The sequence below is a fragment of the Gouania willdenowi genome, chromosome 10 (genome assembly GCF_900634775.1).
Source record: "Gouania willdenowi chromosome 10, fGouWil2.1, whole genome shotgun sequence".
NCBI classification, from domain to species: domain Eukaryota; kingdom Metazoa; phylum Chordata; class Actinopteri; order Blenniiformes; family Gobiesocidae; genus Gouania; species Gouania willdenowi.
In genome coordinates this window covers 15,118,849-15,190,937 of record NC_041053.1, presented here as the reverse complement: position 1 = coordinate 15,190,937, position 72,089 = coordinate 15,118,849, and the positions used below count along the sequence as shown (strand labels likewise).

Here is a 72,089-nt window from a genome sequence, read left to right as displayed (position 1 = left end):
ATGGGAATAATACCAGTCACTAATGGTCACTTCATGAAATACACAGCAAACTAAGTTTTAAGAAATTGACTGTAAATCATTTGTTCCTAAAAAAAAAACTGAGATGAATACAGCTTCAGATCAATGTTTACTTCTTACACCCAAACAAGCTTTACTCTCTTCATGAGGCGTGTTTGCATCCCTCCACAGGACTCTCTAACCTCTAAATGCAGCCTTTTTGTTTTCCATGGCTTCAAAGAAAGCATGCTACGGTTTGTGTTAGTGGCAAGGCCTTCACTGGGTGTTTATGTTCTTTATTCTATGAGTCACAGTGGGAAAATCACATTAGCTAAGCTTGTACTGTCACTGGTGACTGTGTCCTCTCTCTCTCCCAGTGCGGCCTATTTTTAATCATCAGAGGTCCTGAGAGAAGTCAGGAAATGTTTTCAGCTCCAGATGTCTCTAAAATAAGGGTTTCAGCACAGGGAGCAGCTTAACAGGGTGTCACATCCCGCCAGCCAAGGCCACATGTTAGAGGACTTCAGTAGGTTGAGGGGGTGGGGGGTGTCTGATTATAGGAGGAGTACAGCAGTATTAGCTCACAAGCAGCGAGAAATGATTTCTGTGAAACTGTGGTCTGCTGCTGCTCGTGGCTTCACTGCTGGCAGGCGGTGCAACCAAAGCCCACTGGAGGAGAAAATCCCAAAAATCGCACTTCATTCATAGATTCTAAAGGAAACAGGGACAACTGGAACAATGAACATTTGATGAACCCAAAGGGAAACAGAATAAATGTAATCCTTTAAAGGCCAATACCATGTATTCCATTGATGTTCATCACTCAGATTATCATTACTAATAACCTGGATTAGATCAAGTCAAGAAGCCAGTTGACCTCTGTGTTAAGACCCAAAAAACATAAAGCAAGCAGCAATAAAAATAGTGCAATAAAAACGGGTAATGGAAACACCTGAACTCAAATATCACTAAAATGTTTTTACGCTTTTGTGAGGAGGAATTTCAGACGTTTTGATATTGAAATGCTATAACACTTTTTCCGCAAATACGCGTCACCGAACCTCATGTCACAAAAGTACCTGTACCTGGTCACATGATCACTTCTCTCCGAGAAAACATGGTGCAGTACGTGTGTGCAGAAGAGGTGACAGAGATATTTTTTTAGTATTATACTTAAAAATGATCACTGCACACATTAGTGGTGAAACAACAACAGAATACAGAGTGTTATAAGGAGGTTTGGAGCGTCCGTCTTTCTGCAGAGAAGTCTCGTGGGATGAGATTTCACAGGAGTTACGAGGCTCCTGCTCAAAACAAGCTTCAATGGAAACACGTTCAAAGCACAATTATACTTTGTTGACATTTATTTTGTTGAGACGTGCAGTACTATGCTCAGGTGGATAATGTTGATCAGGCTATGAGATCAAATCTATTTCATGCACAAATCTGGAGTAAACTAATGTTTTAGAATTGCTTTTTTTTTTTTTAGCAGAGGTACAACCTGTAAACACCAGCCTGAGCTGAATTAGTGTCAAAGTCACATCAGAATTATCATTAAAGAGAGAAAATCCAGGATTAGGAATGTAAAAAGAGTCCACCACCTCTGAAATTATGATGTTTGAAATGCAATTTGCTCGAAGGTTAGTATGGATTTTTGACCAAATGATGCCCAAAAAAACCTTACATACTGCAGCTTTAACTGCATCTGATTTGGGCCTCATTAGCCTGCAGTCTGATCATAGTCTTGTGTCAGTGTGATAACTGCATGGTTAGCAGGCAGAGAGAGTAAGAAGGGAGGTAGTTCAAGGAGAGACTCTCTGTATCAGACTAAAATTTTAAAACTAGACTATAAATTAAGTAGTCCGGTTGACTACACCTGGACTGAAATTAAGTTTCATTTCAGTCAATACATTTCAATTAAAACTAAATGAAATGAACACAGCTCTACACAGAGATAACCATCACTCTAACATGCAACTCTTCTGCTATCCAAAGCTAGCTTTAGAACATGGCTTTAGTTTTACAATCCAAAGACTAATGCACATACAATAAGAATCCAACCACAGCTTAAGGTAAACTGAAACGTCCACTAGAACATTTGGTAACAGAGAACAAACCTGTAAAAGGAGGAGAGCGCTCACAGTACAGACGAAGCATAGAAAACCAGACAATACACCATCACATGCTGACTCAACGTGAATATAACAGATTAGGTTGTAAATACATCCCAAACTTTAAGCATAACTTCTTTCCTTTCTGAAGTCAGAGGTGGTGCGTATAGCTTTAAGTGAAGTGCAGCCCTTGATTTACATGTATTTTACATTAATTAGTTCCCAGAGCACAGACTTTAGTTCAAATCAATCCCTGTGACATTTTTAAAGATGTGTTGATTTGATGCAGAGAAGGAACGGGCAGAGAATGTACTTTGTCAGACTAATCATATACAGTATAGACACACATTCTTCAGTCTTTTAAAATCTAGTTAGTTGTTCTTTTTGGAAGTATTAAAACTCGTTACTGGTACAACAATGCTAATACACCGTATTCGATTTTTGCTGAGATCTGCTTCTTAGTAAGTGTTAAAATATTGAGTTTCTGGCAGATCAAATGTATCATTTAGCAATGGTTGGAGTTCAGTCTGGCATGGTAACAGCTGGTTCAATGCTGCTATAAGGTTAGAATGCATTAAGAGGCAAACAATACATTAAATTCAATTCAACTTTATGGTATACAGCGCCAATTACAACAATTGTCATATCGTAGCACAAAATATAAAATTGTTAAGAAAAAACCCAATTCCACATGAACATGCATCAGCTATAGTGGGGAGAAAAAAAAAAAAAACTCTCTTTTAAGGGGAATACATCTCTTTTAGAACCAGGCCCAGAGGTGGAGAACATCTGCTTCAACTGATTGGGGTTAGTGGACAGAAAGAGGAGAACAGAACAGGATAGAGAGATAGAACATCAGAGTGTCCCAGACTAGTTGAGCCGTGAACCACAGATCAGGAACTGCCTGCTCCAGTGTTAAGACACGTAGAAGAGAAAAGAGAGAGAAGAGTGAGGAGAAGGCACAGACTGCAGAAAAAACATGATACAGTATTAACAGGTCTGCCTGCATGGGAACACCAGGTGCTAGACTATGTGCGAGTGGAATGAGAATGCGTATGGGGTGGACATCATTATCAATAGTGTGTAGGCAGTGTCAGTGTTTAATCCTTTCGCAGGCCTGATCGTTTTGGGATCCTTTCAACACATGTGCGAAATCCGGTCAGCCTTTTTTGCAGAAGTTTGTGTGCTATTTAAAGGTTTAAACCCTGCTATCTAAAAAAAATTAGAAATGTATGTTTAATTGTGGTTTTTGGTTGATAATGTTGTGTATTGTTTTTTGATCTGTTTTTGTATATATTGTCTTGCAGTGGTTTTTCCTTTTTGTCTTTTTTTTTTAGATTAACAATTAATAACATCCCAAAAACAGTCACATCTTTACATGTGTACTATTCAAATATTTTAAAAACTTTGCATGATTGGTTTTCATTCAAATATCACGTACCGGGAACTCTGTCGTAAAGATTGCGACTGAAGGAAGTGAAGTAGTCGAGTCGCGCATGAGTTGAAAGGATCTGAAAAGATCAGACCCGTGAAAGGATCGTGCACTGACAAGCAGTCAGCGTGGTGGGTATGTTACAGGGTTCAGAGGTTACTACTGTTTGTCTGGACAACACCTGTTAGAGGACGATGTGTAGATGGAATGTTCCTGAAAGGCAAGGGTCAGGTGCAGGAGATGAGGCCACATCACCTTCCAACACTGGTGGTGGTGGATTGTGTTTGAATGTAATGTTGGTGTTCTACTATTGAATTTAAGTTTTTAGTTCCTATTTTTAGGTGTAGGGCTTAGTGTCTAGTGGTTAGGTTAGTGTGTTGTATTGGCTTTAGTTTCAAAAGCCTCTGTGTTTCTGGAGAGTTAAGGTTTATCATTATTCCATCCCAAAAAAACCACACTGCTGCACTCTATAATGAGGGAAACGTGCCATCTGCACCAAACATCTTAGTTTGTTGTACAGTTTCCATTCGATGTATTATTCATCTAACACATCACACATTCACAGGTGTCCACCCCGTAACAGCTTGGTACAAACGACAGATGAGAGTAAATCTAAAGGGTGAGTCTCTGAACCTTGACTTTTTGAACATCTGTTAATCTGTTTGGTTTGATTTAGGATCCATGACACATTTTTTTGTGTGTAGAATAGTGACATTGCTGTAGATATTAATTATGAATTATCTTCTCTTGGAAGAAGGTTCCTAGGGACCTGCTGGTGAATGACAGGTTCCACTTCTCAAATAAACACATTGGTTTGTCTTCTCAAAGCTGTAAATAGTGTTAATTTTTGTTGATTAAAAATTATAGTCATAGTCAACTACATTTTAACACTACGACTATTTGAAAACAAACATACATGTTTACAAAAACTACCGGTATATTGAATATATATTTATATTAGTCAATTAACAAAGAAAATAAACTACGATTTCATCACAAGGGACGAAATTCAATTAAAGCTCATGTGATACGCATTGTGTGTTTAAAAACATTAATACCATCCAATATCATGTAGATCAATGGTCACTGAATCTTTTAAAATAGATTTAGTCGACTAAAATCTTAAAGTCACTTAGTTGACTAAAACTGCACTATAACCAAAATAGTCATGACAACAACATTTTGACTAATACTACAACATATTTTAGTCAAAACACTATGACTAAAACTACATTGTATTTCAGTCTAGTTTAGACTATGACTAAACAAAATTGACTGCAGAAAAGATCATTGGTGTTGATCTGCCCTCCATCCAAGACTTATACCTGTCCAGGGTCAGGAAACGGGCAGGTAGCATCACTGCAGACCCCTCCCACCCTGCACACAATCTGTTTAAACTCCTCCCCTCTGGCAGACGCTACAGATCACTGTACGCCAAAACAACCCGCCATAAAAACAGTTTATTCCCCCAGGCTGTCACTCTGATCAACACTAAACAGTCAAAGAGTGTCAGACCTGTTTCTGTGAAAAAACCCTGGAACCAAACATAACAACCTTGGATCAATCTGACACTGAGAATGTTCATGTACATACCTTTAATTTAAATGTTCTACTGCACTACTTATCAATGCTCTACTGCACTATTTTCCTTTTATTATTATTATATTTTATTATTATCTTTCTTTTCTATTATTTTCCTTCTTTTATCTTATTTTTTAATTTTTATTTTGTATCTATTTAATTATTTTTTATACTATTATTATTATTATTATTATTATTATTATTATTATTATTATTATTATTATTATTATTATTATTATTATTATTATTATTATTATCAGCTTGTTATTTGCACATTCTAGTCTAACTACTGTTTATATTTATACTTATGTTTATACTTATTATCATCTTTTCTAGCTGATTGTTTATTGTTGAAAAATTTTTGTTTTCACTATTGGAGAGAGCACAGTTGACCGAGTCAAATTCCTCGTGTGTACAACATACACTTGGCGAATAAAGATGATTCTGATTCTGATTCTGATATATGTATTGATCACATCAAATCCATCTGTGTGTATTTAAAAACATTAATGTCATCCAAAATCAGATTGATCAGTGGTCAATGAATCTTAAAAAAAAATATTTAGTTGACTAAAATAATATTTAGTCGACTTAAATAACTGAAATAGTCCTGACCACTATAATTTTTACTAAACCTACATCATATTTCAGTCAAAGACTATGACGAAAACTACATTTTATTTTAGACTAAAGACTATGACTAAAACTACTGGTACATCATATTTTAGTCAAAAGACTATGACTAAAATGACATTGTATTTTTAGTCAAAAGTAAGACTAAATCTACATTGTATTTTAGTCTTAAGACTATGACTAAAACTACATTGTAGTTTAGTCTAAAGATTATGACTAAAACTACTGGTACATCATATTTTAGTCAAAAGACTATGACTTAACTAAATTTAAATGCATAATTATGTGTCTAATTTTTCACACTAACTTTTATCAAACACTTAAGTTCAGACATTAAAATACTTGTGCGTGTGCTGGTGTGTGTGTGGGTGGGTTCGTGCGTGTGTGTGTGTGTGTGTGGGTGCGTTCGTGCGTGTGTGCGTGTGTGGGTGCGTTCGTGCGTGTGTGTGTGTATGTGTGTGTGTGTGGGTGGGTTCGTGCTTTCGTGCGTGTGTGTGTGTGTGTGTGTGTAGTGGGGGAGGACTGTGAGACTCTCAGTGAGCACATGTTTAGTCAGGGGACCGTGCAGATCTCAGACAGCTGTCTTCTTCTTCAGCTCCTAAACTCATGCACTCTCCCCTGCTCACATGCTTCACATTCTTCCTCGTCTGCTTCCCGTCGAGTAGTTCTGTGTTCATGAAAGAGGAGAGCGTTGACCTTAGTGTAAAACGGTAAAAACGATACCCACGAGGGAAGGCCAGAGAGTGCACAGAGACACTGAACAAAACACCTTCCATTTTGTCTTTGGTTTGCGAAAATAAAGCAAAAATGAGTCACTAGAATATTTGACGTCCTTTATAATTGTGTGTATGTCGCTGCTCTGCAATAATAACATTGAGCTAACTAAATAATTAGGAAAAGTTAAAGATGTCAATCTAACCCTCTTGTTTACCTAAAACAGTTGTGACCCCAAAAAAAAATCTGTGACCACAGGGGGCCACAGTTCCAACTCTGCGGTTGCGTAATACACAATGAAGCAGAGAAGAAGAGCTCTCCTAGGGGACCTTTTACTCCCTCTTAAACAGTGCGCGACTGAGTGATTATTTAGAGCAGAGGTGGCCACTTTTATCACAACAGGGCCACTAAAAAGAGATTTTCTGATCTGAGGGCCACATTATCAACAATCATGTCAGCATTTAGAATAATGACCAATTTGAGCATTAATACAGGGAAGATCAATACATTTGTGTTGTCATTTCATGTCTTTTGTGTAATATATTGTTTTGTTTTTTCTGGTCGTTTTGACATTTTTTTTGTCTCGTTTTGCGCTTTCTGTTCTTGTCTTGTGTGTTTTTACTGTCGTTTTATGTGTGTCTTTTTCAGTCACTTAGTGTATTTTCCTCTTATTTCATTTTTTTTTTTTGTGTTATGAGCCCATTTGTGTATCTTTATTGTCATTTTGGAGACATTTTTTGTGTATTAATTTTTTGTGTTTTTGTTGTAATTTTTCTCTCATTAGGTTTTTTTCATTGTTGCCGTTGTGTGTTTTTGCATACATTTCAGAGGCCGTTCAAAATTAGAGCAAGGACCGCATGTGGCCCCAGGGCCGCTAGTTGCTCATGTCTGATTTAGAGCAACCAAAAACAGCAGAAGTTGTCATTTTGACTGAAAAAGCTACTAAATGGTCTAAAAACCAGGCTGAATGCTTCATTCCAATAGAAAACAATGGAATGTTTACAGGCAGTGGGGCCGTGTGACATCATCAATCACGTGATTTCAAGATGGCTGAACACTCTAAAACTGTAAAGTAGTCCCATTTTTAAAAGGTACTAAAATGAATATGGTGAATAATAATGTGTTTTGTTAGGCATAGATCTTTTAGGCATTTCAAAGATTTTAGGCCAAACTTGTAAAAACAGTGGAGGATCCCTTTAAATGTAGATAAGGAGGTTTGCCTCTTTTTTAAAAACACACACGAGCACACACATCTGGGCCCTTATTGTTTAGCACAGTCAGCTGCTGAACAATTCTTTTTCCACCGATAACTACGATGAGATCAGTCCTGGGGATCTGCTGCTTTCTGCCGACATCTGCACAATCTGTGGCTGCTGAGCCAGTGAGCTCACGCGTGTACGCGCGCACACACTTTAATCAGATTGTTTCGAAAAATGCATTTAGTGTAGATCAATTATTTCCCCATCCTGCAATCCAATCAGCACTTTCACGTCTTTCGCTGCTGGCAATCAGAGCATGCTCACCAGAGGCAGAGAAAGGAGTGGGTGGAGAGAAGGAGTGAGACTGAAGTAACTAAACAGGCAGCAGAAGAAGGAGCTGAGGGGAAACACTGATTTGAAATATAATTCATTCATCATTTAAAACAGAGCAACATTATTATCTGGAGCATGTAGCTTCTTGGATAAAAAGTCACGTAACAGAAGCAAACCTCAACATATATTAGGGTCTGAATGATTGACGACCTCCACAACAATGAGGAACAATTCAGGAAAGAAATCACTCTTTTAAACCTTCATTTGAAATTCAGAGTGCTTCTTTTATGAGTCGTCTGAAATATCTAAAGAGCAGAAGCGAAGCGAAGCATCTTATGTCGGGTTAATATCTTTGATATTTCCATTTCCATGTACTGTACAAATGAAAGTTTGGAACTAAAATATTGATATTGCATCTCTAATAAGCAGGAGAAGATGTGGATGGAGATGATGATATAAAAGGAGGAAATGGAAAAGAAAATGAGGAAAGGCATAATGTATTTTCTCTATGCGCTCTATTCTCCCATGAGCGTAAGTCAAAAAAGGCACTCAGTGGCGCTGTTTTTGTCTGCGCGCTTTTCTCCCCCTGTGCTAAAGTCAGTCATTGCGCGTCTTCATCCTAGTTACGCATTCTGGGTGGAGCTGCCCTGAAATGTGGGTGTTCCCATTCAAATCTGGCTGTATATAACAAAAATTGTGTTTAATTTATTATCAATATAGGTGCAGAGAGTGCGCACACGAAACCATAACAACAGAAAAATTTGGCAAGACCTGTATTCGCAAGTATTTGGATTTGTTGACAAGTTTGTTCTTTTTACTAATTCAATTCAACTTTATTTATATAGCTCAAAATACAACAAAGTCATCTCAAAGCGCTGAACAAAATATAAAGTCCACAGTAAAAAGAAATAACCCAACAAGATCCACATGAACAAGCATTTAGCGACAGTGGGAAGAAACAACTCCCTCTTTGGTATAGGAATAAATCTCCAGGGGAACCAGGTTCAGAGGTGGCAGTTATCTGCTTTGACTGGTTGGGGTTTGTGAAAAAAAGGGCAAACAGAATAGGATAGAAGGATAGTCCATCAGTACATGGGCGACCGTGGCTCAGGTGGTAGTGGGTCGTCTTCTGATCGAGAGGTTGGGGGTTCGATCCCACTACCTGACTATGTGTCGAAGTGTCCTTGGGCAAGACACTGAACCCTAAGTTGCTCCCAGTGGTCGACTAGCACCTTGCATGGCAGTCCTGTCCCACTGGTTTGTGAATGTGAGAGTGATTGGGTGAATGAGCTGATATGTAAAGTGCTTTGAGACTGCTTCAGTGTGGTGATAAAGCGCTATATAAAATCAAGTCCGTTTAGTCTGTTTACCGTTCCATCTGAGTGTTCCAGACTAGTTGAGCTGCAAACCACCAATCAGGAACCGCCAGCTCCTGCATCAAGACACCTGAAACAGAAAAGAGAGCCCTCGGAGGGCGAGGAGAAGACACAGACTGCAGGAAAAACATGATACACTGTGATACACTCGTTCCTAGTGGTTAGGTTACTATCAATAATAAACACCTTGCAGCAACCTCCATGCTCTGAAATGCTACCACTACAGACGAGGTTTCGTCTTGTACTGGGCGCATGTAGTGATCTCAGCGAAACTGAAAGTAATAATGCAGGAAAAACAGAAGACTGACCTTGACCTTAAATATGACCTTGCGCGAAGGTCAATTGAAAGGAAATGTCGTTCAATGGTACCAGTTTAAGCCCTGTCTTTCAATTTGTGGCTAAGTTATAGAGAAAAAAACATATTTTTTTTTGTGACGTCATGAACTTTTGGTTTTTGACACTTGACACGACCTTGACCTTGACACTGACCTTGACCATGACATTTTGACTCCAAAAAAGGTCAACTGCACATCTTTGACATTGCCCCATGAGATGATGTATGTGTCATTAGTGCTGCATTAATAGCCAAGGAGGAGTTCCAGGACAAAGGAGTTTTTAATTTTCAATTGCCAAATACACCTACACTTGTGAGAAACGTCACCTGATTTCTTAACTACTTTGGAGAGATCGAGATTCAAATGGACATACAGTAAAGTCTTCAGATATTCTTTGATTTCCATGTGTATTACACCATTTGAAAGCTTAGAAACCACACTTTCAGAGTCTGTAAATAACTCTACTTGTTCATCTCACGGCTTGTCACACATGTATAAATCAGAGAGTGGAAGAGTATAAGACTCCAGAGGCTCCAAACAGGGAATTTGGTTCTTGTTTTCTTTTCATTATCTTCACCATGGCTCAGGAATAAAACCTCTGATTCATGGACCCATCATTAGCCGTCGTCCAGACACAAAATGGCAGACCTTTAATTATTCTCAGCGCTTAGTCTACAGGCGTGTGTGGCTCCTCCTACACCTTTCACACTGCATTTTTTGTGTGTGCGTGTGTGTGTGTTGGGGTGCAGTGAAGTGAGCATATGTCATGTCACGTCAAGTCGTGCATTTCAGATGAAGAGCACACAGAAAGAGAGAGGGGGACAGCAGGGGAGGGGGATTTCACATCCTTTTATGAGGCCGTCAGCGTAACAGGCAGTTGAGCATTTTAATGACTCATTCTAGCGACCATTTTAACACACACACACACACACGTACGTAAGACTTTCTTAGGAGGGAACAAGAAAAGCATGTGAACGGTAACTTCATACTTAATCCAGTGTTGAATCTAAACAAGACATTCAATAAATGTTAAATTGTTCAATAAATAAATAAAATAAATACATGCATAATATTTTTCCTAAAAAGCACTGTCCTCAAACATGCTCTTACTTTGAAAACGGCAACTTCCAGTCACACAATTAAATAAAAGAAAAAACAGTGTTTGTTTTGGTGTGTGTTTGTTTCTGTCTTCTAACATTTTTTCGTTCTGTTTTTAGAAACAGAAAATGAAAATCAAACAGTTTTTTAAAATTTTGTTCATCCCTTCTTGGCCATCATACGTTTTCTTCTTCCTGCTCCTTTTTGGTCATAGAACATGTTTCAGTTGATGGTTGTTTTTTTTTTTTTTCTGTGTGCTTTCTTTGAATATTTGGAAGATTCTGAATGTTGCCATGAACGGAACAAAAACAATGAATGAAAATGAAGTAAACAAAAGAAAAGCTTTAAATTTCAATCTTGATTTTTTATTTATTTTTTAATGCAAATGAAATAACCACCAGTCATATTTTCTTTTTTTTATTGTTGAAATCCCTGCTGTACATTCTACATCGGTTGTAAGTGAAATCATTAGGAAGTGTTTAAGAACTACTGACACTCAAAGGACAAACACAGACACAAGTTGTAACACAAGTAATGCTTTAAAAGCTGTTTGCTCTGCTTTGCTCTTGTTAAATTGAGTTTAGAGGAAGACGAGGGTTATTCTTTCTCCTTACTGCAGTCATAAAGTTTAGGACAAATACAATCTCTAAAATCTACATAGCAATGAAATATCATGCAGTGCCATTATTCTAATTTGTACACGAGAGATGTGCTAATTAACATCAAGTGTGTGTCTGTTGGATGTGGTTTTCCTTTCATATCACTGCAGTATTAACTTTCATCAACAGTATTAACTCTGAGACCTTAGAAGACGAGCATAAAGAGAAGTCATTAGTCTGAGGTCAAAGAGGGTTATTGGTTATTTGTACTATAGCTTAACATCTTTTTCATTGCACGATGCCATCGACGGTTTGTCGATGGCATCGATGGCCCTAAGGAACAGGTAAGGTCTCCTGACAGAGTTCATCATTTAGCCACAAGGGAGGGAACAATGTGCTGGTGATGCTGTTAGTGCCATGGCAAGTGTTCTGAACAGGAGGTTGTCAACCTTTTCAGCCAGCAACACCCCAAAAATAAAGGTGCCAGAGACCAGGGACCCCCACGGTAGCTGAAGGTGGTTGAACACAGACACGAATATTGAAGAACAGTCATGTGGAGACAGGTTCATCTATAAGGGGGAATAAAGGGAGAGATTTTTGAGGCCCATCCATAAGTCAGCAAAATTATGGTCCATTGTTCTATGAATTTATAATAACCACATTTATTTATCTATCTGAATAATAGCCACTGTTATCCAGGAAGTTGTGTATTATTTGTGCCATAGCATATAGTCGTCTTAAAGATATAAGTCCTTGTTTTAATTAGAAATAAAATGGGTTAAAAGTGACCAAAATGGTTGAAAAGGTGGTAAAATGGGATTTCAAAAACCACAGAAATTGGTTAAAAGTTGCAAACTAGAGTGGCCAAAAATGGATAGAAAAAGTGGTGAAAAGGATTCAAAGTGCCAGTATTGGTTTAAAAAAGGCAGAAATTGGGAGGGGTGGGGGGTTGATGTATTTTAGAAAGTAGGAACAATTAGTTTAAACTGGCAAAAAATGGGCAGAACAAATTGTAAATGTGGTTAAATTGGCAAAAATAAGCGTGGGATATGGTAAAAAGAAGTTAAAAGAGACAATAATGGGTCAACATATGTGACATTAGATGGGAAAAGTGGTGGAAAGGGTTTATAATTTAAAAGTGCTGATAATCTCTTGAAAGTGAAAAAATAAAAATAAGTAAAAATGGGCTCAAATTGTTTAGAAAAATATTGTTAGTGTCTTGAAGGCATCTGAACAAGTACGTTTCCAAGCTGCATTTAAGGACTTTGTGCGAAACACATTACAGACGTAACTTTGGCTTCCTTCCCATTAGCTTAGCCCACAGATCCCTTTCAGAGCAGCTCGACTTGAAGCGGTCCTCGCTTATCACTATCAATATCAATTTCGTCCGAACGTAAAAAATTTTAGTGTTTATCCCGTACAAATATTATAGAGCCAACGTCTTGACTTGACTAGACGCAAGAAAAAAAGTTTCTGTGGGTTTTTTCTCTTGTTGTTTTAGCAATCATTGGCTTTACACTCCACCATTGTTCAGAAACCCACGCTGGATGATGATAGGTTAGCATCACACTGCAGTTCAGCCATTCGTCATCCAGCCTGTACGATGGTACGTCACAGCCAGGCAAGATGGGGCCGAGTAGAGCCCTCTGAGGGTCACAAGCCGTGTTTCTATTACAGATTTTTTGCAAAACAAAAACTATATTTCTAAATGTCGACAAAGTATTGTTGCACTTTGAACATGTTTCCATTGAAGGTTGTTTTGGGCAGGAACTCCCATAAAATCTCTGACTTCTCTGCAGGAAGATGGACGCTCCAAACCCTTATTACACTCTGCATTCCTTTGTTGTTTCATGTCTAACGTGGCAGTAATAATTAAGTCTAATTATATGAAATGTCCCAGTCTGCTCTTCTGTTCACATGTACTGCGCCATGTTTTCTCGGAGAGAAATGGTCATGAGACCAGGTACGTCACGTTCTGACGTGTATTTGCGGAAAAAGTGTTTCCATAGCGCTTTTGCAATATATTTCAATGTCCAAAGGTCTTAAATTCCTCCTCAGGAAAGCTTAAAAACTTTTTAGCAATATTTGAGTGTTTTTTTTTTGTTTTGTTTTTTAAATTCAGGTGTTTCTATTACCATAATGGCAACACAGCTACATTCTTAGTGCTCTTGTCTAGTACACAGGCATTTTTGACAAACTTTACCAAACCCTAGTTTCTAATTTACTATAGACATGTTCTGATAGAGCTTGTAATTCACAACAGGTTCCCTTTAAACTTGTGTTTGTACATAATCTGCCTAAGACAAAGGAAATTGTTTCCAGTTTAGGTGAAGAGTTGAATTTACACAATTTTTAACTACAACTTTTTAAAAAAAAGATTGTAGGAGTTAGTCCCTGGAAAGTAAATTCACAAAGTGAAAATTTCCTTTCCCTGCAGCTTGCTGTGGCAATTCTTAAGCTCTGTGTGCATAAAGAAGCAGGGGAGGACGAGAGGTAGCAGTCGAACGTTTCTGAAACCTTTTTTTATTTTTTTTACTTAAACAGCAGAAAGATGAGCTGTGTGAGTATGTTCACAGTTTCCTTTCCTCCTTCTTGTGAATGCCAGTGGGAGAAAATGCCTTGTTTCTGTGCCTGGAGATCCAAAGACATGGCGAATGTAATCCAGAGTCACCACAGCAGAGTAGTGGCTGTGTCTCTTCGGAACAGCCTGTTCTTCACATAATTGAAAACCAATATTTGACCAGCTGTAGAGCCTAAACGCTGAGCTTTTTCAAACTGGGATGATACTGGAGCTGGTCCCACTGCAGCCCCCCTCCCCTCCGTCTCTTTTCTTCATGCTGTAGTTTTTTTTCCCCTTCTTCTCTTGTAGCTATGCAGACTTTTGTGTCGGCTGCACAAACATCCCTCGAGTGGTTTTCTGCTGAATGTGGCAGAAAGTCACTGTTTTTCATTGAGTGTCACACACGGTATTACTCTTTGCTTCCACCCACAGCCTGGGCTTGTGTTTAAACTAGTTTATGGTGCAGACTGTATTTGGAAAGGTAAAAAAGCAACAGGAAAGCTTGGGGGGGAAAAGAAAGCATGAAGAAAGAAAATAGCGGAAAGAAATAGAAACCTTTCATTAATCAAGCCATGGCAGTTTTTCCAAAACAATGCCAAACACTAGCTCCACCCTCTTTCTCCCTCTGTGATATCCATTTGAAACTCAGCTTTACTGCAGGAGACAGAATTCTGTTCAATGTTGTCAAGAAAATCATTGGTTTTATTTCACATCTTTCCCACTTTGAGCCTTTGAATAGAAACACTGACAGATCTGCATATAAACATGTCTGACTACTATACTACTACAAAAATACTGTAGGTTTATTTAAAAAAAACAAAAAAAAAACAGGCAGAGGAATGTATGAGAATTAAGTCTTCCTCTCTCATAAGGACTTAGTGTTGTAGTTGAGACCGGTCTTGAGAACAAATTTTGAAGGTCTCGGTCTTGTCTCGGACTCCGTATTTTCCCTCAAGATCTTTCAAGACCAGCACTAATTCCTGCTGTTTTTAAACTTTTTTATAATGTGATAATAAGAAGGAGAAGAACGGGAAAAAACAATCCTTTATTCATTCTTTAATCCACCCCGTATAATGACCGCAGCCTTCCTTAATGTGACGTGTGTGACACACTCACACACACAAGCAGGAGAGAGAGGCGGGAGCTAAACATGTCCGCTAACTTGTTGGTTGTGAAATTTAGTTTCACGAACCACAAAGAATACATTTGCAAAAGCACAGCAAAGAGGAAACACTCTGCGGTGTGTAGGTGACCAGCCATGTTATTTCTTGGCAGAAATACTGTTAAAAACTTGCTGTACATTCAGCTGACATAAAAAATCTTGTTTTCAAATATGTAGAATAATTGTGAATTTATCAGTATCAGTAGTAGTTTTTATTATTTTGCAGGCACCTTTTTTGTCCGTCAAATGTATTTAAAAGAAACTAAAACGAAAGAGAGAATGTTATTTAACTGTTGAACCTTGTCATAATTTTATTTATTTATATATATTTTTAAATTAATAAAAAAAATGGTTTTGGTCTTGGTCCTGGTCCCGGCTTGTCTCGGTCATGGTCTTGACTCGGTCTCGGCTCCCGGAGGTCTTGGTCTTGGTCTCGGTGCATTCTGGTCTCGGGTAAGTCTTGGTCTTGAACACAACACTATAAGGACTATTCAAGCTTGTGGTAATGACTGTGTTGCAACCACTGTGATTATAAAGTCAGCTTGTTTAGGCTCCACACTGTCCTGATGTAAACGACGCTATCCTCCTGTCTGCAACAATAATCAACTGTCTCTCTATCCAAGTGTGTTACAGAACACAGAACAGCACTGTATATACAGAGCAATTAAATAATACATAACTATGAACACTTGTTTATGTATTTAAAGCCCACGTGTCAAACTCATAAACTGCGGGCCAAGTCTGGCCCTTTAGAGCAGGAGTTCTCAGACACTGGGAGTAGGTCAATGCCTTCAAGAAACTAAGAATATTTTCAGAACTATATTTGAGCCCATTTTTGCTTATTTTCACATTTTTTTCTTTTCTGCCACTTCTCCCTCAAACTTCCATGAGTTTTCTGCACATTTTTTCCACTTTCGAGACATTTTCGGCACTTATAAACCCCGTCCACCACTTTTTCAACCTAATATTGCATATTTTGACCCATTATTGTCACTTTTAACCGCTTCAGCAAATTTCATGCTTGTTTCTTTTTTGCCAATTTAACCACATTCACAATTTGTCCTGCCCATTATTTGGCAGTTTAAAAATTTTTTTCCCAATATTGACTCAATATGAACCCTTTTTCTATCTGCATTTTTGGCCACATTAATTCACAACTTTTAACCAATTTTTGTGTTTTTTTAAAATCCCATTTCACTTCCTTTTCCACCATTTTTGGTCATATTTAACCCCTTTTTATTTCTGATTAAAACAAGGATTTACATTTTTAAAATGACAATACAGCCCAAATATTAATAAACTTCCTTAACAGTGGATATTTTTCAGACTAATAAATGCATGTGGTTATTACAGATTCCTTTAACAATGGACCATCATTTTTCTGACTTTATGGATGGACCCCAAAAATCTCTCCCCTTTATTCCCCCTTATAGATGGACCTGTCTCCACATGACTGTTCTTCAATGTTCATGTCTGTGTTCAAACACCTTCAGCTACAGTGGGGGTCCCCAGTCTCTGGAACCTTTATTTTGGGGATTGCGACCTGAAAAGTTTGAAACCCCTACTTTATAGCATTTAAACCGGCACGCAGAAGAAGGTAAAAATGAGAGTGAAAGCCTTTTTTCACTTTATAAACTACCAATTAATTCAGTTGAAGATATCTCAGTCCCACCAAACTCATACATTCATTAAATCTCCAGAGTATTTGGAGGATCTCACTATTTTCCATGCTTATATCACTTATGACTGCAGATTGTTGAAAGAACGCTCCTGTGTAGGAGCACTGTGTTCCATGTGCACGCTGACCAGTCATGTCCTTCCAGCCACTTCCTGGGGAGATATTTCACAGCTGTGATTAATCACAGTGAGCCTTACCTGTGATTAATCAGCTAAGCCACATTGTTCCCTGATCCCTTCTCCTACTAACCAAACACCACAGCTGTGCTCTCTGCGTGTCTTTCTGACTTTGTCATAAACCTGTTTAAGCAGAACACTGCACTAGTACGGTGATTTACATCTCAGACAGGGTCCGAGATGGAGCTCATGGTGCTCCGTACTGTCCTTCAACTGGACCAAGTTTCAAAATCTACGCTACAACTGATTGTTAGGGTCACTTAAAGCTCTGAGTAAAAGGATGGTAGATAGCACTCAGCTGGTGGTCTAATAACAGAGTATACCAGTGACGTGCCATGAACGTAGGGTAGGGTAGGCAGGACGTTGCAAATCAAGACCACCAATGACAATTTCATATGTTTCTGCTGCCAAGGGTTAATTCAATTCAATTCAACTTTATTTGTATCGCGCAATTTCCAACAAAGTCATCTCAATGCGCTTATCAAAATATAAAATTCATAATATGAAAAAAAAAACCCAACAAGATCCACATGAACAAGCATTTAGCCATCTAACAAAATCAATGTAAAACACCATTAAAGAAACATAAACTATTATTTAATATAGCCTCTATACTCTCCCAACAAGATATATCTCATGGTATGGCAGCGCATCCGTTGTTTGTGTCGGAAACACAGAAACACGGAGAAAATGACAACAACAACAACAACAACAACAACAACAACAACAACAACTCAGAACAGCCTCAGTGAGGCACATCCACAAAACCAATCCTTCCTTTTCTACCATTCACCGTGGAACGTACAAACTATTTTCTGACCTTATCTTTGCTGAAGTTCTGGTAGCTCAGGTGTTGGTCTCCCATCTTTTAAAAGCTGTGGTTTTTCCTCAAAAGAAAGTTTCTTATCGTCTTTTCTGCCTTACAGCAGAGTGAGACTGTGCAGTGTCTCTGCCGTACCAGGAAATAGTGATGTTTAGTCATTTGGGCTATGAAAAGTACAAGTACCTTGACTGCACGTCACTGGAGTATACACTAGAACACAGAATACAGTGATTGTCATGAATGAAGAGCAGACATGATGGATGTGACATTAAAGATATATTTTAAATGATGGGATGAGCACAAACAGAAGTGGAAAAGAGCTGTGCTATTTCTCTGACTTATTGCTAAACTCACCAAAACACGTTGGAGACGTTGGCTGTTGATCAACATTAGTTTAGTGACAGAGACCTTTAGATCAAGATTATTAATTTTAGTTGTGCTTGTTTGGTTAAAGAACAAACTTAAAGATATAGTGGACGATTTTCTGGAAGTTCAGAAAAGAAACGCCCTCTGCACATGCAACACTCTACTTGTTTCCAAGAGGGAATGCCTACGCACGTGAGAGAGCGTGCATGAGTCCAGTTTTCCTTCGTGCACAGCTCTGTTTACAAGTTGGAGTCGGCATCGCTGATTCAAGCTTACCTTTCAAAAGAAGATTTGCACTTTTCCCAGTATGTCAGACTCGCCACCGGTAAATGAAAATCCATTTTGTGCACCGGGCACGAGCACGTACGACGCCCTTATAATATAAATATATCATCAGAATGATTAACAACTAGGAGGGCCAATAGTTTAGATGATCCACCTGGAATTAGAAGCCAAAAAAACATTGTCCACTATACCTTTAAAGGAGTTCTGTGGTATGAAATGCTTCTTTTCATAGCCTACAGTGTGAGTACACCACGTACAACTTTAGCTGTAGATCTTTACCCTTTCTGATTGTTTCTATGTTATTAAAAGGGTCACCAAAGGCCTTTTTAGAGAAGAAAATATATAACATTTTTTCATTAGAGATGGAAAAAAATGTCTCATCAATCAGAGACTTTGTAGATACTTAATCTAAATGAATGGCCTAACAATGTAATGTTTTCCAATTTAAATGCCATCCATCCATCCATCTTCTCCCGCTTAGCCGTTTCCGGGTCGCGGGGGCAGCATCCTCAGTAGGGAGGCCCAGACTTCCCTCTCCCCGGCCACTTCCTCCAGCTCTTCCGGGGGGACCCCGAGACGTTCCCAGGCCAGCCGAGAGACATAGTCTCTCCAGCGTGTCCTGGGTCTTCCCCGGGGCCTCCTTCCGGAGGGACGTGCCCTGAACGCCTCACTAGGGAGGCGTTCAGGGGTCATCCTAATTAGGTGCCCGAGCCACCTCATCTGGCTCTGCTCGATGCGGAAGAGCAGCGACTCTACTTTGAGCCCCTCCCGAATGACTGAGCTTCTCACCCTATCTCTAAGGGAGAGCCCAGCCACCCTACAGAGGAAACTCATTTCGGCCGCTTGTACCCGTGATCTTGTTCTTTCGGTCATGACCCAAAGTTCATGACCATAGGTGAGGGTTGGAACGTAGACCGACCTGTAAATGGAGAGCTTCACTTTTTGGCTCAACTCCCTTTTTCCAATTTAAATGGATTCTGGTATATGAAAACAATAAATGAGCGCTGAGTGCTAACATAATGTGTAATGTTAATAAACAAATATTATGTTTGCAGTGTTTGCAAAGCACAAACTTTAATTTAAGTAAGCTACGTTCATGCTTTTCTGGATTTATTAAAATACATTTTTGAAAACAAATTTGTTGTGTATTAAATGAAAAAACAGCAGTTAGTGGAAACTGAACATTGTAAATAGTTAGAATATCTGTGGCATGAAATAAACTGAGCAACTGATGAAGCTGATAAATTTAGTTTTTAAATAGTCTTTCTGCATAGCAGTTGATAAGTTGGGTGTTTTCTTTTAAACAAAACTAAACTAAACAAAACTAAACTAAACTAAACGTCCACAAAGCACAGCAATGACTTCTCCTCTGATTCTCCTGTTTCTTGTGCATCAGTATTATGGGTATACCGGGAACTCATGCAATGACAAAGGTTCTGCACTGTTTGGAGTGAAAAAGATAACAACAATGAAATGATATAAAAAATATACTACATCATTGTCTTTAGTGTGTTATTTTTCTGTAATTAACGTGATAAAGTCCCAGCACTAGTTTTTATATATATACATATTTTGAACATCTTCAATAAATGGCTGTTTTCTTTACAAAAACCTTTCAAATTAATGAATATTATTGTTAACAGTCCTTAGCAGAATGCTTTTGTGGGATGTACTATTGAGCGCTATCTCATTTTTCCTTATTTCCCTATTTACACTCATGGATTTTCTTCTTCTTCTTCTTCTTCTTCTTCTTCTTCTTCTTCTTCTTCTTCTTCTTCTTCTTCTTCTTCTTCTTCTTCTTCTTCTTCTTCTTCTTCTTCTTCTTCTTCTTCTTCTTCTTCTTCTTCTTCTTCTTCTTCATTCCAGTAGTAGATGCTAGAGATGATTCCTGCCTACAGATGGCGCTATTAAATGACAGGTCACTAATCCATGACAGGGCAGTGACACACACATACAATAGAAGTAGAGCATCTTATTAGCCTTTTAGTTTGAAACAGAAACTCTTAGTTGTAAATACACAATGATTTTTCTACAAGTTTATTGTCTCTGAATAAATAAAGTTCAAAAATGTATCTATGAAATAAAAATGACTACTTTTTACGTTTTGATTTGATACACATTTCATTTCATTTTATTTTTATTTATTTATTCAGTTTATTTCCGACATGGTTACATTCACTTTTTTTTTTTTTTTTTACATTTTTTGTACATGCCGAAAAGGGAGACGAGAGAAGCATTGTTTTCATAAATCAATGAACCAAGCACACTTAGAGGAACCAATCTATTATAATGCACTCTATAGTATAGCAATCATTTAGAACCACTAATTCAGTGGTTCCCAACCTTATTATGAAGTGATTTTCTTTCTCTGTATTTGTAACAAATATCACATTTTACAGTGACAATATGTGCCAGCTAAGATATTTTCATACTGCTTTTCATTGGAACTTAATTTATATGATAGACAACAGTTTTTAGAGAATATATGTGGTGTTTTATTTTGAAAAGTAATAATAATTGTTGAAACTCTTTCAACTTTCTGCCTCTTCCTGCACTCTTTATCTATTTGATATTATTGTCATGAAATTGTTTTGTTTATTATTGTATATTTGCATTATTTTGTATATATTCTATTTATGTTAGTGGTGTTTTTTCTATTTTTATTCGTTTAAACTATTATTATTTTTCTTTCTTTCTTTCTTTCTTTCTTGTGTAAATCATTTATTATGGAACACATATTTGAAGCAAGTATGTGAAAATGTATGAAAGTGTTTCATAATTAAAGTTATAGTTTCTTTCTTTCTTTCTTTCTTTCTTTCTTTCTTTCTTTCTTTCTTTCTTTCTTTCTTTCTTTCTTTCTTTAAGGGCTTAACAGGATTATTTCATTATGTAAATGTTCATGCACATGATGACAAATAAAATAATATATGTTTTGTTTTTAATCAGTCCAAAATTAAATAAATACATACATTTAGAAAAATAAAAAAATATGAAAATATAATTTTTATCTGTATTTTTTTACATTTTATTTTTTACTAGACAAGGTTGAAAAACACTGCACTAATTAATCAAAAATCCAACTTTTTTTTGGTCACAGCAACACATGTTTTGTTTCTGCAAAAACAAAGTAATAATACATGTATTATTATTGATTAGAATATGATATAATCAATACGCTCATGTTAGCTCAACTCACATGTGTGAGGAAGCACAGATTTTTTTTTTAGTTTTTTGTCTATCTGCCATCTGTGTCGCTCGTCATTCTTATACTGATAATTAAGAAAGTGGTGCTCTCTGCATCCCGATGAGCAGCAGGAGGTTCCCCCCTCCCACAAAGAAACAACAAAAGATGGGGGGTGTAGAACGAGTGCCAGCATACAAGTGTCTTTGTGTGAAAGTGTGTCTGCAGGAGGGAGACGCTGCATATATGACAGAGAAAGTGTGACTATCACTGCCCTGGAAAAAGACGTTTCAGCATCAAAATATTTGGTGTGTTTGGAGCCAAATGTTTGTGGAACCCCTTCCAAAAAAATACAATAAAATAAACTGTTGGGATTTTACAAGAGTAATGTAATCCTTGTAACTTTTGCTGATTCCTTCTTTTATTGTGGTAGATGTAGATGTATGCATGTGTTTTGGGGTTTAGAGTCAGGGGGTCACCTGTCGCCTGACAAAGGGATCGTGACCCCCCCCACAGAAAGTCATTGGGCATGTGGCTGAGTGGGGGTGCACTGAGAGGCAGAAGGCTTATTACCAAGAGCCTCAAACAATGAGGAATCAGCATCTGTACGTTCCAACACCCCAACGCTTATCCCCCAGTGAGAAAGAACCCAGGACCACGGGGGCAATTGGGGGGTGGGGTGGAGGCTATCTCTGGGTATCTAGCAGCATGTTGCTCCTGCGCCGTCTGTCAAGCCCAAGCAAATCATCCGATTTAGGCTGCTGTCCATCTGCATCCCACTGCAGCTATTGATTTAGGAGAAGTAATGCTGGACTGCAAAGACATGAAGCCACGTCGCAGCAGATGAACAGGTGCACAACGCGCAGCTTGACCTTTGTGCACGTCACGGCCCCAAAGTGACTAAAGCAAAGCTGCAGAGCTGCAGGGTTAAAGCTTGGAGCATGAACTTCATTTCCCCCCCAAAAAATGCATTGGCTGGACATCAAATACTTTATTCTCTTTATTTTATTTTATTTCACATCTAGACACACAATCATACAAGAGTGTATTTTACACAATAGTGCAATAATATAGATTAACCATATGTCCGGTTTTACCCAGTAATGTCCTCTATTCACATCTTGTCCTGTGCCACGGGCTGAGTTTACCTCCGTACTGAGATTGTAACCCTAACCCTAACCTAATCCAATAAATAATAAAACACGTGTATGTTCACTTTGAAACCAATAATAAATAAAACTGAAATTTTTTTTTAGCAAAAATTAATTTTCCAGTCGTTCACATGCGCGTGCATGCGCATATATGCTCACATTCGATCTCAGTACGAGGTAAACTCAGTCTGTGACACCGGGGATATTTTACAACATAATGAAATTGTCCGTGTTTCCCAGGGACCGTGAACGCATCTTGAGGAACACGTTAATTGGCCGTTGTCACGTACTGAGTTTAAAAGCCTAACCCTAACCTGACCCTAACCCTAACCCTAACCCTAACCCTAACCCTAACCTAAACTCATAAAAAAACAAATACAACATGCGTCCGTTTACTTTGAAAACAATAATAAACAAAAATGAATTTTTTTTTTTAGCAAATATTCATTTTCTGTTAGTGCTCATGTGTGCGCATGCGCATATACAATCTCAATACGGCGCAAACTCAGTACATGACACCGCAGCTCTACTAATATTAGCTCTGTCTGAGAAACTCCACCAGTTTCTGAAAGATAAGAAGTTGCTCTTTATACAGCCAATGTGGTTCATTACGGTATTTCACTCACACGTGTTGTTGTCGTTATTTTGACTAAATTGTCAAACACGAGGAAAAGAGAAGAGAGACTAAAGTCCAAAAGAAAGAAATATCGATTAAAAGAGAATCAAATAGAGGTGAATTTATATGAAAGTGTAAACTAAATAGTTATTTATTGTTCTGTAAGCCTTGAGTAGTTTTAATTTCTTGGTGGAAATGTTTCTCATTGTTTCAATGATTGAGAGATTTTAAGAAGGTATACTTGAGAATGTTATCATGCATAATAAAGTTTTTTTGAAGTTTCTAGTATAAAAAGAGAAATACATTTTAAACATTATAGGCAATAACTTAATAATGTATTATATTTTATTTTGCTATTACAAGGTAGATTCAAGAAACGTAGAGTACTTTGAGTATATACCAAGGTCAGCCCATGTGTCCTCTTTTTTGGAATTCAAAATACATTGACCCTAAATAATATTCTGCACAATCATAGTACAATAACATGTATGAGGAGATAAATATGAGCATTGTTAATGTGACATTCTTAATACAATTAGTGAGTTAAACGTACAATAATAGGTACAATTCTCTATTCAGATACACTCCCAAATATTATTGATTTAAATTCGTGGTGGGACTCGATGAAAAAAAAAAAAAAGAAATCTAATTGATTACAGACTTTATAATAATTAATCCTGGTTAATCTAAATTAACGGTGTCACAGTATTTGATACGAGAAGCAATGTTTTTCCAATTTGAATGGATTTGGGTATATGACTGAATCAATTAAAACAATAAATAAGTTTATACAGCAAAAATGTGTTTATTATTTTCATCACTGAGTGCTAAGATAATGTGCAATAAAATAAAAAATATTATGATGGCATTGTTCACAAAGCAAAAACTTAAATTAATGAAAATAATTAAGCTATATTCATGTTTTTCTGGATTTTTGGTAAACTTTCTAAAACAAACATGTTTTTTTGTAAATTTAAAAATATCACTTTGTACAGAACATTCCAGAGAAGTGGAAACTGAACAGTGTAAAATAGTTAGAAAATCTGTGGCATGAAATAAACAGAGCAACTGATGAAGCTGATGAGTTTAGTCTGAAATAGTCTTTCTACATAACGGTTGATAAGTTGGTCAGATGATGCAGACGATCTGTAGCAGTGCTTCTAGCCCCGCCCACATCTAAGGTTCTGCGCTATTTGGAGTGCAAAAAAAAAAAAAAAAAGAAGAGATTAACTGGGTTATTTTTTATTTTTTTGTGCGCTTTTTTTCTATAATCAATCATCGCAATTAACGCGATAAAGTCCCAGTATTAATTTAAATACAATTGTCTTTTTAAATGTGCTCTAACTTGTTTCAAAGCTTTTTTCCCCCACTCAACACATATTTGCAAACATTTTTATAAATTACTAAATCATTTTTCTCAAGTGGCATTGAATACACAGATTATGTTTTATGCTCTATTTTTCCAGCAATTTTTCTATATGAATATGAAAGTGAGGCCAAAGGAATTCTGGACGAGTTGCAGAGGAAACGTAGTTATAGTTTACACGTCAAACAAGGAAAAAGCTCAGCATTAAAGCTTTACATTATATATAAAAAACATGAACATTCAACAAATATCAAAGGTCAGATTCATTTCCACCACCTTTACCTTTACATGTTCAAGCAGTTATGTGTCTTTGTTTTTAAAACACAGCTTATCATTCAAAATTACTCATGCATCATTACTTAAAGTCTCTAAAAAATAATGTTATGGAGCTGCAAACCTGATTCGTCAGCAGATCACATATGATCAGAGGGAAAAAAAAACAGAGAGAGCAGAAGTGGACGTAGACAGGGCGGGGCATGTATTCCAGAGGCGAGACTGACCAATGAGGTGTTGTGACTGATGACTGGGGCTTCTCATGGAAATCAATGCTGCCAAAGTAATTAGGAAGATCTATCATTAGCTCACACAGCGATGCTTCCAGTGCTTCAGCGTCCTTCTTGTTCCTTTTCCATCCTGGACAGAAACTCTCTAGAGACAATTGGATTTTCTTCAGCATTAACTTTTCATTAACTAACCCAGGGGGATAAATAGAAGAAGAAGTAGAAGAAGAAGAAGAGAGCACATCATTAGGGTGTCTATCCAGAGCAGGGTTTCATTCAAATCACTAATTAATAGTCAATTAGCCTGACAATTAACATGCAGTGAGAACGCTCCGCGGTCGTCACACACTGAATGTAAATCACCTCCCTCTCCTCTCTCATTTCTCAGCCCAGGAGGTTTTTCTTTCCTTTGAGGAAACGTGGAGGGGTTTATGAAAGATTCAGCAGGCACCATGCCTCTCACTGTTTGCAGCACCTAATGCAAATGTGAGGCTGCTTGAATGAGTCCCACTTCATTAACACCAAGGTGCTGCCTTCTTCAGCCGTCTCAGCTCAGACCATGATCCAGAGAAGAATGGGTTTCTTTGACAACATACAACATCATGGGAAAGCACACACTCGTACTGTTTCATGTTTCTCCAAGATGAACTTGAAGGAAATCAGACGTGCTTTTTACAGAGTTTCGGTATTTAATTTTAAAAGTCTTCTCTTTAATGCTGGGTCTTCTGCTGGGCAAGCTGCTGATCTTTGGCTGATAGTTCTCCTTTGTTTAACTGCTGCTGTCCAAACTCAGTAAACACAGAGCCACCAACGACAATATCTGGTAACACTTTACTTGAAGTTTCATACATAAAGGCTGACGTTACGCTGTCATTATTATGGCACAAAACCCGTCATTAGCATGAATAAGGTGTCATGAAGGCTATCATAAAGTGGTGTTTGTTACTCTAACCCCAAACCCTAACCATAACCATAACCTGACCAAACCCCACTAGATCCCTCCACCTAACCCAAAAATTGCCAACATAGCTCCAAAGGTGTCATCATTTAGCAAATGACACTCAAAAGCGGCAGGTCTACATTCACAATATATGGTGGACGTGCTTCTAGGGTCCCGCTGGACGTGCAGCGCCTCCTGTGCGGCGCATTTTTAAGCTTTTCGCACGACGAACACTTTTGACATTCACCCGGCGTCTCCAACGTGGCCGACGCTGGAGTTGGGATTGAACTTTTGGGGCATATCGCGGTGCGTCGACCAATCAAGAGAGTTCCCTAACCGTGACGTATTCAGAATAATGAGAAGGAAAAAAAAACACTAACCGAAGGCGGAGACGGACGGACAGGCACTATTCTGTTGGAATAGAGCACCTGTAGTTGGTGTCCTGGTAGGAGATGCGAGCGCCGATGCGGGTCATCAAGTCGTCACAGTGGGCACGGAAATAGACGGAAGTAGCGCTGAAAGTTACTCTCAACCGAGCACAGCTCTGGGGAATTCAGAAATGGCACTGAGGCGCAAAAAAAGCCAAGCCACTCTCTGGTTAATGTAGAGCTGATGAACATAGTCAGAGGCGGCGTGTTCATCAAGGAACTCCAAACTTTATTCTCCATTCACCCACACTTCTCTATAGCCCTCTGACATCACAGTGCACACACTGAGTCACACCAAAATACATCCAACCGTAAACACCGCCTTCTCCACACAATAATGTTCCCCACCACTTCACAGTCACTGGGTGAATTATGACCGTAACTGATCGCCACAATATCATCCATTGTGTGAACACCACCAGCAACCGAGAAGCCCCTCCCCTAGACGCTCGTCCCGAGCATCTTCGACGTTGGTGACAAGCGTCTGTATTCAATGAGTACAAGCATCCAACTACACGCGTGCGGCACAATTTTGACACCCAAAACACATTTAGTGTAAATGTACCATTAATGACACCTTAATGACAGCCTTCATGACACCTTATTCACTACAGAACTTTAAAGAGAGAGAAAGAAGAGAACCAAGTTTTCTGTTTGCTGCGATGGCTAATACGTCTTTACAACGGACTGTTTGGATAGGGATAATGCAGGTGTCGGATAGACAGCTCATCATCCAGACTGCAGTCGCACTAAAAAAATCAGATACGTATGGGATTTAGGACCATATCAAAGTGACCTGGGTCGAATTTGAAAAAATCGGAATTGTGCTTGACTGTCTTTAACAGATTGGATACAGGTCGCATATGGGCAAAAAGATCAGATTTGGGTTTTATTTCAATATTTGGTGTAAGGCCTCCACTTATCACATCTTTATATTTTGAGTTTTTGAGAAACATCTCGATGTCCCACCATAAACAGCCTCACTTCCTCCCACTGCATCTCCCAATCTACTAGAAGCCACGCCTCTACATTCCTGCACGCGCATCGTGGAACATAACAAGGTCACATTGGGTCGCTTTGATATACTGTAGGTCTACGGGTCAGGTAGGAGCAAAAATCATATTTACCTGTTTGTTGTTGTGACACGCAACCTTGTTTCCGTGCACAGTTCCACATTCACTTTGATTGACAGTCTCAAGAAACAGGAAGTCGAAGCCTATTTGCCGGGGGCACCCGGCGATCGTTTTCATTTGTATAGGGGTCTATAGGACGAAGGAGGGACTTATATACATTAATGTATATGAATGACCACCAGCAGTAGACCATAATAAAAGACTAGTTAGGTATTTTTTCACATTTCAAAAGAATCATACATAAACATAGATTTCTCAGAAACTCCGGATATCGTTAAGAATATTTACTTATTGTATATTTAACTTTTTCTTTTTATTTGTTTGCTGCTGTAACAAGTGAATTTCTTTGTTGTGGGATTAATCAATCAATCCATGGACAGTATGCAGGCAGGCTGAGTGATGTTTGTTTACAGGGACAATTAAGAAATGGGAAAGTAAAATAATAAGTAATGAAGCTACGTTTCTAATGCAGTAACTCGTAAAGTAATCTTACTACAATTTACAGAAGTAACAAGTAACTACCCCAACACTACTGGTGAGTAACTTCTGATGTCTTTGTTTATTTTAATCAGTGTGGACTTCAAATACACATAAATATAAACTAGGAATGTGGAAATATAACAATGTACAATAACAATAACACTTTAACTAAATTAAAATGAAATGTAAAGTTGCCAGCTCAACATTATTATTTAGAGTAGGGGTCTCAGACTCATTTTAGTTCAGGGGCCAAATACGGACCAGTTTTAGCTTAAGTGGGCCACAGATTTTAGGCTTGAAAAAGAACAAATTCAGCATTAATACACCCTGGTTTATACTTTCACATAAAAATGATATATAAATGATAAAGTATACAAGTATATCAGTCCCTGCCAGATTTTCACTTGAATTTTGCTGATTTTGGGAATTTGGGAAAATTTCGTGCAATAATTATTATTATAATTATAATTATAATAATTTGCCAGATTTTGGAAAAATTGAGAGTTCTTTCAACAATTTCAGATTAAAAATTACTGCTGTCATGTGATATAAGAACTGGAAAACTGAGCTCTGCGAATATTGTATATTTATAGGGGGAGGTAAAATGTCTACAACTCAATTAGTTGGTAATTTACAAAATGTTTCATATTTTTTCTATTATTTTCACTTTCTTGAGCGGGGCAAATTTGATGCTCTAAAGGGCAGGATTTGGTCCCCCGGGCATTGAGTTTGACACAAGTGATCTAGAGGGATTCCACACGATCTCACTGAACTCAAACTTGATTTCTACAAATCACAACAGACCCATGTTTTAAATAGACTTGTGAAACCTACTGACTTAAACTATGTTGTACATTCTCAAACTTTGTGTGAAAGTTTTCTGAAATTTTTTGTTGACAAGATTACTGCTATTAGGGACTCAACCTCTTCTTTCAAAGTCGTTGATCCCTGTGTTACTTCTGTGTGTTCTGCGACTTTTGAGCATTTTGAACCTGTGTCCCTTAGCGACCTGTCTGTTGTTGTGCATAAATTAAGAGCTTCTAACTGTCCGCTTGATTGTCTCCCTCCTAAACTGCTCAAAGATGTTTTGGGCGCGATTGGGCCTCATATGCTGGCGATTATAAATTCCTCGCTGACATCAGGCTGCGTTCCAAGTTCCTTTAAACATGCTGTTGTTCAGCCTCTGCTTCAGAAGCAAAACCTGGACTTTGAAGTACTGGCAAACTACAGGCCAATTTCTAAATTGCCTTTCTTATCAAAAATCTTGGAAAAACTGGTTTTTGCTCAAATACAAACTTATCTGGATGTAAATGGTATTTTAGAAAAAATTCAATCTGGCTTTAAGCTATGTCACAGCACTGAGACTGCACTCTTAAGAGTTTTTAGTGACCTTATTTTAACTGCTGATTCAGGCTGCTCTACTGTTTTGGTACTTTTAGATTTAACGGCAGCATTTGACACTGTCAACCATGAAATATTGCTTTCACGCCTCAAAAATCATATTGGCATGAAAGGTACTGCCTTAAGTTGGTTTAGATCGTACCTTGAAAATCGATCTTTTGCCGTCCACCTTGGTCCTTACGTTTCTGGAGTTGCCCCACTCAGCTGTGGCATGCCGCAGGGCTCCATTTTGGGGCCCTTATTGTTTTCAATGTATATGTTGCCCATTGGGTCAATTTTCAGAAAATATAAAATTGACTTTCATTGTTTTGCAGACGACCTGCAAATTTATCTGCCTTGGAAGCCAGGCACAGACAATGCTCAAGTTTTGTTTGATTGTTTACAGGAAGTAAAGGACTGGATGGCTCATAATTGCCTAAAGCTTAATGACTCCAAAACTGAAATTGTTGTATTTGGTAACTCGTGTGATGTCACTGCTCTGGGCCCTTTGAGTATCTATTTCCATGACTCTGCTAGGCATCTTGGGGTTGTTTTGGACAGTTCATTTAAGTTTGACAGACAAATAAGTCCAGTCGTCAAAAATAGCTTTTTTCAGCTGCGTTTGCTCAGCAAAATCAAATCCTATTTGCCTCACGCCGACCTGGAGCGTGTCATTCATGCTTTTATTACGTGTCGCTTAGATTATTGTAACTCTCTGTACTGTGGGCTCGATCAAACTTCCATCCAGCGTCTGCAGTTGGTTCAAAACGCAGCGGCGCGTTTGCTCACGGGAACGAGGAAACGTGAGCACATGACTCCTGTGTTGGCCTCTCTGCACTGGCTTCCAGTCAGGTTTAGGATTCAGTTCAAGATACTGTTGATGGTTTTTAAATGTCTGAATGGGTTGGCTCCATCCTACCTTTCGGAGCTTTTGTTGATCCGTGATCCAGGTCGAACACTGGGATCCTCCAATCAATTGACTCTGGTGGTGCCAATAGCTAAGCGCAAAACCAGAGGAGACCGGGCTTTTGCCGTAGCGGCTCCGAGTCTCTGGAACAGCCTTCCGCTGAATGTCAAAATGGCCCAGTCCATTCATGTTTTTAAGTCATTGTTGAAAACCCATCTTTTTGCTTTGGCTTTCAACACAAGTTGAGCAGATCCCATGTATTTTATTATTATTGTTTTATGCTGTATATTTTGTTTATATATTTGTTTTTACATTGTATTTTATAATGTTTGCTGTACTGCACTTTGTGCTATATAAATAAACCTGAAATTGACATTGACATTGAACTTCCAGTTAGCATAGCACCGCTATACTGGGCTATTGAACTGATGGTACACAAGTAATTCATTGTTACAGCTTTACTGAAAAGTTTTCCCCCAGAAGCATTTGATATAAAATGGAAACGTCTGCTGTGCAGTCAGTGCAACTTTTGCTTAGTGAACCACCAAGTGACTTATATACCAGGGCTCAGACATATTGTTAGTGTTAAAGTCATAATACTGTGAAACACTTGATAAGCACAAATCCCAGAGGCTTTAGAGCACAACACAGCATAGTGTAGCATCTCTCTCTCCAACACATACAGTGAGCTGACACAGAGAACACCGTGCTTAGCTAAACTAGGCTTTCCTTTGCATAAACATCATCTTCCTCAACCCACTGTTTACTACTGCAGACAGTGGCTGTGTTGGAAATGTCACACTAACGTTTACACTACAAACGCAATGAGTATACTGAAATACTGTCTACTATATACGATAAGTATGATAGAGATGATGAGCGTTCCCACTGAAGTATACTTCAAAGTTTCCCTACTATAAAAACCTGAAGCATACTGAGGCTAAATATCTCTGTTGATTCTTTCACCTTTGAAAGTTCTGAAAACATTTCAGGCAAAAAAAGTTACCAGAGTTGTAGAGTACTGATATATCCTACTCAAGTACATGTACTGTTACTTGATTGAAATTGTACTCGTGTACAAGTAAAAGGTAGTTAAATGAAATAGTATACAAAGTAAAAGATACTAGTTACTTTCAGCCCCCACGTTTATTTTTGGTAATAAATATTGCCATGGTTTCCTTGCATACAGCAAACACTGCATGTATAAAGTTAAAAAGGAAGAGACCAGATCTTGCACAATTGGAACGTAATTATTTTTCCACAAAGGCATCTGTATAAAATAAAAGGTTTGTCAAAATGTACAATTGCTTTTCAAAATAAAATAACAAGCATAGCTAAATGTATTGACTCTAAAACAGTGCCATGCCAAATGTGCTATGTGGGTAACAACATAATAGGTAGAAATTCCAAACTGAACCCAAGAAAGAAAAAATGGCACGACTAAGAACATATGGATTATTTGATTGTTGTCTGCTCATTTTTTGTAGTTTCACAATGTCTGTTGATCATTTAAAAGAAGAAGAAGAAGAAGAAGAAGAAGAAGAAGAAGAAGAAGAAGAAGAAGAAGAAGAAGAAGAAGAATTTACTAATGTTGGGGTGTAGAAATGTAACAAATTAATTTACTTATTTTAAAACGTACTTAAATATAAGCAAAATTACTGATTTAAAAATATTCTCAAAAAAGTACAAGGACCCATAAAAGCAACTCAATTCCAGTAACGTGAGTACTTGTAATCCATTACTTTCACCTCTGAAAGTGACCAAGTAATATCAACATGTGGTCTATTGATCCATAAATCTCATATATACACATTTCATTCCAAATTGCCCTCCATTGTACTGGTGATGAAACTTCTTGTTAACTTAACAAAAGGGTTAAAAAAAAAAAAAAAAAAAAAACCTAATTGGAAGACAAGAAGAAATGATTTTATTTTGAAAAGGGGATATTTTATTTTTAGCTTGAAGCCAATGTCATGTTTTCATCGTACTGAGATTGTATATGCACATATCTGCGCATGTGCGCACATGCGCACTACCGGAAAATGAATTTTTGATAAAAAAATTTTAATTCTTTTTTTGTTTATTTTTGTTTTCAATGAAAACGGACACGTGTTTTATTTGTTTGTTGGATTATGTTAGGGTTAGGATTAGAATCTCAGTACGGAGGTAAACTCAGTACGTGACATTGATCTCAGGACCATTTTACATTCCACTCGCAATGCATCATGGGACAGTTGAGTATGACTCGTGTGCATACTTGTCCCCATATGGTATACATCTGGGTATTTCTCACACACTTAATCTTTTCATACAATCTAATGTGAATGTTAAACTTAAGGATCACATTAAAATAAAACATTACAACACGGCCAGTGACTCTGTTACCACCCTCAACAAAATAGTATGTTGTATGTGCACTATGTGATGCAGGTCAGTTAACCACACAATAACACACAAGTTGGTTTTACTTCTGGTTTACAAAGGTCAATAACCCAACAGAGGAATCTTTGTTTTAGTTGATGTATCTGTTTGCAGTGACTGTGTGTCCTCTGGGTTTGTGTCTGGCTGAGTTGTTTCTGTTTTTGCCACAAGGCTCTGTAAGCAAGTGGCTACATTGTGCATTGTGTAAAACCTGACCAGCATAGAGATGATCCACTTTCAGGGGTGGACCGGCCATCTGGCATACTGGGTATCATCCCGGTGGACCGTCGACCCAAAGTTGGCTGGTCCGGTCAGCTGCTTTTTCTTTTTTGATGAGCGAGTGGAAGCAGACATGGTAACGGTGGCCAAAAATGGTCCAAAAATGTCAAAAGCATGGCAACAAAAGAATGAAAAGTGGCTAAAATGAGCCAAAAGCAGTCAAGAGTGGCCAAAAAATGGGCAAATAAAGAGAAACCAGGTGGTATGTAATTGAAAAGGGTGGCTTAAATGGGCAAAATGTGGCAAAAAACAATAGTGAAAAAGGGCAAAATGTGGCAAATAATAGTGAAAAAGAGCAATAATATTGAACACAAAGAGAAAAAATGCTGGAAAAAAAACACAAGTGGTATATATGAGGCAAAAGTTATCTTTTTTTGGATGAAAAAGGGCCGTAAAAAATAGAGAAAGGACAAAAATTGGATAAAAGTGTCAAAAAGAACTAGCAAAAACTGACAAAAAAAATATTAAAAAAAAAAGGAATATTTATTGGCAAAAGGTAGCTTAAGTCTGAAAAAAGTGTCAAAAGGGGCAAAAATGGAAAAAGGTAAAAAGGGGTTAAAAAGTTCCTTCTTTTAAGGTTTTCTGGTGGAATAATTATTCAAATGAGGACATAAGGAGCCACATGTTAAGCATCACTGACTTAATGACGGCTTCTACATGGTGTCGCTGATAATGTAGTGGGATGGTCTGGATGCAAAATGCCAGGGCTGAATTTTTGTCCCAGTCCACCCCTGACACTTGGCAACCTTTATGGGTCATGACATCCTGGTTCCCCCTGAGTACGTCACTATATCAGCTCCTAGAGAAGATGCTCCAACTGGCAAAGATCAGCAGAGTCCTGCTGGCCTTGGAGCTGAGAGACTGGCTGAGTTCCATGGCATGAATCTGGAGGAGATCAACATCCTTTCCACTGGTGTGATGGAATCAGACTTTCTGTTATCATCCTGTGGGAGTCGCAATCACCTTTTCTCAACTCTGAGAGGAACTAAAAGAGTCCCTAAGAGGGACTGCCTGACATATCTGAAAGCCCAGGATGACGTCGTCCAGAACTGGGAGTGGAAAGCTAAAAATATCTGCGTGTACAAACACATTGAAGCATTTAAGAAAACACTCTGTAAATAAATACAAGAACCTTGTAAAAAAAAACATGAGTGTGTGTGCGTGTGTGATAATATTACTGTGACTTTTCTGATTCTTTATAGTCGGTTCAGACGATCATGAAAAAATCTCAGCAAGAAAAACCTTTTTCAGCTATTTGTAAAAACTGCAGGCTAGACACAAAAAGTCTGAAAATTAAAAACACATGGCACTTTACACCAGAAACCCCCCCCCCCCCCCCCCCCACCCAAAGAAAAAAAGGAGGCAGAAATGCTTGCGCCTGCTTCACATCTGCCAATTCAAACAGAGGAGTGGGGGTGGCTCAGGATCCTGGAGGAGTCATAAATCTGGGGCTAATGAATGAGTCCTCCTGAAAATATGTTACCCATTGGCCCTGCACGTGGAGAGCAGTCCAACCACGGCCAAATAGCAAGCCTTTGTTCCCTTCCCCTTTTCTAAAGCAAACATGCATGGTTTGTATAAAGTTTACAGAAATGTGACCAAACACAGGCAAAGATGACAGTCCCCAAAAAAAACATAAATAAATAAATAAAAGCAAAGATTTAAAAAACTTAAACAAAGCGGTTGCATGCATCTGACTGTTTTTCTACACATTGCAACAGGCTGGTGTCCTGGTGCAGGAATGGAAGATACATTCAAGCATTCCAGTATCTTTACTCAGTAAAAACACCTTACTCACATTTTATTGTTGCACATGAAGTGAATAGTGTGGTTGACAGTGAAATCACTTGTAAACAAGATCTAATGTATTATTAACATATTATTAATTATGAACCAGGAACAGGAACAAGACACAGGCCGTGTTCGAAATGTCACACTAAGGTACTACTCAAATGAAGTCTGACGTCAAAATAAGTATGTAGTGCGTTCACGTTAAATAGTATGAAAATATTGAGCATGTGAGAAATACCTGGATGTAACACTTTTGTAAATAGGGCTCTTGTTTTGAAGTTAACAGGAAGTTTTGTCAGTAGCACAATGGCGGGCAATATGGAATCTCTGAAAAGTCGGAATTAAATGTGTTTCCGCAAGTTTTATGGATCAAATAAGCACATGATGATATTGTATTTTGTCACTTTCTCACTCGAAATTGTTTTCAGAACTTTCAAAGGTGGAGAATCAACAGAGATATTTATCCCAAGTGTGCTTCAGGTTTTTGTCGTTGAAGGTTCCAAATGCATCTTGGAAGTATACTTCAGTGGGAACGCTTATCATCCTAATCATACTAATAGTATATAGTGGACAGTATGTACTCATTGAGTTTGTAGTGTATAGTGCGTGCCATTTCACACCCAGTTCACAGTACACACACCTTTAGGTTTATGCTGTTTGGTTAAAGTGCTTAGACTGAGGTCTTGCTTTGAGTTTGTGCATTGATCCACCCACATTATTCTACATTTACACTGGTTACTGGACTGAAGTGTTTTCAGTTCTGTTTCTTTATGACTTTAGTGATTGAAAAGAGTTGAGAAACTTTTCTTCTGAAATCACAGACTTGTTGACGAAGGTAGAAAAAGAGAAACAAAAGCTGCCCTGGTAAGTTTAGATGGATTGCATTGTGGCAGCGACTGTTTAGACTACTTGTGCTGGTTTATAAAAAAAAGGGGGTATAAAGCAGGAGACGCCATTGTGCGCCTTGAAAAACAAGCGATCGTGTATCAAGGCAGCAGATGCCGGGCGTGTGTGTGTGTCAGGGAGGAGGGTCCGTTTATCAAAGCCAAAGGAAAGACTGTCTGTGATCATTCTCCACTGGCCCTGTGCTGGTTCAGCATGAAATCCAAAACTACTGCAAAGTCCTTTGAGGCGAGTCTGAAAAGTCAATTAGAGCTTTGATGGCGACCCAGCTCGCCTTGCAGACGGATACCTTTGTGGCGTTAGTCAGCACTGTTCTACTTCACAGAGCTAGAACAATGAACAACACACACACTCACGGAAAGTCTCCGCAAAACACTCCTGATTTCCAAACTCATTAACATTTCATGTGCGAAACTCTTTCGACAATAACAAGTTTGAAGTTTTTGAACTTCTGAGCTCACACCGTCATGTGTCACAGAATCGTTTCTTTATGCCAGCCATTGTTCCGGATAACTGGATGAACAAAACTGTTTCCAAAGACTTCTCTAACAAAATCCAGGAGCTACAGTTAATGTTGAACTGAGAATTTTCTCCAATGGATCAATTTTCAATCAATACACAGTATATATTGTCCATAAATGAGTGTGAAGTTTTTCATGAGGTCGAGAAAGAAGTTCTCTCCATTTGACACAAACTATTAAGGTGAAATGGAAGTCACACTCAAAGCAACACATCAACACAAAAGCTAAGCTGTGAATGCTGAAGTTTCCATAATTGGAAGAAAACAACTATGTGCGAACATAGTGTTGATGGATTGTGGAAAGCATTGATGGAATCTGCTGAGAATGATTCTGCACCGTGATGTATCTCTACTCCAGGAAAACATAAAGGGAATCATTTAATATGCAGTATCTATGATTGCACAAGTGCCATGTAGTAGAGTCACATTGGAAAAAAACAAAAACAAAAAAAAACTAATCATTGAACCCTTACAGGGATCCTCCAGTGTTTTTACAAACTTGGTCTAAATCTTTGAAATGTAATTACTGGAAGATCTATGCCTAACAAAACACATTATTGTGCACCATATTAATTTTATTACCTTTTAAAAATGGGACTACTTTACCATTTTAGAGCTGTGTTACCCCATCTTCAAATCACGTGATTGATGATGTCACATGGCCCCACTGCCTGTAAACATCTCATTGTTTTCTATTGGAGTGAAGCGTTCAGCCTGATTTTTGGATCATTTAGTAGCTTTTTCGGTCAAAATGTCAACTTCTGCTGCTTTTGGTTGCTCTAAATTATCAGGAAAAGTTAAAAATGCCGACGTAACCCTATTTTGTTTCACGTAAAAGGATAAAAACTGTTGTGACTATTGATAAAAAAAATTATGTAATTAATTAGAGACTTTCTAATTAATTGTTCTTGATTGATCTAAATTATTTGTATAACAATATTTGACAGTAGTAGAAAAATTTTTCAAATTTAAATTGATTTTGGTATATGACAGTGAAAACAATAAATGAGCTTAAACAACAAGAATGTGTTTATTATTTTCATCACTGTGTGCTAACATTATATACAAAATAAAGAAAGATTATGCATTTTTCACAAAACACAAATTTTAATTTAAGCAACAATCACTAAGTACAGAACATTCCAGAGAAGTGGACACTGAACAGTGCAAAACAGTTGGCATGAAATAAAGAGAGTAATTGATGAAGCTGATGAATTCAGTTCATAATAGTCTTTCTACATAGCAGTTCATAAGTTGTACCAGACCTGTAGCAGCGCTTCTAGCCCCGCCCACATCCTCTACCACCGAGAGTGGTCTACTGCAGTGTTGCCAACTTGGAGACTTTCTCACTAAATCTGGCGACTTTTCAGATCTTCTTGCCGACTGTTTTTGTCGAAAGCTACTGGCTACAAATCTAGCTACTTTTCCCGAGGTTCTTTTAGACTTTTCTGTTTTTTTTTAGACTCTGACGTGACGTATCGCTCTGCAGTTATTGTCCTCAACGAGCAGCGGGTGCTGCCGTGAGCCCCTCCCCCATTCCAAAGCACTCACAGGCTGTCAGTTTCACAGGAGCGTCACGCAGCACTCCCAGATGCAGTCAGAGCAGAGGAGACCCAGACCCACACTACCCCGCATCCAGACCTGCTTTCTGTGAAGGGTCTTGCAATAACGCGTGTTATGAATTGGCGCTATACAAATAAAGATCAATTGATTAGTGAAGTTCTGTTGAGATGTAATAGTCTCTTTCAATGGCAAAATACAAAAATAAAATAAACAAGAATCAACAGAAGATCAAGTTCATTTGTAGTTCTAAATATACAATATTGACGATTTACATATTCTTCTCCTGCAGCGTCAATTACAATTACATGCAAATAGACAATTATGGAAATTAGGCGATGACATCATTTAACGACTTCTTTTGGGACAGCCAATAGCTACTTTCCTTACTGAGGAGTTGGCAACACTTGTCGACTGTCCACTACAATCTTTTATCCACTGACTTTGTTCATTTGTCACTCATGGAATTATTCATTTTGGCTCTGAACCCTGTCATCTTGTCCAGTGTGGATTGGAGACACTTGGAGCATGTTGCAGCTAGCACTGTCAGTGTCTGTGCTAGCTGTCCATGCTAGCTGCTACATGTTTAGCATTGAGGTGCTAGCAGAGGTTGCAAAGCACTGGTGATTGGCAAACTCTTTCTTACACAATTCACATACAACCGGGTTTTTGGTTTTTATCTGGTGTTTTTGTTTTTTTTTTAACTAAAATGAATGTCCTCTTTATTATGGATATCGTTGGGTTATATTCTTTACATGTGCTCAGGTCAAGTCCCTATAGGATCTACATGGCAGACCAGAGCCGGTCCTGTCCGGAGCTGATAACCCGCCCGGTTCTTTAATGCTGGAAGAAGACACACATTTATAATCATAGACTTATAATGATGATGAAGTCAAGAAATGGATTTAACGCCATTTATTACAGATACAATTTACGAGTGAGTGAGATACTATTCGGCGCCGGCTCTGAGTTCCTTCACCATGCGGGGATCCAGAAGAAGAAAGCGAGCTTTGTCGTTCTCCCCGGCTTTATCTCTTTCGCCCCTCCTGGGCCCCCCACCCACGTAACCTGTATCAGTGATCAATGTGTCTGGGACAGGTGTGTCGCAGTTAGCTTCACATAAAGCAAGTCATGTAACTAAGTGTAGTGTGTAAACAATGTTCCTCAATATACTAGGAACTCATGTAATCAGAAAGGTTCCACACTGTTTGGAGTGAAAAAAGCAATGAACTGCTTTGTGCGTTATATTTCTGTAATTAATTAAATGTAAATAATGTGTTAAAGTCCCAGCCCTAGTTTAAATGTGAACATATCAGAATAAGAAAGGGGATTCAATAAATTTCACTGAAGTTAAAGTATGATCACTTTGTTTTCATTCAGACGCTGAGACGTGAGAGGAAACAGTCACAGCTTCATAACTAAGTGTCTCCAAAAGCACCAATAAATGTAGAAACGTCTGAAAGTGACGTTAAGAACCGTACATGTTTCACTATGGATATATCTGGGCTGTGCGCACTGATTGAAAGCTACATGATGCTCCTTGTGGGTGGACAAAGCTCCGCCCCCCGTCCCCATGTCCAAATCCCTTCCTTCTCACACGAGCTAGCAGCATGCTAATGAGATGCTGGCAGATGCTCGCGTGCCTTTACAATGCAACACCAACAGCCTTTCTGCATGTGTGTGTGCGTGTTTATATTTTATTCTGGATATATTGTTGTCCTCCTACCAAACCGACAATGGTAAAAATGATCACTTTCACCTCAACCGATAACCATTCAGCCACAAACAAACAAACAAATAAACAAATAAACAAACAAATCAATAGCATTCATATGTCCTCCTGGTGTGCAGGGGATCTCTGGGGGATGTGGGGGTTGGAGGGTCCCCTCCCTCCACCTGCTATGCTGCCTTTGTCCTGGGAAACTGCGGCCCGCTTCATTTCAATGACAACGTTGGTGAGCCCCTCACCCCGTCTCTGGACTCATGTCTTGTTTTTATGGTCCCTGAGGGCAGAGCCATCGCCTCCGTGCCATCAGCTCCGACTGACCAGCTGAGCTGCAGCAGCCACTCACTCAGATAGTCTGTCATGGTTTTCAACATAATCTGTGCTCATGGGTTTGGGTTGCACTGTCAGTGCAGCTCTGGGAGGATTAAAGTCTTTTCTCTGCTGAAGTCTGGAGAACCTGCCAACTTTGGCTTTTTCTCTTTCCCTTTTTAATTTTGAATACAAAAAAGTGGTTAGTGTGCAACATTTCTGGCTTTAATAACACCATCAGGGCACTGTCAGCTTCTCACCAGGATAGAATGAACACTGGTCTGTAGCTAACATTGTTACAGGATGTGTTATATGCTAAGAGGATACGTGTGTTCCTGTAAGAGACACCTTGGCCGTGTTGTATATGTCAAACTAATGGACTATACACTACAAACTCAATAAGTATATACTTTCTATTATATCGAACTCTGATTAAGATGATGAGCGTTCCCACTGAAGTATACTTCCAAGTTTCCCAAGATACATTCGATATCTACAATGACAAAAACCTGAAGCACACTGAGGCTAAATATCTCAGTTGATTCTCCACCTTTGAAAGTTCTGAAAACATTTTAAGCAACAAAGTCACCAAGTAGAATATTAACATGTGCTTATTTAACCCATAAAACTCACATATACACATTTTATACCCACATAAACACATACAAAGTGTGGCCACGTTTACATTATGTTTTTTAAATTTGGAATTAGTTATTCCGAATTAAATAATTCGGAATTAAAGTGTTCTGCTTTGTGTTTACATGGTTATAGTAATTCCGAATTGAGGTTTACATCGAAAACAAGTTTATTTGGCTTTATTCAATTCCGCTTTAGGTCTGGGGGTTGGAAAGGCTTGGATTGGACAGGGGTTGAATGTGACGTATCACGTCTATTGTGAAAAACACACAACAAACCTTTTATTGTCGGCTGTAACACAGAAGACCACAACTTTTTTCACCTATATTTTGATTGTAGTTTTGAAACGACAGCTCAACAATAACACACTTTGGTCCTCGGAGCGGAATAGAGATAGGAACTAATCACTGGTAAATAAAGCCCAGTAAAACTCCGAAAAACAATAACCAGGAATAAATAGTTGCTCCCAGGTAAAGATAGTAGCTCTAACAACTGGTAAAATTATAAACTTGGTGATAATACAGCCTGTAAACGCATTTACTCTGTCTCCGGGTTTTAGTATCACCCTTCCAATGAAGCCTGTTACATTTGCGTGTGTGTAATAAGTCCATGTGAAAGTCTACATGTTTATACTTCTGTCCATCCACTCTTTTCATTATATCCATATCTTCTAAGGCTCTTATTAAATTAATGGTTTCCCACTCTAGTCTGGGCGGCCATCCTGGATTATGTCGTTTCCAGCGCGTCATCGACCGGAATTGACTTAAAGTGGAATTAGGTGTTTACAAGATAATGGATTTTTTTAATTCGGAATAAACCAGCCACCTAATTCAAATTAAAGTTTAATTCGGAATTAAAATAGCATTGGGAATTAAGTGTTTACAAGGTCAGTTTAAAGCGAAATTAACTTTTATTCTGAATTAAAAAGGAATTAAAGCTCCCATGTAAACGTGGCCAGTGACTCCAAAAACACACAACGCTCCAAATTGCCGTATTAATGCTCAGATTGGTCATTCTTCTAAATGCTGAAATAAATGTTGGTAATGTGACCCTCGGATCACATAATCACATTTTTTGTGGCTCCAAAGGATTTAATCTGCTTTGCAGTCATTTGTATATTTTTCCTCTCGTTGTGTGTTTTTGTTGTCGTTTTGTGTTATGAGTCATTTGGCATAATGTTGTTTTTTTTAATTGTATATTTAAAATGTCTTTTTTCTGTATATTTGTTGTGTATTTTTGTTGTCTTTAGGTTTCTGACAAGTGAATCAGCCTCATGTTCAAAGCAGCCTGATTCGTCTTACCAAAAAGACGTTTTTAGATCAAAATAAGTTGGTAGTTTACTGGACAAGGCTGTTTAAATGGTTAGATATTTCATGTGTATGAGTATTAAAGTAAAGGCTTTGGATCCAAAGACCCATCTCTATCATAACGTTACACTGAATAGGTTTAAAAAGTCATGAAATGTCCAGCTTTAATGATTTGTTCTCTATATGAGCATGTGTGCGCTGTGCACGGGAGCAGGGAAGCCAATCTCCTGCGTGTGCTCGCTCAGAGACAGATGGCCGTGCACGCAGCCGGTTCCCACGGGTCACACGTAGGAATTTCAAATGCACAGAAAATCCAACACAGAGAAAGGAAAGGAAATGAAATGAGCGAGGATGATAGTGGCATCAGTTTGAGGATAAACTGGCTGATAGTGAAGGATTCAGACTGCACGAGGCGTATACTTTCTCTCTGAATAGATGGAAATAAACTGAGAACTGGGCCAATCTGTTCAGTCTTAGCATCAAAACATTTTCTGACACGTGGAGAAAAAAACATGGATTAATACATAGGAATGAGGCTCATCTGATTGCGATCTTCACGCAGGCTTTTCTCTGCCCCATCATTGGGAGAATTACCAAAAATATCACATCAAAGCAAAGGTAATCCAGAGTGCACTGATTGCCTTTCATCACTTGAAGTTTTCCTCAGCTCCTTAATGAGCACATTAGATAGCATCTGACACGAGCTGAGTCTGGCCTGAGTTGGGGGTGCATGGCAGGGTCTGAATAGATTACCCTCGTCATTTAGGTTTGTGTGAGGCGGGTCGAGGACAGATGGTCTGGAAACGCTCTGAAAGCCTCCTTCAGCCCAGTGGTTTGCTTTCTGTGCTGCACTTTAACTTGGTGAGATGGTAATGTGGTCCGATAGGGAGCGCAGAACCTTATTATGCTGCGGCAGCTGCAGGGGGGGTGGATAGGGTGAGGAGACACATGCCGGGGTCAAAGGGCAGACTGTGAAAACACTCGCATGGGCTTCAGTGGGAGAATGTAGATTTAGTTCGATATTTAGGAAATCTACAAGTGCAAATCAAGAATAAAGTCAAAATGTCTCGAATAAAGTTGAAATATAAAGTAAATGCTGAAGTCGGAAAACAAGATAAACATTGCGTTGTAATCTCTTTAAGGATTTTGTAGAAATGTTGCAAAAAACTTAATTTGTTCAGAAGGAAAAAAAAAACAGTCAAGTTTTGAAAAGGTGGAAACATTCAACCCGTCTGTGGCTATTGCTACGTAAACTGATCAGAGCCAGTTTGGATAAAAACTGTTGTCGTATGTGGTGAATTGGCCCGAGTCAGCATACGTAGATTTGACATTCATAGCAAACATCCGACTTTTATCACAGTATTGTATATTGAGTTTATTTTAGAAAGGTCGTCTTTAATCTGGACATTATATGTCTAATTTATTCATAAAATTTCCACTTCAATCTCAGCATTTCAATTTATACACATATGCAGACACACAAACACACATCTACGCATACGCACATTTGTGTATGACACTCTTCTCTACATTGAAGTAGTTAGCACTTTAATCCATAAATCACGCTATGATGCAATACAAATATCCATCCATCCATCCATTTTCATACCCGCTTATTCCCGTTTAACAGGGTCGCGGGGGTCTGCCGGTGCCAATATCCGCCTCTCATAGGGCGCTGGGCGGGGGTACACCCTGGACAGGGCGCCAGTCCATCACAGGGCAACACAGACACAGACAACCATTCACTCTCTCATTCACTCCTATGGGCAATTTAGAGACTCCAATCCAATACAAATATTACACTACATATATATATATATATATATATATATATATATTAGACTATAACAATGTATAGCCAGCCCCATAATGTAATAACGAACCAAAAGGCAAAAGTTTTTACGTTGTTGGGCTCAACATCTTGTTTCATTATAATTTAATTACATTTCGGGCTCAGTACTTTTGTTGTTACACTTTATTTCTTTTTTTTTTTTTTATAACAATGTTACACGTTTGGGTCTTTATTAACGTGCATTTTGATTTTTTTTTTTCTTTCAATAAAAACATGAACCTTGGCTCTAAAAAGGTTGAAAAACACTATTATAGAGCCAGAAGAAGGTTGTTATTGTTATAGTTTTCAATCTCAGGTTGTGGTCAAAGGGGCAGAGGTGGCACGCGCTGCTGAACAATGCGCGTCTGCCGCGGTCACCGTGCACACCCCTCACCCACCACCCATTGTGGGGACACACGTTCAGGACTGGGATAGTGGGTTGTCTGACTCTGAGAAAGTCACACACACACACACACACACACACACACACACACACACACACACACACACACACACACACACACACACACACACACACACACACACACACAGGAGGAGGAGGGGCAGGAGAAAGCGGCTCCTCGCTCACAGACACACACACACTCTCACTCTCGTGCAGCAGCTCGCGGACGGTCGGACATGCCGGAGCAGTGAGCGAGGCTGAGCCGCTACGATGGGACCCAGAGGGGCTGCTGTGAGCCGGTTCTCCCTCCAGCTGCCGCTGCTTCTTCTTCTTGTTTTTCACCCCGCCGCCGCCGTGACGCTGAAATACAAAGTTCTGGAGGAACAGAGAGTTGGAACCGTCATCGCGCGCCTCAAGGACGACGTCTCCGGGGTTTTGGCCAAACTACCCGGCTCCCTGACGTTCCGTTTCCGCGCCATGCAGAGAGGCAGCACCGCGTTCCTGTCCGTCCGGGAGGAGGACGGAGAGATCAGCATCGGAACCAAAATCGACCGAGAGAAGCTGTGTGAAAAGAACCTTAACTGTTCTATTGAGTTCGACGTGGTGACGCTGCCCACGGAGTACCTGCAGCTGTTCCACGTGGAGGTCGAGGTTCTGGATATCAACGATAACTCTCCGCACTTCTCCCGGTCCATCGTCCCCATCGAGATCTCCGAGAGCGCGTCCGTGGGCACGCGCGTCCCGCTGGACGGCGCCGTGGATGCGGACGTCGGAGAGAACTCCCTGCACACTTATTCTCTCACTCCAAACGGATTCTTTAAGATCGAGGTGAGGACCAGGACAGACGGGGCCAAGTACGCAGAGCTGGTGGTGATCAGGGAGCTGGACCGGGAGCTGCAGTCCTCCTACCAGCTCACCCTCACCGCGTCAGACAACGGAGCCCCCCCCAAGTCCGGCTCCACTTTACTGAAAATCAGCATTTCAGATTCCAACGACAACAGCCCTGCCTTCACTGAACAATCTTACATCATTAACTTATTGGAGAACTCTCCTCTGGGGACGCTGATCGTGGACTTGAACGCCACAGATCCAGACGAGGGCAGCAATGGTAAAATCGTCTACTCCTTCAGCTCTCACGTCCCGCCAAAGATTTTGGAGACGTTCAAAATAAACCCAGAAAGCGGCCACATCACCCTGATTAAGAAGGTGGACTTTGAAAGCACCGCGTCCTACGAGTTGGATGTCCAGGCTCAGGATCTTGGTCCAAATTCAATCCCTGGGCTTTGTAAAATCGTGGTGAAAGTCGTGGATGTAAACGACAACAAACCAGAGATAAACGTCAACCTGATGACGCCCGGCAAGGAGGAAGTGGCGTACATTTCTGAGGGGGCGCCGCTGGATACCTTTATTGCTCTGGTGCGCGTTGACGACAGTGACGCTGGACTTAACGGGGAGGTGGTCTGCAGACTGCACGGCCACGGCCACTTCCGGCTTCAGAGGACCTATGAGAAGAACTACATGATCTTGACTAACACGTCCCTGGACAGGGAGAAGAGGTCTGAGTACAGTCTGACGGTGATCGCTGAGGACAGAGGATCCCCCAGCCTCTCCACCATCAAACATTTCACCGTCCAGGTCCTTGACGAGAATGACAACCCTCCGCACTTTGAGAAGAGCCGCTACGAGGTGTTCACGTCAGAGAACAACTCTCCAGGAGCCTACCTGATGACCGTGGTAGCGTCGGACCCAGATCTAGGCACCAACGGTCAGGTCACCTACAGCGTTATAGAAGCCCCAGTCCACGGGAGCCTCGTCTCCACCTACGTCACAATCGACCCGTCTAATGGCGCCATCTACGCGTTACGCAGCTTCGACCACGAGGACGTGAGCCGGATTTCCTTCACCGTACAAGCCCGGGACGGGGGTAACCCGGCCCACTCTACCAACACCAGCGTCCTGCTTACTGTGTTGGATGAAAATGACAACCCGCCAATCATCCACTCCCCTCCCCTAAGAAACAGCACGGCAGAGCTGCCTGTGTGGAGACACGCCCCTCCAGGTCAGCTGATCACTGCTTTTAAAATCACAGACCGTGACGCGGGGGCCAATGGGGACTTCAGTTGCTCCATCGTCACCGGCAATGAGGACGGACTGTTTGTGATGGATGCTCGTCGCTGTGAGCTTCGAACCAATGCCAGTCTGGAGCAGGCTTCAAGGGATGTAATGGAGATCAGGGTGGAAGTGCAGGACAGGGGTGTCTCCAGATTGTCTACGGGAGCTCTCATCAGGCTTTCTTTGCAAGAACACCTGGAGATCCTGCCCCCGCTGCACCCCACCGGCTCCAGCCAGGCCTCGGTGGATCTTTCCCTGGTGGTTATCATCTCTCTGGGCGCCGTGTGCGCCCTGCTGCTCATTGTCATGGTGATGTTCGCCATGGCCAGGTGCGGCCGCGAGAAAGCCGAGCCCAGAAACAACTACAACTGTCGAGTGGCAGAGAGCAGCTATCAGCAGCATCCCAAGAAGCCGTCCAGACAGATCCACAAAGCAGACATCACCCTCATTCCGACCGTCAATGGCGCTCTGCCCGTGCACGCACACCCACACTCCACCTCGCCCTCCCCCACGCCTGAGGTCGGCACCCTGGGGAGCAGGCAGAGCCACCACAGCCGCCAGTCGCTCAACAGTCTAGTCACCATCTCGTCCAATCACGTCACAGAGAACTTTGCCCTGGAGCTAGCTCACGCCACTCCTCCTGTCGAGGTAAATAAAAACTCTTTTTAATGAACGCCATGAAGTGTAAAATTACTGTTTACAGGTTTTTTTTCAACTGCTAACAAGCATTGGTCCAAACTGAAGTCACATGATCAAAACTCTAAGCACAGTCTGCTTATCCATCAGGCATCTCAGCTCAACTGTTACTCTCATCCCCAAAAGTGTTTCTCACCAACTAAACACTTCATACACGTCTCAAAAAGAAGCTCATTCAACCACAACACTAGCAAACGAACACACAATAGAAACACACAGTGTCATGCTCATCACAATGAACTACACAATAGGAACAACAAAGAGCGTTACATGAAATACATCTTATCTTTCAATCTTGAATGATTCCTGTCAGATAAATCCCTATTTATTGTAATTATAAAACAAGATCTTTGCACTTTGATGGTTCTAAGTTATTGTATATGCAGTGATAGATTACAATTAGACGATTGAAACAATTTACAGCAAGAACATTTGTACTTTTGCACAAGTACTTCAGGACCTCACAACAAATATACACATTACTCTAAACAGAAAAATGCAGAATACAATTTCAGTCCACATCACATCTTATGTCTTCTCTGGAGAGGCATTTTTGTAACTGTATCCAATATATGTTACAAACTTCCAGCTGACGTAAAGCCATATATTGCTTTATTTTGTTAAATCTGGCTCAATACAGTAATGGTAGGATGCATATGTTGCCTATTGTTTCACTGAAAAATTCTCATAATTGATGCAACTGTTGAACTCTGCCAGTTTGGCTGCACCTTAAAACCAGCCACTCTAAGAGAGTCCATGATTTAGCACATGGTACATCACTGTGGTCCTGATTTCATCAGAGCATAGTTCTTGGTGTTCCTCTCCTGGCTGCTCTCCTCTCTCTACCAACACCACCCACTTCTCTCATACAGTATATACTTAGTCTAAGGAAAAAGAATCAGAGCCACTCCTTTTATTCTAATGAGGCCAAACACAGATCACGACTACACTCAGCTGTGTTTGGAATGTCAATATTTGTTATAGCATTTTCAATAGATTTCAATATGGCTGCAGCAGACATTCCCCTTGTTTCTGCCCCCCAACCCATTATTCTGTTTTGATTATGTTTTTAACTATTTTGAACAAAGTGTGTCAGCATATGAAACATGTGCTGTAAAGGTTTAGTGTTTGGCAGGTGGTGAACTGGAAAAGAGTTCAGGAAATTTGGTGACTGTGGTCAGTGAATGCATTTTGTGTGAAAGCCATGAAAAGTGATTCACAGTTTAGTCCGCGTGGACTGTGTTAAGAGTTTTGAACATGTGACTTCAGTTTCGACTAATGCTTGTCGAAAAAAAACTGTAATGAGGTCAGACTAAAGTAACGATGGTTGTGTTGGTTTGAAATTGATGATTTGTTGATTATTTATTTACCGTCAGCCTTCAGTGTCATATTTTTTTGTCATATCATATAAATTCATGCCACCTACTTTGTCCCCCATACCCCCCTCCCCAACAGTCCTCAGACCCAACATTGTCCTGTGACCTTGCTTGTTCGACTCCATTCATTTTACCCTCTTCATTTTTCCTTCTATTTTGTTCTTTTTCTGTTTTTGTCTTTTTTGGTTCTCTTGGGATTGTAGCAAGTCTCACAGCTTCTGTCCATGCTCCATCAGGGCCAGTACCAGCCACGGCCAAGCTTCAGAGGCAACAAATACACCAGGAGCTACAGGTAACACAGAGTCATCTTAAAGAAATAGATTAGAAATAAAATGGGATAAAAGTAACCAAATTGGTGGAAAAGGTGGTGAAATGGGATTTTTAAAAACCATAGAAATTTTTTAAAAGATGCGCATTAGCGTTTCCAAAGACTGACAGAAAAAGTGGTAAATAGGTTCAAACTATCAATATTGGCTTAAGAGTGACAGAAAAAGTAGGACCAATTAGTTTAAACTGGCAAATAATGGCCATGACAAACCATGAATGTGGTTAAATTGGCCAAAATAAGCATGAAATATGGTGAAAAGAGGTTAAAAGCAATAATGGATCAACAACATATGCAACATTAGATGGGAATAGTGGTGGAAAGGGTTTATAAGTGCTGAAAATGTATTGAAAGTGGAAAAAAAAAATATTCAGAAAAGGCATTTGGATATGATGGAGTGGCAGAAATGGGAGTAATGAAGCAAAAATACAAGAATAAGTGATGAAAACAAGTTAAATTATGACAATTTTGGTGTAGCTGCAGAAAAAAGGTAAAACTAAGCAAATAAAAAAAAAAAAATATATATATTAATAGTTTCTTGAAGGCATCTAGTTACCCTTTCCCAGTGTCTCACAACTCCAAATGGGGCCCCTACTCCAAGGTTGAGAACCCCTGGGTTAGAGTTAGGATATAATAGAATGGTATTTAAATAGGGATGATATAATTTTACATAACAACACTGCAATTGTAACTCATGCTTTTTCCAAATAGTTTATAGCTTTTGCTAAATTCCAACTCTTGTTTCTAGTTGAACTTTTACCTAAGATATTATAATCAATGCACTAAAATGTAAATGTAAGGTGGTAAAATGACACTATACAGCACACACACATACAGTATACACACACAAAACACATACAATTATTAAAACAGGCATGAAAATTTCCCTCTTTTAAAATGTACTTATGTGTTCAACAAATGTAAGATTAATTAGTAACATGATGTCTTCAACCCAAACCCTGTGTGGTGTCTGCAGGTACGCCCTGAATGAGATGGACAAGTTCAGTCTGAAGGACAGTGGGCGTGGAGACAGCGAGGCTGGGGACAGCGACTACGAGCCTGGCCGGGAGTCGCCCTTGGACCGGCTGCTGGTCGAGGGCTTCTCTGACGGTTACGTCCGTAACGGTCAACACAGACCACCACACGCAGGTACGGCCACACCTGATCTGATCTGCTCGCCAACAGCAGGACAACAAGCTAAAACAACACTAGAACACTATCGCTAAAATTAGTAACATCATCACTATCGTCGGGTGGTCAAAATATATCTAAATATGATAATACACATCAAGTTAGAGTTTTGTTCTTTTATTTTCAACTATGCCATGCCTAATAAAATGAAAAACAAAAATAAGGGGTGGACTGAAAAAATATTAACTAAAGTTACTGAAAAGTTAGGAATGTAAGAACAAAAAATTATTTTTAAAAAATGAAACTGGAAACTTGGTCTATGGTCCACCCATTTTTGGGGCATTTGAGGCTTCCCTGGTTAAGGCATAGTCTCCTAGGCCAGTGGTTCTCAACCTTTTCAGCCTATGACCCCCAAAATAAAGATGCCAGAGACCTGGGACCCCCACTGTAGCTGAAGGTGGTTGAACACAGACATGAATATTAATGAACAGTCATGTGGAAACAGGTCCATCTATAAAGGGGAATAAAGGGGAGAGATTTTTGGGGCCCATCCATAAAGTCAGTAAAATGATGGTCCATTGTTCTATGAATCTGTGATAACCACATTTATTTATTTATCTGAATAATATCCACTGTTATACAATAATGTTTATTATTATTTGCACCATAGTATATAGTCATCTTAAAGATGTAAATCCTTGTTTTATTCAGAAATAAAATGGGTTAAAAGTGACCGAAATTGGCGGAAAAGGTGGTAAATGGTATTTTAAAAACCATAGAAATTGATTAAAAGTTGCAAATTAGAGTGGCCAAAAATGGATAAAAAGAGTGGTAAAAGGGTTCGGACGATCAATATCGGCTTAAAAGTGGCAGAAAAAAGTAGGACCAATTTATTTAAACCGGCAAATAATAATAACAAATTATGAATGTGGTTAAAAGAGTGTTAAAAGTGACAATATTGGGTCAACATATACGAATTTAGCTGGTAAAGAGTTTATAAATGTCAAAAACATCTTGAAAGTTGAAAAAATGTGCAGAAAATGCATTGCAATTTGATGGAGAAATGGTAGAAATAAAAGTAATGTAGCAAAAATACATTAAAAGGAGCAAAAATATGGCAAGAGAAAGTGATGGAAATAGGTTAAAAATATGGCAAGTTTGGTGTAGTTGCAGATAAAGGGTAAACATAAGCAAAAATGGGCTCAAATTGTTCAAAAAATGATCTTAGTTTTTTAATGACATCTGGCCACGCCTCCCAGTGTCTTGCGACCCCAAGGTTGAGAACCCCTGGGTTAGAGTTAGGCTGTACTAGAGTTTTATTTAAATAGGGATGACACAGAGTTGAATCCAGGCAGTGCCGTTGGTTGGCGTTGGCAAAAGTTTTCAGGACTATTTTAACGCTCCACAGGTGCAAACTGCTGAGGTTCCTTAGAGTTTTCCACCTTCCTACACATCAGCATTACTGTGCTGCATTAGAGCTGAATCTGTCATCAGTGTCACCTCTTCCCTTCCTCGCCCACTTTGTGCTGCCTCACCTCTCAGCCTCTAATCTGAGCCGCCTCTCTGCGATCAACCAGGCTTTTCTAATTGCTGCGTGTTGAATAAATGTGATGGGGAAGGATCCGAGTGTGCCTGTAATTGCATTGAAGAACATAATTACATCTCAAGCTCACCTTTCTTTCTCCTCCCACCCCCGCGTCGAGCTTTTATCCTCCTGTAGTTATGAAGCCCTCAGCATTTCATCTTGTGGATTTGCTGATCCACGTGATGTTAAACTCGTGTAGTTCAGGGGCGAAATAGAGACCAGTTTGAAGTCAAAAGGGCCACACATGGGAGAGGAAACGTATACCAGTAAATATTATGTAAATTATGTAAAGCACTAACAATATTCAAGCAATAAGTTACATATATTGGTTTCTGTAGGAAACTCACATTTCCTTTATTTTGTGACCAATTTGTTTTTATTTTTGAGAAATTTTGTAGAATAATTTCAGGAAAATTGCATTATTTTGAAAAATGTAGTTCTTGCAACAATTTGAAATAATAAAAAAAAAGACTCATCATGTCATGGAAATACTGTGAACAGTTCCATTGGATTTGTGTATATGACGGGACTCAGATATCTACAACTGAGATCATAAAAACAATAAAACCAAAACAATGCAAATGAGCTCCACCACTAAATGAGTATAAAACAATAAATAGAAATAAAACTGATTTAAATAAGAATAAAATAAATAAGAAATATAAAATAAATAAAAAGACACAGGGACCAAACAACTTACCCGGTGCTAAAAGCCAGAGATTTAAAAACACGAGATTTAAAACACTCCATGGTGGGGGCTGTTCGGACCATGTCATTTTTACTCTTTCCTGCGGGCCAAATTGGATGCTCTCAAGGGCTGGATTCGGCCCCCGGGCCTTGAGTTGGACACGTGTGACTTAATATTTACATGCAAGATGTCGCAGTGTTGCTTTAGTTTTTCAAAAACAGCTGTTGAAAACACACATGTATAATCATTTTTAAATTATAAATCTATATATTTTTCTGTGCGACATGCATTTCAAAGCATGCCTGTCAAAAGAAAAGTTTCTTTCAAAATAAAACACAAGTCCAACATGAGGACATTATTTATTTACTTTTGACCAGCTGTCTGCGACCCACCCAGTATAGGTCCCCGACCCACTTTTGGGCCCAGACCCACCGTTAGAGAATCACTGATATAACGTAAAGGTTTTCCGATGATTGTTTTGTCTTGAGGTTAAAAGAAGGAACAGTTCATTGGACGTTTATTGGCTATGTTTACACAAAAGCTTTGATTCCCCTTTAATGCAGAATAAAAATGAAATCCTTTTTAAAAACTTTTAAAATGACCTTGTAAACACCTAATTCTGAATCAAAATGCCTGTTCCAAATGGATCATTCCTCAGCCAAATAGTATATGTTCATTTTGCTTTAAATCAATTCTAAAGTTCTGATCAAACAAACACATACATAGTGTTTTTAAAAATAAATGTTTTTCTGATGCAATGTTTTTATATATTGTTTATGTTACTAGTGAAGAACTATGATTTTATTTATGAGATGTGGCCAATTTAGTGACATACATGATTATGAGACACAGAGGCAAGCTCCAATGGCCTCATGCCAATATTGACGAGTGGTGAAATAACCCAAAGTTGGGGTCCAAAATAAAAATGAAATAGTCGCATAAAGAAAACATGTTTTATATCCCAAGAAAGAGTAACATATATACTATACATTAAAACAGAGATCAGATTTTTTCTTATATTCCCACATGCAGTTATGGGCCAATGAAAAGAGTGAAAAAAAGGATTTTTCCACATTTCAAGAGACTGTCACCCAAGAACCAATGAATGTATGTGACTAATCATTAGTGATGTGAACAGTCTATGTTCATAGCTCAAAGCTGATCAGATTACAGGAAGCTGAGACATATGCTAAGTTGTTTACTGAAGGCCCAAACATGTTCCAGAACCAAACCCCGGCAAACTTTTTTCCAAATGTGAGGATCTGGCATGTCCACCAGATAGGATGTACAGCAGATCATTTTGGTGTATTCTGAGAGTAGGTGGAGCTGTATTACTACACCACATGTGTATTACTATACCACATGTGTATTACTATACCACATGTGTTGTAGTTCCTGAGATATTGGAAATAGAATAATTAACGAACAATTGTTAAAAAAAAAACCTAATTTTTTTAGACTTAAGTGTGTGGGCCATTTATTGAAATGACATGGAATGAACCAATTCTTTATTTTGCTTGGATAGAATAAATTTTTTTCTCCTTTTTTTTTTAGGAATTAAAAAACAATGTTATTGTAGCTGTTGTGTTTTAAAAAAAACCCCTTAATTGTTCATTTCAGTTAGTGCAGAATTAACTAGTTGAGAGTTGGATAATTGAGGTAGAAGGTTAATTTAATCGTCCAGCCCTAATGTAAACCAATCTATGTTCAACTGGAAAATCAATAAGCTTGGAGCAGTTTATTCAGAGGGAATGTTTGTTGACATGTCCTCTTTTCTTTTACTTAGCAGAAACTTTTCCTTTTTACTCATTCATTAGCGCTGAAGTCGATCCCTCTTCACGCTGCTCTTTCCTCTAAATGCACTTTCCATCGACTCTAAGATGTATTATAAATGTTGCTTTCATGTTAATGAGGCCATAATGAAGTCCTTCACTCGCCTGATTGAAAAGCAGTGCTCTGCTTTAATGAAGGCTTTAAGTTGCCACATTTGATTTGTTTAATTTATTCTTCTGAGATGTTCTATTTGAAGATGTAATATTGAAAGAGTGAGATGAAAGGGAAAGATGCAGGGCTTTTAGGAAAGCAGTTATTCTGTAGCCTCGCAGTCGATGCGTTTGATATGAACTCGGCTGACTCTGAATAGTGACGAGACACTTCAATCTCATTTTATTATTGAATGGACTTCATTATTTATAGTATTTTGGATGCAAAGAAAGGCAGTACCATGGCTTTTAACGTTTCTTTGTTGTAATGAACAGTAGGGGTTGAACAAACTAGTCGACTTGTCAGCTAGTCGACTTTAGTGTGTCTCGCGACTCTGTCCACATGATGTCGACTAGTCGCAGTACCTGTCTTTTGCCCAAGGTGGCGGCGCAACACAGCAAACGAGGGTCCTAGTACCCCTGAACGGCAAGGCAGCACAACATCAAGCATTTTTATTACTTTGTCTTGGCCTTAATGACAGACCCATAATGATTCCTTGATTTAGTAGCGCTCAACACTGACAAACGGTGGTGATCGTCAGCCTCCTAAACCGGAGCTCACACTGCAGCTGGTAGGCAGATACTACGGCTAATATACATGCTAACGTCAGCTGTAGTGGTAACATGTCTGTGTATTAGGCAGATCTGGAAAACATCAGCAGTGCAGGACGGAGGCTTTGTTAGCGAGTAAAGACCGAAAACCTCCAGTCCCTGGGACATGCTAAAGGCGCTAATGCTAAATGCGCTAATGCTCGGCTACCACCCTGTAGCATTGGCTTTCTTGGCTCTTGGTGATGTCATCAACTAGTCGACTCAACTAGTATGCACATAAAGTCGACTTTTAAAGTTACGAAGTCGTTCAACCCCTAATAAACAGTAACTCATCCCCTGGTTTTTCCTGACCTGCCACTATAGGGGGAAATTTAAAAAAAATGCCTTGATTATGGGCGGGGCTCCTGGAGCAGTTAAGACACGCCCAGTCTGTACTATAAAACAATCTATGCTATGCTAACTAGCTACTCATTACTCAATATACCTCTCTGTTCACTCTTCTCTTAGTCCAACCTACTCACCACGGATTGTAGAGTCCACAAGTGCTAGTTTTTATAAAAGGGGTGGGGCTAACAGTGCTTGTTTGTGATACAAGATGGTCCAATAACATCAAATAACCTCGTTCTCAGCCAATAGCAACTGGTTTCCACCCATAGAGGGCAGTCACTTTGACATTTTACACCAACATACGCCAAATTCTACTTTGACAAAATGGATCAATCAACAGCACGACTTAATACCAAATACATTTGTTTTCAGCAGGAAAAAAAACATTTCTGGGGTTTAGTTAATCTTTAAAAGCACTCATGTCAAAAAATGTCATGAAGGTTTTTGAACTTTTTTTTAGGGATGAATGAAACACATCTGCATTGTTTATTTTGTGTAGTATTCAGCGCTTTTGTTACTTATTGTCAGTAACTTTCCATTCTCTGGTTTTGAATACAATAAAAAAAACGTATTATTATTATTATTGGAATTGTAATTTTTTGGTAAATTATCAACCATTGTTGAATTACAATTAGAAAATGTTTCCATCAGATTGTGTCTTTGTTTCTTTGCTGTAGTTGTATCTCCTGATCACTCATCCCTGCTGTTCCCTATATTTTCTATTTGGTCCCCAGCTATGAGGCACTGCACAGAGGAGTGTCGGGTCCTGGGCCACTCAGATCAGTGTTGGATGCCTCCGCTGACTTGCCCCGCCTCCTCTTCCACCTCTTCTGACTATCGCAGCAACCTGTACATCCCGGGAGAAGAAGCCCAAATCCCAGAACACTCCCAGGAGAAGACGCCTCTCCCCTGCACCGACGCGGGCCCGGCCCGTGGACAGAGCTTCACCACGTTTGGTAAAGACATCAGCGATGAGGAATGTGGGGAAGACAACCCAGGAGAGGAGGGTGGCGTTGAGTCCAAAGATGAAGACCTGTACGGGACGTCGTCCCTTCTGACAGAAATGAGCAGCGTGTTCCAGAGGCTTCTGCCCCAGGGCCTGGACTCCTACATCCAGGTCAATGAGAACCAGAAGTCCTCCAGTCTGAGTGGAGTGAGTGTACCGATGAGCGGCTCCTTGGACCGCAGGAGGGGGCACCTGCCCGGCAAGCCCAGCCCCTCGGCTCATCAGCAGGGCGTGGCAGCCTGGGCAGCCAACACCCACTTCCAGAACCCGAGCAGTAACATCGGTCCATCGGGCCACCACCAGGGGGGCAGCTACCACACCCTGAAACCTAGCACTAAGCTCAGCTCCCAAAGCAGCAGCCTCAAGAGTCTGCAGACCCCTAAGAACAGCCCCCAGAACAGCGGGCACACGCTTAAAGCTCACAGCAGCCCGATGCTAACAGCGCTGGTTAGCCCGACGCTAGCACAGTCCTCCACAGTCCAAGTGGCCGTACCCGTACAAGTCCCGGGCCCGTCCTCCAAGTGGCTGCCGGCCATGGAGGAAATCCCTGAAAACTACGAGGAGGATGATTTTGACTCTGTGCTCGGTCACCTTCACGGAAAACGTAGCGACAGTCGCCACGAGCTGGTGGACGCTAGCGAACTAGTAGCGGAGATCAACAAACTCCTGCAGGACGTCCGGCAGAGCTAGACTTCCTGCTTCCTACTTCCTGTTCTCACTTCACTCTTTTCTGACGCCAAGTGAACGTTAGGAGCTGTGGTGGGTTAAAGCAGGGGTTCTCAACCTTGGGGTCACGAGACACTGGGAGGGGGTCGCCAAATGCCCTTAAGAAACTAAAAATATATTTTGAACAATTTGAGCCAATTTTTGTTTATTTTTACCCTTTTTCTGTAACTACATCAATCTTTCCACATTTGAACTTTTCATCACATTTTCTTGTCATATTTTTGCTCCTTTTAATGCATTTTTGTTACATCACTCCCATTTTAGACACTTCTCCGCCAAATTTAAATGTATTTTTTGCACTTTTTTTTTCCACTTTCAAACATTTGTGGAACCATATAAACCCTTTCCGCCACTTTCCTCACCAAATGTCACATATGTTGACCAATTTAACCTCTTTTCACCATCATTATTTTTTTGCCAATTACCACATTCACTATTTGTCATGTCCATTATTTGCCAATTAAAACTAATTGCTCCTACTTTTTTCTGCCACTTTTAAGCCAATATTAACACTTTTTACCCTTTTTCTGTTTGTTTCTGGCCACCGTCATCTGCAACTTTTAACCAATTTCTCCAATTTCGCCACCTTTTCCACAATTTTTGGTCACTTTCCACTCATTTTGTTTCTGATTAAAACAAGGTTTTGCATCATTAAGATTATTATATATTATGGCCCAAATCATAATACTTTTAGATACAGTAAGGGTCCCTGGTCCCTGGCACTATTATTTTGGGTGTCCCGGGCTGAAAAGGTTGAGAACCACTGGGTTAAAGAATGTGGGGATGTTTATAGAAGAAAAACAAAAAAGTATGACCTGCAATTGTCCTTAAAGTTGCATTTTATTAATGTAATAATTGTGTTTTGTGAATTAATATTATCCAAAAATGTTTAGTACACTATGTGGCTGTATTTATCTTTGTATTTTAAAAATACATTTTTTTTTATACTTCTATTTATAAAATGTATATAAACCAAACCAAAATTCTATTTTTATAACTTGAATGCATGTGGATTGAAAAAAAAAAAAAAAAAAAAAAAAAGGAATGAAGACTTGCGATTGACATTCTACATATTTAAAATGTCTTTTGTACTGTGTTTTTTTAAAATGTTATTATATGTATTCATAAAACTGCTATTGAATGAATTGTCTTTGGTCTTTGTGGTTGGATTATTGTGCACGATGGTCATGTTTTTGTGCTTAGACATGCAATAAAAAACTAAGCTTAATTTATTTTGAACATTAAATGCACCGCCGAAGGCCGAAGAAACGCGACTGTGAATACAATGAGCATTTGATTTTCAAGCGTTCTGAATTATGAACGACGTCCTAGTTTAATAAGTCATGATTCGCGTGCATCCAGAGGCTCTTTAGTTAATCACAAAAGTCCTTTTTATTCTTTAGAAATAAGTCAGTCTGAAAGGTTCTTGACCTGTTGTTCAAGTTAGATTACAGATTCCCTCACAGACAAAACGTTAAGGGCTCTTTGAACATTATCTCCACATGAACATCATAATATGAATTTCTTGTATTTGTTAATTTATGAATAAAATTTAAATGAAATTATTTGCATTTGTGGTATATGTATATGTATAATTCACCAAGTTAGCTAATGTTTAACATGGGGTTGAATGATGAAGGTCTTTCCACTCCGTTACCTTTATGTGGTAAAGGAGTGGAATGAACAACATGAAAGTAGTACCTCAAACACTGAGGTACTACTCAATGGTTGGTGTGGAAAGGAAAAGGAAAACTGCTGAAAATCGTCAATTGAACCTACATTACAAAAAAAAAAAAACAACTAGCGGAACCAGAAATTGAGGATTTTTCTACTTTATTAATAAACAATGCACACTTGATATTTCAGTGAGTACAATTTTTCTTGAAAAGAATAAAATATTAAAAAACAATTGGAACCGGACATGTCTTTTCCAAAATGTGCCCCTAATGAAAACTTAAGAAAAATGTAATTCCGAAATGTATCCTCTGCATTTATCATATTAAAGAAAAAAAATGTATTTTATCCTCACACCCCAGCTACAATAAGCTTTTCCACTTATAGCTTTTACTTTAGATCAGTGGTTCCCAACCTTTTTAGGATCGTGAGCCCTTTTTCATATCACACATTTCTGGCGACCGCAAAGAATTTTGCTCTATAATTAGTTTTTGATCATGTGAAACAAATACAGAGTAAACTAGACAGTATTAATGTACAGAGTGACACGATGCACAAGCTCAGATATTTTTACACTGTATTATGTTTGTCTTTTTACTGCATTTTATTTGAATTACATTTATATTTGAGAAAGTGAAAGTTTAGAATACAGTTGTTTATGATTGTGTTGTTTTAATTTGAAAAGGAATATATGCCCCATATGCTGGCGCCCTGTCCAGGGTGTACCCCCGCCAAGCGCCCTATGAGAGCCGGAGATTGGCACCGGCAGACCCCCGCGACCCTGTTAAACGGGAAATAAGCGGGTAAGAAAATGGATGGATGGATGGATATATGCCCCATATATATATACTGTATATATATATATATATATATATATATTTAATCAGTTATTATTTATGAATACATGCCAGGCCCTGACCCCATTTAGATTTCAGGCGACCCCACATGGGGTCACGACCCCAAGGTTGAAAAACCCTGTTTTAGATGCCCTAGTTAGTTTGAATCTATATGTGGTTCCTATAGAGTTGAACTGCACAGAATGTGAACTGTAATGTTTTATTATCCTCCAAAAAAACGAAAAGGACAAAAACCTTCCTCAGCTACCCCGAGCTGATTCTGTGCTACTCGTCACATTAGATAATATCTTTATATAAATCATAAAACAACCTGCAGATTTATCCTGTAAATGCCATCACAGATGAACTCTTTTCATAGGGTGACTCAAAAAACACCTTTACAAGGACCCCCCCCCCCCCCCCTCCCTGGGTGAAATGGTGTTCATTTTGGTGTCAAAAAGCATGTCAATAAGATTCTCTATATGTATACAACATTCATTTATTTCAGTTGCAAAAACATTTTAATCATACAAAATATAAGAAATAGGTGTATTTTAAACATGTGGAACATATTTTACAACTTATGTTCACTTTTATTGCTATTATTGTGTTGCATAATTTTACACAACAATGAAGAAATATGACAGCGTTAACCCAAATAAATGCTCGTGAACCAATTATTTTTGTTAACACTATGTCACATTTTTGTGTAAAAACTATTACGGAAGACAATGATAGCGATAAAAATTGAATAAAAGTTGGTAAATATGTTTTACATGTGTGAATTGCACCTATTCTTACATTTTGCATGATTAAAATGTTATTTCACCACAACACCATTATACATGAGCTCCACACTTGTCACCAGACTGGCTGAATGGATTTCACAACACAATAAGCACAATATACACAACTATAACATCACATCTCACTCTCACTTTAAAGCAGTCACTTCTTCCCCATCCTTTCTATTTCCTACCCTGACTCCCTCTTCCCTGTTCCCTTCCCCCTCACCAAGGTGTAACACTTGTAACTTTTTATATCCTCCCAATAATAAAGTGTTTCTTACCCTTCCTTAGGGAGGGCTGGTGATGGTCACAATTATGAAATACAATGTATTTATTTATTTAATTGAAATAACAAAACATGCATTGCTGTCTATAAAAGATTGCAGTGTTAACCTTCAACAGCATGTGGAGATAAAAAACGTTATTTCAACTGAAATAAATTAACGTTGTCCATGTGCATATATTATTCATCTTCATAAAAAATGGTTAGATTTGTATGGAAGCCTGTTTCTGCCACAAAAAAAAAAAAAAAAAAAAAAATCAAAATGGAAATTCGTAATTATAGAATAGAAAGTCGTAATTCGAAGATAGAAACTGAGCATTTGCTTTAGCATTCTTAATTACATTTTATACATATTACATGGTACGTATAGTGGAGAAAATAGCAGAATTTATGCATAAATAAGTCTATTGCAAAATGATTCTCTCACATTTTGGTATGTTTCTTTACAACTTTACATATACAATTCTCATTTCTCATAATTGTGGCTTTCTATCTCATAAGTATGACTTTCTTTCTCAATTATGGCTTTCTATCTCAGAATTATGACTTTCTATCTCATAATTATGACTTTCTATCTAATAATTATAACCTATCCCAAAGTGGGATGTGAGGGGTCGTTTTTGACCCATTAGAGAATCTGTTAAAAGATCTGAAAAAAAAGAAGAAGAAAAAAAAGACACATTTTTGCCCCATAAGGAAAAAAAAAAACAGTTTTTTTTTAGCCAAACCATCTTTTAATAGATTCATCAAAGCAAAACAAATAATAATAAAAAAAAAAAACTGCTTTGTTAGATTCTAAAGTGTTTCATAAATCCATTACAATAATGACTTTCCTCTCTTAGTGTTTAAACATGGATGTCCTCGAGTCAACCTGCAAATCATGTTAGTTTGTTTGTCCTTAAAGGCACGAGGTATAAACTTTAAGATGCAAAAGCAAAACAACCCTCGGTCACACTTGAGCTCACATTGCAAATAAAAGAGGGCGGGGCTAAGGAGGCTGTTGGGGGAGAATATGTCATTCAAAGCAGATGGAAATAGTTGCTGTAATAATAACACTGGGGCAGGCTGTCGTTAGTTAGAGACATGGTTGTGGCTTCCATGGAAACTCTTTGTTCTGCTGTAACCTAAACAGATGATGGGTGACACCTAGAGGTAATGAGGAGTATTTCTATCACATCAAGGCAGGCACAGGAACTAAGCATGGAAGACACCAAGAGGTGGAAACTTAGCAATTAATTCATTTATTCATTTGTTGAATTACAATTTGGTTTGCTCAAGAAAAAGTGACAGTTTTGCAGCAAAGATAAATCTATATTTTTATCTATCCATCGGTAGAAACACTTGAATTAACTTTACGACTAAATTACAAATAATTCACATATTTCTGTTTGCATAAAGGAGAGCCTTCTTTGCTGAATACAAATACATCAATAGATGATCAGATGATTGCTATGGCTAATGACTGATTAGAGACTTTATAAATAATTCATCTTCATTAATTGCCAAACAATATTTGACACGAGAAGGTGGATTTTTTTGGTTTATGACTAAATGAATGAAAACAAATGAGCTGAAACAACAAACTTACATTTAAGTAAGCTATATTCATGCTTTTCAGGATTTGTTTTTAAATTTTCTAAAACAAATGTTCTCCAGTTTCTTATGTTGTGGTCTGTGAATCAGTATTATAGGTAAACCAGGAACTGGTGAAATGAGAAAGGTTATGCGCTGTTTGGAGTGAAAATTTACTGCGCAGTGACGTCCAGAAGCGTAGGTGGTGGGCGGAATCGCCGACTATTCTCTTTATGGCCACCATCCGCTCTTTTAACATGTTCATTATTGATTCCCTACCCCTTTAGCACCTAAAGAATCGTTAAAATCCATGAAAGATTGAAGTTTTTCACACTTTGAGCAACTTTTGCAACGCTGTTTCGGTGGCCATTTTCTAAATCTCGCGCAAAGTCTAGTGAGTGTTCACCTCATGCTCCACCAAGCAGTACGACCACGCTGACTCCTCCACGTACTTGGTGTCACACAAAACACTGCTCGGAATTGTATCGACCTGCATTAAATGTAACATTAAACCATTTATCATTTTATTGTGGCGCTCGGCTTCACAAACTGTGTTTCAAATTCCTGTGTTCTGGATTTAATGGGCGGGTCAGAAATCATAGCCACGTTACGTAATGGAGCCATCATTAGCATAAATCCGACCCTGCTGCTGAAGCACACCAAGGTTCCACTGCCTCCAGCGGGCGCAATTACAACTTGTAAATGCATCAATCAAATAAAAACTAGGTGAGAAAATTCATCATCCTAAGAAAAGTGTGACAAAACAGACATAATAAAAGTCACAATTACACCTATATAATGCACTAAAAGATGCTATATAGCATAGTTTTTGCAACATTTTCTAGGGGGGGCATGCCCCCTGACCCAAAGCGCCGGCGTTGCCGCAGCGATTTCTCGCTGGCAATTTTAGCCTTTTACTTTTTTTTTTCTTTTTTTTCGGGACATCACTGACTGCGTTATGACGCAAAAAAATCTAAACTCAGGAAATAACTTGTTGCTGCAGTTTTAAAATGTTACGCCATTAATTTTAAACACTTCATTTTTAAGCATTTTTTGGTAAAGTATTTTCCCTTTGTTCTTCTTCTTATAGCTGCCATCTTTTCCTAATTTTGGATATTCCCACAGCATTCACTTTCCCTCCCATGATGCATTTTTCCTGCTTACATTTAAATGTTCTGTCTATAACCCAAAAATATGTTGATTCATCTCTTACATGAAAATTTTTGATTCAATGTCTTCAAACGTTTTTTTTTTTTTTTTTTTTTTTGGCCTTGCTTTCTTACTCTTTACACATTGGCAATGGTAGTATTTGTACTAGATAAAGTAAAACCAATTGTTTTGTATGTAAATTGATGACATAACTATCCTTCAATAAGTTCTGAGCATGCACTCCATATGCAATATTGCTAAAATCCAACACTAAAAGCATCTAAATCTACATTTCCATCCCACTCTTATATCAAGTGGACTACCTTTAGATGTGGACATCAAGCTCAAAGGTTTTAGTTCATCTCTGAAATGCTGACCTTTTACTGCATGCTAACAGTTTCCAAATCTCCACAGAAAGAGCTCTCATCACAAGTCATCATTAATATGTAAAAGTTACATTTCTCACCCCAGAGAGACACTTCTGCAATCATGTCTGCACTTGCCAGAGGCTCTCATCATTAATCACGCTTTTGTAGAAAAAAAAGCACTTCAGCAATTTATTGTAATTACAACAGCATCCCTCAGCCTCCGCGACCTGCAGAGAATAACAAGGAGAGGGAGAAACAGCGGGTTTCACCATCAGATTCTGTGAATAAAAACGCAGCACACCTCAACACATTAAAAGAGAAAAAAAAAGTTTTAGAATAACTTTGATATAAGACGGGAATTTAAAACTCAATAACATGATAAAGCAGAATGTTTAATACTTTATCATCTTTATCATTTGACAATTAGGTAATCTAGTCTACAGATGGATCGACTGTAGTTTAACCTCAGAGTAAAACTAGATGTTTCTCATAATTCTTCATGTTGTTTCTAGCACAACAAGGCGTGCAAACATTTGATTTTATATTTTTTCTCGGTTCATTATCATTTATTTCTTTTCATTGATGGATGATGGATTGGTTGATGATTCAAATGATTATTGCTAAAACATTGTTTTGTTCTTTTGTTTTTATTTTCCCCTTTTTCTCTTCTTTTTCTTTCCCTTTTTCTTCCTATTTTCCCCTTTTTCTCTTCTTTTTCCTTCCCTTTTTCTTATTTTTTTTTTAATCCTTTCCCCCTTTTTTCTTTTTTGTTTTTTGTTCTCTTTTCAATTTTGTTTTTCTCTTCCCCCCCTTTTTTCTCTTCTTTTTTTTTCTTTCCTCTCTTTTTTCCTTTTCTCTCTTTTCTCTTTTTTTCCTCCTTTTTATTTCTGCTTCCCACGAGGCGCAGGCTGCACTATTTAAATTTTTTGTACTGGTTGTATTTGCTTCGTGAGCTTTCCTTCCTGATGTGGTAATGTTTGGTTTGGTTGGGTAGACCATCTTATACACACAGAGCTTCAGAACTTCAGCAGATGTTTGAAAGGATTCCTGCCAAACGTCCTGCTTTTGGCAAAAACGTCGAGGAAATTTGAGTTATTGCATTATGTAATGTGTTTTTATACAACCTATACGCTGTGTAAAAGTTATGCAATACACTCGAGCTATTAGGCTAACAATGAAAGCAGTTATTGAAATGACATAAGTTAACATAAAGTCATCATCTCTAATCAGTCTCTGTGCACTAATACTACACGTTGCATTGACAAGAACATTCTAATGTAGAAGACAATAGTGCTCCTGGCAATAGCAACGGTTTTGCAGCAGTTATTCACAAATTGGACAGAAAAGATTTCTATGAGGAGAGATGTTGCTGAAGAAAAGTGAGCATTAAAATATTGCTGATGCTGACTTTTTTTTCTTTTATGATTGATGGTTCGGTATAAACAGGCTGTGAGGCTTCCAGATTGGAAGCCGCTGTAAAGAATTGTGGAAAAATAATGGCAAGAGTGATTGTCAGATAAAAATAATTGTCTTCTTTTCCAGGGGCATCGTTAGGGTGGGCTAAGTCCTGTGGCCAATTTACATCCAACAGTATTAAGTTCAATTTGGGAGAATGTTGCTGAAACTACATCATCTAGATAGAAAGTTTTTTGTCTCTGTCTTGTAAAAAAAGACGATAGACAGAGAGGATTTGATGATTGATTTATTGACTGAATTCCAAAACAATGGAGCTAATCTTCCACACCCAATACTAAGTGACTAAATTTACGTCTCTCTCCTGGTGGAGTGCTTGAGTCTTGCTGAAGTTTGCTGATGATTCTTTAAATGTTCTGCTTCATAGTAGTGATATGTAATTACCGAACTATCTCTTGGTCACTTCTGGTCAGACTGCACTAAGCAGGCCAGATACCATTGCACACTGACAGCATTCACTAAGGCCTCTGCAGCGGATTCACTGAGGCACACACACTCAAACCTTGTTTACATCTGAGATCCCTTTGACATAATGAACCCTGTGTCCACATCTGACCAAAGCTTGACTCTGTCTCATTCATACAAAACCACACAAACAGTTGGGGACTCGTCTCAAGATCTAAACACATCAGATAATGAGGTAAGTGCAAACATTTTCTTCTTCACGTTTGTTAAATGATTGACTAGACAAAGAACTTGGTAAAATCTTAATTGAGGGTGGTGGAATTGTGGGAAAAGTTAGATTTTTTTTTTTTTTTTCAAACAAAAGAGACGCCAAGCTGTCTAGAATGAAGGGTCTACATTTTTTATTTTTTATTACTCTCGATCTAAACATATAGTACTTCAGGATTTTGTATTAAAATTAGTTAGTTCATTAACTTTAAATTCACTCAGTTACCAATCACATATTTTCTTGTTAATTATTCTTTTATAGATGTTTACTGTAGTGTTATTTCATCTACTTGTCTATATTTAGCATGGTAGTATAAGTCACACATAGTAGGCTACTGTTTGCCTGCTGTCAGAGTATCAAACTATGGGTCATGGCCTTCAGCTCAGTGAACAAGTTTGCTCATTGGTCGCATGCTAATTATTCTTGCTTTTTATAATATTTAAAGTTCAGTCAGGATCACTTTAGTCAAAAAGCTTTTTTTAGCATGCATTTAGATTTGGCGGTAAAGCTCTGTTCTGGGACCTCTCTGCCCTTTCAGCAGCTGCGTGGAAAGCCCGAAGCAAAAGAGCTCCCATTTGCTTTTCCATGAAGAGGCATAAGCAGAGAGAGCGGTCAGCAGGACCTCCTGGAACAGAAGCACAGATGTTTCGATGGCAACAAACGACAGAGTTTAATTAGACAGAAGAGGAGGACCTGGGGTGGGAATGGGTTAGGTAGGGAATTAGGCGCGTTGCCGTGGTTTAATAGTAGCACTGAGACCAACTCTAACCAATAGGAAGCATAGAGCATGATCAGCTGGATGATTAATTGATTAGGGGATGGATGCTGTCAGTTGTTAACAGCTACTGACAGTCTTCCATGCCTGCCTGAACTAATGCGATGCTCAATTTTTCTGTTAATGAAAGAATTATGAAGGGAAAAGTGGTTGAACAATGTAGCGCACTGATGTTCACCTCCAATGACACAATCTCACTTTTTCCCAAAAGTTTTTCTTTGCTTAAGTATTTCATCGTCCATATTAGACACCCTTTTCCTTTAGATACATGTTAATACAGTATAAAACAAAACGAGAGTTTAATGAAAGATTAATCATTTACAGCCTTTATTTAGTCAGGTTAGCACCGTTGAGGTCAAAAGGGAGACAGTTACATTAAAACACAATTAACAATATATATAATTCATATTGATTGTATATGTAATATAAAACATGGTAGACTGAAGAGATTTCCCCTGGACTTTAAGCTTGTTTAATCTTAAGAGTTGAGATGGAGGCACCATGCAGGCATAGTTCATGAAACCAGTCCATGGCTGTGTTTGACATGGCACACTGTACTATACATTACAAACTCACTGCCTACTATATGATATGATTAGATAAGTATGAGTAGGATGATGAGCGTTCCCACTGAAGTATACTTCCAAGTTTCCTAAGATACATTTTAAGGTTCTCTTATTGGTTTATAAGTGTCTTTATGGTCTTGGGCCTTCTTATCTTTCAGAACTGATTTTACCATATGAACCTTCCTGGGCCCTGAGGGCCTCTGGCTCTGGCCTTTTAATAATCCCCAAAGTCAGGAAACGCACACACGGTGGGACGTCGTTCCAGTTTTCAAATCCAAAAGAGGCACAAAGAAAACTGGAAGCAGGAAATAAAAGTCTGCAGCACCCGAGAAGGGTAACATTAACTGCGTTTTTATTACCCTTGGAAATGTGTAAAATCTGAATAGTGCAATAAAAACTGGTAATGGAGACACCAAAATTTTGAAAAAACACTGAAACATTGCCAAAAAGCTTTTATGCTTTCATGAGGAGGTATTCTAGATGTTTCGAGATTGAAATGTGTCTTAAAAGCTCTATGAAAACACCTTTTCCGCAATTACACGTCACAGGATGTGACGTACCTGGTCACATGACCACATCTCTTTGAGTAAACATGACGCTGTACATGTAGATAAAAGAGGAGACGGAACATTTCTTAGCATTGTACTTAAAATAATTATTACCGCCACATTAGGCGTGAAACAACAAAGGAATACAGAATGTTATAAGGAGGTTCTGAGCGTCAGATTTCCTGCGGCAAAGTCTCGAGGGATGAGATTTTACAGGAGGCTCCTGCCCAAAACAACATTGAATGGAAAAACATTTAAAGCGCAATAATAGTTTGTCGACATTTAGAAATATCACTTTTATTTTGCGAAAATCTGTGACGGAAATCCAGCTATTGACAACGATCAAGCAGCCATTCCGTGTCCAAACACTCGGCTAAATAGTGCAGGAGGCCTGATTGGGAACGAGCCACACCTGAGTGAGCCACACTGACATCACTAGGAGGAGGAGACACGAGCAGGAATAAACAAAACGTGAAACAAGACCCACAGAATGAAACTAAGACTGACAAAAACAACTAAAACAGGGCCGAAAATGCTAAACACAAACAGACCCTGACAATAAGGAGCCACTGATTGAACTAAAATGACGAACAGTAACAGGTTAAAGATTATTTTCCCCTCAAAGTTTCACACATAAAGGCAAGCAGGAAAAACAAAAAGGTAACCATTAAAGACAAAGCTACGTGTGGACAGAAGAGAAATGATTACAGCCACATTAGATGTGAAACAACAAAGGAAAGCAGAGTGTTTGGAGCGTCCATCTTCCTGCAACGAAGTCTCGCGGGATGAGATTTCACGAAAGTTATGAGGCTCCAAAACAACCTTCAATAGAAACACGTTCAGAGAGTAATTACACTTTATTAACATTTAGAAACATTTCTCTTAATTTGCAAAACTCTGTACTGTAGTCCCTTGTTTACCTCGGGGGTTACCTTCTAAAAATAACCCGCAATAGGCAATCAGACAGGCATTAACATTTTAGCGAGGAGGTGGTAGTAGCAGGTAAAAGTTCTCTCTGTAGCACTGAGCTAGCATGGCATTAGCCGCTAATCACACCAGCTTTTTTCACTGGTGGTTTATGTTTATGAGAGGAGAAAAAGGAGCGCAGCTCCTCGCTTCAGCAGGCAGTGAAACTCACCGATGTGTCGCTGGTGGGCGGTTTTTTTGATCCTGCGATATATACGGAATGTTTCGTGTGGCAGACGCGTCCGGTGCCGAAGAAGACGCATTCAGCGTGAACGCAGCATTAGCCAATCAGGACGCAGAACACAATGCGAGTTTATACGCTGTAAAAAAATGCATGCAAAATTGCACTGTGCAAAAAATCAGTGAAACACAGAGTCTGCAAAAAGTAAACGGCGTTATAGCGAGGGACTACTGTAATGAAAACCCAGCTACTGTCCTTCATCAAGACTCTTAACACTAAGTTGGCTACGATGGAAGGCTATACTCTTGCATGGCTGCTCTTTGATCAAATGATGAATGTGGATCAAAGTTAAGACTACTTTGACATTAAGTACAGTATGTAGTGTAGGTGCTCATGATGGACACACATAATGCAGTCTGAGAGGCTGACTGTAGAGCTCAGCTGGTATTGAATCTCTACTTAGGAGTGGCTGTGAGAGGTGATGTGATGGAGAAAGAAGTTGCAACAGTCTTTCTTGACTTTGCACCCATTCTTTTTTATTAACTCTTAGCGGTGCAGCATTCATATGATCAGATGATATTTCATTGAAGTCAGGTTTTTAGGATTTTTTCCTTTCTCACATTTTGTGGATGGTCCGTCATGGTGAAGAAAGAGCTCAGCCCAAGGACAAAGATCTTGATTTATTGGTCGATCTTGATTCTTAACCTCACCTATGGTGATGTCCCCATATAGTATACATGTGGGTATTTCTCACATACTCAATCTTTTCATACTATCTAATGTGAACGCACTCCATACTCATTTTGATGTCAGACTTAATGCAATTTTGAACGCAGACCATGTCTCTCGGCTGGAACTCTCGGGAAGAGCTGGACGAAATGGCCGGAGAAAGGGAAGTCTGGGCCTCCTTGCTAAGGATGCTGCCCACGCCATGGATAAGCAGCAGAATATGGATGGATAGATGGATGGATGGATGGATGGATGGATGGATGGACACATTTGTATTTACATGTTTAATATTTTTCACACAGAGAAAAATGTTGTTGGAACTGTTGCTTAGTGCTGTCTCTAAGATCTGTGTCCATGGCTTGGGATGATGATTTTTAAAAAAATGAACAATTGTTGTAACACACACACACACACACACACACACGGGTCTAATCTTTATTGTCGGATGATAAAACTCTAATCTCTGCTTCTTTCTGAGTCGATTTGATTCACAGAGACGAATTTTCTCAATATAAAAAATAAAAAAAAACAGATGATATCGATGCAAATATGATGTGCTGTCTAAGGCTTGAAAATCTAATTTCCTGGAGCGTGGGGCGGCTCATATCCAGTGTGCTGATACCTCTGTGTGGATGCCATTCACAGCCTGGCCTGACACGCTGAGATTCATAAAGAACTTTCCAACCTAATGCACATATTAAAGCTGTGACTGACGCACGTTATTAGAAAGCCTCCAGCTCTGCCTCATGTTAACGTAATCCTCTCATACTAAACCCACTTCCAAGCTATTGATCGCATCACATTTGACTGATAATGTACAGGGCCACATATTGACAAGAGGATAGTTAGACTTTTATAAAAAAAAAAAAAAAACCTTTTACTGGTGGCTTCACGTTGTTTTTGATTGCAGTGATCAAAAGATTAGCTGGGCTTCATTAGAGCAACGTGGGCACATATTCAAGATAAACGTGTTTCCCTGGAACGCTGCCGCGTTCCAGGAAACTTGGCATTTGGCATTTCTCAGTTGAAAATTCAGAGAAATTACAATGAAGGCAATCATGTTTGTGAGATTCAAAGTGAATCACAAAAGGCTTTAAAAACACAACACAAGTAAAGAAAAAAATAAGGAAATGGCTTATTTCAAATGAAAAAGACGTAACATAAAAAGCCTGCATTACTGTGTTCAAATACAGAAGTAAATAGATATAAATGTCAGGGCTGGCAATTGATTTGTTTTTATGTTGTTATGTTTTGATGTACTCTTGTGTTTTTAATGTGGCTTTTATGTCTTTTATGCTCCCCATATCTTTGCACTGTGAATCACCCCTATTGGGGGCATATAAAGTTGAATGTATTGAATTGAATTAATCGCACAGATTAATTACATTTTTCTACTTGAGACCAAAGTTTGTAATGGATATTATTTATTTATGGAAAATCGTGGCATTAAGATGGAATTGATACAAATAAGGTATATATTTGAATTCAACGACCATTTTAATGTCTTTATTTCAGTTTTGAATTTACACATGAAACATCATTCTTACTTCCACTTACAGACTATAACAAAACCCAGACTTATGTGTTAAAGTGTTAAAGTGCAGGCTCACCACTGAGAGAAAAACATGTTTCAATAAACAAAGTTTTAAATTTGTTACATGAACAAAAAAAGGAGCTATCCATGTAACCATAGATTTTTTGTATCTTGTCACTTAAACTGTGCGATTTTTTTCAACTGTCGTTCTCAGCTCCAGCTCAGTTTGTGCAACTCAACTGCAGTTGTTCACAGCTCACGATTCATGTTCTCACACTATACCACACGTGTCAAACTCAAGGCCCGGGGTCCAAATCTGACCCTTTAAAACATCCAAATTGGTCCGTAGGAGAAAGTAAAAAAGACTGAGAAAACATGAATCATTGTGTAAATTATTAAATAATTTAGTTATGAATATCTCAGGAAGGTTGCAATGAGGCATAAAATATCTGGCACATTTCCATTGGGAACTTAAGCTCTGGAATTTTGTCAATATTAAAAAAATAGAAACTTTTCAAGTGAATTTTTTTAATGAAATTAACCAGAAACTGTGAACAATTTTAAACCACTGTATCATAACCAAACATACATATTGGGATCCAGGCAAAAATGATACACAAAACATTTCAACAGATTTATTTGGAAGCAGAACTTTACTATCATTCAAGAGGGTTTCATTGAATTTGTCAGAAATTCAATGAAAATATATATCATATAATACATATTATGGTATTTGCAGGGGTTCACGGGGTTATCATGCTTTTAGAACACAATCAAAATCATTTATATCTCAAATTGTTGAAAGACACCACTTTTTTTTTTTTTTTAATGCTGCTCAATCCTCAAATTATACGGCAATAATTCCCAAAATTCAATAAATATTGTCACTACCTGTCGCATATTGCTTGGATATTGTCAGTGCCTTATATACTACATGCATTTGTTTCATTTATACATGAAAACGCAAATTAACACCAGAGGTGAAAGTCATGAATTACAAGTACTCACTTTACTGTAAATGAATTGCTTTTATAGGTACTTGTACTTTTTTGAGGATATTTACAAATCAGTCATTTTACTTGTACTTAAGTACATTTTAAAAGTCATTTGATACATTTCTACACCCACTGTAAAAGATTAAATAACCAGACAACAATCAAATGCATCACATCATCATTGAAC

The 72,089-nt window shown here is 38.7% G+C and overlaps 1 protein-coding gene across 2 annotated transcripts; it reads left to right on the top strand.

The window, feature by feature from the left end:
- Positions 1–44,446: 44,446 nt before the first annotated feature.
- Positions 44,447–57,271, top strand: pcdh12 (protocadherin 12). Of its 2 annotated transcripts, none has more exons than XM_028460240.1 (4): positions 44,447–46,986; positions 48,647–48,702; positions 49,712–49,884; positions 55,795–57,271. In XM_028460240.1, exons 1-4 carry the CDS (start codon positions 44,497–44,499, stop codon positions 56,754–56,756), a joined length of 3,681 nt encoding a protein of 1,226 aa, XP_028316041.1. In that variant the 5' UTR covers positions 44,447–44,496; the 3' UTR covers positions 56,757–57,271. The 2 variants fall into 2 exon arrangements, with proteins under 2 accessions (XP_028316041.1, XP_028316040.1); XM_028460239.1 differs by having other exon boundaries at positions 48,614–48,702.
- The last annotated feature ends 14,818 nt before the right edge of the window (positions 57,272–72,089 follow it).

Bases quoted from the DNA above. Each gene is read 5' to 3' on its own strand.
- pcdh12 (XM_028460239.1), top strand. From the start codon at position 44,497: ATGGGACCCAGAGGGGCTGCTGTGAGCCGGTTCTCCCTCCAGCTGCCG. The intron at 46,987-48,613 runs GTAAATAAAAAC...TTGGGATTGTAG, and splicing joins ACGCCACTCCTCCTGTCGAG to CAAGTCTCACAGCTTCTGTC. The intron at 49,885-55,794 runs GTACGGCCACAC...TTTGGTCCCCAG, and splicing joins ACACAGACCACCACACGCAG to CTATGAGGCACTGCACAGAG.